Source organism: Cyprinodon tularosa, unplaced genomic scaffold (genome assembly GCF_016077235.1).
Source record: "Cyprinodon tularosa strain WSP-4 unplaced genomic scaffold, ASM1607723v1 ctg726, whole genome shotgun sequence".
Lineage (NCBI taxonomy): Eukaryota > Metazoa > Chordata > Actinopteri > Cyprinodontiformes > Cyprinodontidae > Cyprinodon > Cyprinodon tularosa.
The window spans coordinates 843,266-915,354 of record NW_024039481.1 but is presented as its reverse complement, the minus strand read 5'-3'; the positions used below and the strand labels follow the sequence as shown (position 1 = coordinate 915,354).

The window sequence follows — 72,089 nt, the reverse complement described above, 5'->3', positions numbered from 1 at the left end:
GGGGTGGATTCTAAATGAGCCAAAAAGCAGAGACAGGACCAATTGTCAACATTTTGGTGTCGATCATTCGATTTCATCCTGGACACTACAGAAAATGGGCTAAAAGTGTTAAAAACCGAACTTCTCCTTTAATAATCTCTCAGACCTGGCATCCAGACAGGCAGAGACAGACCTTCTCTCTGTGATGTCCTTAGAGAGAACAAGAGACGGAGAAAGATGGAAAATATTTTGTGTAAAGAGAGCAAGAGCGAAGAGAAGAGAAGCTGTTTCTACAGCCAAAAATAGCCAACCTGAGAGAGGAAACACAAACAGACCTCAGTAGCTCCGTTCTGTAGAGCTTTGACTCAGAAACTTACCTTTAAAAGGTAAGCTACCATTCAGATAAGGTTGCTTATGTTAGATAGATTGATGTATGACAGTATAAATAAATCAAAAGGTATTCACTCCTCTTTTTATTTTCCAAATTTTCTTTCACACAGATATATTCTAAAAATGATCTGAGTGCAATCTAATTTGGTAAATCCAGTCTAAATATATAAAACAAGACATTTGAACTAGTCGGTATATGAGTATTATACTGAAGCAGAGCCCAGGTGCTTCCTGTTTTCACTGATCATTGTTGAGATTTCTCTCCTTCTTCATTTACATCCCCCTGTGGTAAAGTAGTAGAAGTACGAAAAAAAAAAGAACGTGTCTATTTAAGGTATGGCAGTTGGCCGTGTTCATCAGGCCAGAAACCAAGGAATGAAGTCATAGAGATATTTTGTAGACCTCTGATACCAGATTGAGTCAGAGCACCAGTCTGGGGAAGGATACTTACAATGATCTGGCAGCTTTGAACATCTCAAAGTGAACTGTGGTCTGAATTATTTGGAAATAGAAGAAAACTAGAACCACAAGGATACGGCTGCCTGTCCGGGGGTTGCCATGTCTGCCTGAACGTTTCCAGCCCCCCAAAAAACAAAAAGCAGCCAACCTCAATAAAAACCAACCCAAACCCCAAACTTGTTTTAACCTTTCTGTTAAAAGTTGTGTCAAATGTGACACAATAATAAAGAACGTAGCACCACGTCTTCTAAAACATAAAGTTGCATTTAAATTTCTGTATCCAAGTAATTGCTGTAAGTTTTGGATCCTCATCTGGGATAGGGGCAACCCATGGTTTTGGTCCTGGATCAGCCTCACATTCCCTTTTTTTTTTTTGCGTATTTTTCATATTTTCTTCTCGGACATTATGCTGTCTCTCAACTTATGGTCAACCCTTAACAATTAAGATCTTGAAGGAGGATGTATACCCATGCAATAGGTTGTGACCAAGGGCGTAGGAATATGTTTACAATTGGGGGGGACACATGTCGGAAATCTGAGATTCGTAAATATTCAACAGAAGTGTCTTAAGTACGCTACTTTAAAAAAAGGCTATTTAATCTTTTACTTTATTCCTTTATAAATGTGTCTTGCAAAAATAATGCATTTAAAATTTACATAATGCATTTGTTCATAAGATGTGAGCATATCACCAAACAAAATGACTGGAGTCTTTTATTAAGCAAAGGGAGATGTCTTTCAAGGGCTTCAGCCCTTGGCATATTTAGTGTCCGCATACGCACTAGAAAATCAAATATTTCAGTTGGATTAAAAACAATTCAGTAGGCCACAGAAGTGCAAAGTTTGATATGTTTTATTTTGTCAAACTTGCAATAATGGTCAAAAATGAATTTATATAGATTGACTGACAGAGGGAGCTGACAGTGTGGTGAAGAATTATGGACAGGGCGCTTTGAAGCATCTGGTTCAAAAACGCATTCTAAATCTTTGGTAGAAATCCATCTATCCTTCCATTTTCTGTACACCCTGTCCCTTAGTGGGGTCAGGAGGTGCTGGTGCGCCAGTCTGTCCCGACCTTTGGTAGAAATGGCGTCTTTAATTCCAATTTGCAGTACAGAACAGAGAAAACTACAGAGTTGTCAATGTTGTGTTAATCTGTTTATAGTCTAAAAAGAGGAGCCAGCAGTTTATTTGAGGAAATAAAGGTGCAGAAGTTAATTAGTTGGTTAATTAGTGGTTGTGCAGCAGTTCGCTGCTAAGAATTAAAATTAATTCTCCCTGTGGTTTTAACTAACGATCAGGAGCGCGGCAGGTATAACATCTGTCCATTTCGGCAAATCAAAACCACACAAAAAATAAAAAATCCCAGACCGGGCTAATTTCAACACAAGTTGTGTAAGGTGACTGTTACTCACACTGACGTTTCTCTTTTTTAAAAATCTGAGTAAGTCCTACTGCTGTTTAAGCCTTTTAGTTGGTGGTGGCATTGTACTGAAATGAGATATATAAAAAAAATAACATTTTGGCTAGCGTGGCAAACATCTAGAGAAAGTTAGCAGTTAAATATTGGATGAGTGATCAGCCCAAGACTACGGAAGAGGATTAGGGCCACTGAAAAAAGTTAAGTGATTTTTAGATTTTATTTCAGTTTAATACAGTAAAAAAGTCAGAATTCTGACTTTTTTTCACAGAATTCTGACTTTAATCTCATAATTCTGACTTCTTTCTCAGAATTCTGACTTGAATCTCAGAATTTTGGATCTTAATGTAGATGGGCACCATGAAGGTAGAGATGTGGAGCATTCAGCTTCACTGATAAAGATGTGAGTTGTTTGAGATGGCCAGTGACACATTGGTGAAAAATTACAGAATTAGGCAACTTTTGATGTGCCCGAGGGGTCCCTCTTATAAATGGAGGAGCAGAAGGTCTTTAAAACAAGAGAGCTAGTCTCTAAAACAGACATGGCTATGGCTTGATGCTAACATGTTTGTTGTTAAACATACTTTTGTTATATTACATTTGTGTTGTGTTTTCCAAATAGTGTAGAAAATGAATGGTGGGTTTATAATGTTTACCTTTTATGAGCAGGACAGGAAGCAGAGAAGTGTAGCATTACCTCCAAGTAGTTAAACTCATAATTATGAAGTTATTCAACAAATTCCTCAAGTAAAAAAGTGCAACTTTTATTTTTTATTAATTTATTTTTTACCAGATTTGTTGATTAATTTCAAAATTATGTATTCCTTCCAAATTTCCAAATCTGAAGAATTTTTTAAACCAATATCTACATTATTTAACATTTAGTTTGTTTTAGCAGTACTTCCTGTTATATTTCTTTATACGTATATTTTACATTTTCTTGCTTGTGTAAACACAAGTAGTCAATCTTTACTCTAAACATATATTCTAGTTATTTTTTAGTTAGACCTTCTTGTTTTTATATATCTGTATAGTACCCCCCCCCACCCAAAAAAAACACTGTAAATTGATTAGAAATATTAATCATCTGTCAGTTTTCTGAGAAAAAAGTCAGAATTCTGAGATTAAAGTCAGAATTTTGAGAAAAAAGTCAGAATTCTGAGATTAAAGTCAGAATTCTGAGAAAAGTCAGAATTCTTCCTTTTTTACCCATGTTAAACTAAAAAAAAATTTAAAAATCAGTTAACTTTTTTTTTTCCAGTGGCCCTAATCCTCTTCCGTACAAGACTAAGATGACTAAACCAAAAAGATTCAGTTTCTATATATGAAAGTGAACTGACAACAAAGACGTTATAAATAGGCAGCATCCCGACAGACCATTTTACCTCTTTCACAAGTTTCTGACTTCTGTGTCGCTGTTTCCCTCCCTTCTCAGTGCTCAAACACTCTCACTCAGCAGTTCAGAGAGGGGAGGGGGAGTACAGTGACGTAACGCTATGCTGCGCCTTCAAAATAAAAGCACGCTAGTTAAAAAATGTCAAAATCTAATATTTTGCGGTACAATTTTTTAGGGGGGACATATCCACCTGGCTTTTATATTGGGGGGGATATGTCCCCCCCGTCCCCCCCGCTTCCTACGCCGCTGGTTGTGACCACCGTGCACAAGCCCATAGAGTCTTTGTACCCATTTATAGTTGAAGCAGATGTATTTGCAAAAACTACAGGGGTGGCAGTCCTAACCACAACTGTTGACGTTCAACTTCCATAATGGCTGAGTGAAATATTGTACATTCAAGAATGTAGCATATTTCAGAATCAGAATTAAGTTTATTGCCAAGTAGGTTTGCACTTACAAGGAGTTTGACTTGGTGTTGATTGTGTAGACAAAATAGACAAAATGAAAGAATAGTATGGCAGCTACACAGAAATAAATGGTGGGCTAGAGAAGTAGAATAAGATGATAGGTTTACCTGTTGAACACAGAGAGAGGTGAAGATGAGTAAAGCAGCCTGTCTTTGAAGCCCATACTGTACGGATCTTTTTTTGAAATGAGAGATAAAATACTTTGTTTTAATAAATAAAAGCTGAATTATTTACATACTGTTGTCAGGATTCCTGTCTGCGTATGTGTTTTTTCTGTGTGTGTCTCCCTTCCTCCCACAGGAGGTGCCTGGTTCTGGTCCGCCTCCTCACACACCTGCTGTGAGTTACCTTATTAACAGAGTGCTCTTAAGCTGCTGACTGTCACTACCTCGACGCCAGAGTGTTTGCCAGTTTTGGGTATTCTAGCCACGCTGAGTTTTGCTGAGTCAAACTGAGTTCTTGTCAACCTGAGTTTTAATCTTGTTTTTGTCTTTGCCTCTCGGCAGGAAGTCAGATGTTACGCTGAAAGGATCATCTGAGCTTCAAACTGAGTTGAGGACTCAAACTGGAGGTTTGAATCCATGTTCCCTCAAGAGATCATTTGAGCTTCGTACTAAGTAAGGGATTCATCTCCGCTACGACCCGTTCAAGTACCACAGGAAATCTGAGTGGCAGTCAGCTTCTCCGTTCACCTACTACAACCGCATTCTGGGTAAACCCTCTCCGCCCTCCACCGAATCAGACAAACGCTGAATCTTCCGCACACAGACTGGAGTCTAAGAGTTAGCAACTTCTCTGGAAACAAGAGTTAACTACCAAATTCTCCTCTTCAAGTTCGAGAATCTAAATTCCTACTCAGCCTGAACTAACCGCAGTGTCTTCCCCTCACCTTTTAGTTCCGATTGAGCAGTGTTCAGAGCAACACTGGATTCTTCACAAACTCCTAAATAAGCCTGTGAAACTTTTCCCCTGGTCGCTCTGAATTTGCCTCTCTGCATGTGGGTCCGAGCTCTTGATAAAATCATAACAACTGTGGGTTTTTGTCTTGACTTTATGTATACAGTAGGCGATGGAATCAGAAACCAAAATCCTTGTTTGTACCCTCAAGGTTGACCAATAAACTCACCCCTTTCAGGCCATTCTAAGTCTTAGAAACTTTGAATCCTACCATTAAGAATTAGGCTGTTGTTGGCACCAACTTACAAAACTTTTGAGGTGCACCGCGGTGGTACTGAGGGGTAGAAACGCCATTAATTGCGTCACTTTTGGTGCCCTCTTCAATGCAGTGAGTGTAAACCTAGCTTAAGGTTGGTTTATCCCTGATACATTCATTTTCTTGGCAGAAATGAGACATTTACAACATTTCATTCTCTGTGCATCTTTTCCTAGATGTTCCCAATGTCCTGGTAGACTTTAAGGGGAGTGTAGGACATACAGACTGCAAGCTTACATCACCACACTGCACATAGAAGTCAGAACTTTGGACCTAGAATATCAGGTTGACTGATGTAATGTACAACAGCGTTTATTGACAAACCGTTGAATCTGCTATTCAGCAGTTAGGACGAAAAAAGCCGGAATCTCTGTAAAGGGGAAAACTCAGGTTAGTGACCTTGTAAATCTGATAGAGGATGATTATGAGCATGTGAGTCACTAACCTGTTTTTTAAGTTTAGTCAGAGCCCAGAAAAAGGAGTGGAAATCAGCCAATTGATTTCCAACAGAACGCAGCGGACGCAGCCCAGAGAGTTCCAGGAGCTGAAGCCAAAAAGGCTCCTGAGCTGGCAAATGAGCAGAAGCCAGCAGACGAGGGAAGAAGGAGTTTCCAGAAGGCGCATCCAAAGCTAGTGTCAATGAGGTAAACAGGAGTCCAGGCCAGAAGATTAGAGATCTGAAGGGGTACCAAAGGGAAATCCAAGTCAGGGTCTGGAGACAGATCCAGGGTTGTAAGTAGACAGAATCCAGCAGGAATCCGAAGACAGGTCAGCCAAACAGATCAGAACAGGGGCAGGCAGGCTTGGAGGTCCAAAGGCAGAAACTAGTCAGGATTAGGCAACACACAGGTTATGCTAGAGAACTCTCACCAACGGCTTTAATAATCTGGTACTGATGACTGGGGCAAGCAGCATGAATAGAGGAATGAGCAGGTGGATGAGATGAACAGTAATGAGAAACTGGGCAGAGGTAGACAGGTGAAAAGAATGAACCATTAAGCCAGTCATCAGTGGGAAGATCATGACACTTTTAAAGATTTGTAATCCCTTGTCCTTTCATCCAAGAGGGACAGTAATTTTTCTCATATTTGGCAACTTTGGTTGATTGTGGAGATATTAATCAGGACAAATCAAAACATGTCTTTAGTTGTTTATATCTGTGAATCACCAACAGTCAGTGTTGGGAAAGTTCTCTTTCTACGTGAACTAGTTCAAAGTTCAGTTCACACATTTTAAAATGAACTAGTTCTGTTCATAGTTCATAATTCAAAACCAAAAAATGAACTAGTTCTGTTCATAGTTCATAATTCAAAACCAAAAAATGAACTAGTTCATAGTTCTTTTTTTTTTTTTTCATATATTGCTCAATTACACCATAGCCTACTGTAGAACCACAGACAGCAATTATTTTATCAGTTATAACTCTGAAACTGTGTGTCAGATTTCATCTTCATATCCAGTTTTGAATCCTTATCCAACCAGGATTGACATTAGCATTGAGGGGACAGCATTTCCCCATTGTTGCTTTAATGCTTTGTTGCTGTCCATTCACTTCACACTAGTAGCAGCTGCAGCTTTCACCCCTACAGTATATTCTCAAAAACATCAGGAAAAATGTGCTGCTTGAATGGTCTTTTTTATGAGTAATTATTAAAAGAAAAATAGGAAAGTAGTCTTTAAGGTGCAAATGTTTTTTGTTTTTTTTTTTATAATTTTTTCCATTTGAAATTCCATTTCAATACATACTAAAAAGGAATACTGGAATCCTGGAAAATTATACCAGGCAGGTTTAACAAACAAGTTACATGGATAGTAAAACCCTCAAGAACAGGGGTCTTCTATGTTTTCCAGACCAAGGACCCCCAAACTGATGGCGAGATGGAGCGGGGACCCCCTAACTATATATATTGTATGAAATTGTGTCCTATAGTCACTCTATTACAGATGGAGTAATGTAAAGAAATTAATTTCTCCCTGGGATTATTAAAGTTTTTCTGATTCTGATTCCTGGTTGTTGTGAAGGAAACGGTGCCCAGCTTGAAAGAGCTCCTGTGTGTCGCTGAATGTTTGCATTGATGACTGAAAGACATCTTTTGTCTCCATTTATCTGTTTACTACAGTGTGTTGATTTCATGTTAATGAGTATTTAAAGACATTTCAATTAGTGGGGGGAAAATTGCAGGGGGGGAATATAAAAATATCAACTAACCATGCAGACCCTCATGCAGTACCTCCGTAGACCCCCTAGGGGTCGCGGATCCCCTGTTGAAGACCTCCGCTCAAGAACATTGTACTAACACAAACTGAGGGACCAGGCTGAGGTAGGAATTTAAGGTTACTGAAGTGCGGATTTTTTTACTGAAAGCCGGCGGGCAAACTTGTTGCCATCATCCTCACCGACCACCTGGTCATAAAACTGTTTTAAGTGATCATACTGCTGCTTTGTCGCCTCCACGGTAGCCTCCATGCTGCTGTGGCTTCAACGCTGCATTTTGTTTTGATGACGCACGCGGCTGTAGCATACGACACTGGTAGCTGGTGTTGCCAGATTGGGTGTTTTTCCCGCTACATATTAAGGCCTGTTTACGGTGTGATTTAGCTGGGGTTTCGCCTGGAGGGCTTTATAGAAATCTGGCAACCTATTGAACGAAGTTTAACTGAGAGAGCGTGCCGTTCACAGACACCAGAATGAACGAGTTCACAATAACGTTCATCAGGCAGTAATGCAGTACGTTCAGTTCACGTTCGCCCAAAATATGAACGAGTTCATGAACTTTCGTTCAATGAACGCGTTCAGGCACAACACTGCCAACAGTAGTAGCTTTTCCGTCTTCCAGATGATTCATATATTAACCATTCAGCCATTTCACCCAGTTGCATCTCAAGACCATCGCAGGTATAGTGTCGCTATAATCGCCAAAATCGTGCCTAATAAAACCGCGTCCTTTGAATCTCACTGCTCCTGAGCCGCCCTCTTATAGGGATAACATGTCATTGAGACGCTCTAAACCTGAAAATGACAGGTTGATAAAGGAGAGCATTATTAGACACACCCAAGAGTTTATGGAGACTCTGGAGGAGCTGCATGGATCCAAGGCTCAGCTGGTAGAACCTGTCAACAAGACAGCTTTTAGAAAAATGCTAAACTAAAGCTACCTAATTAATCTTATAAACAAAAGGGCAGCAGTCTCACCGCAGGTGTACCCCAAAAACTCTCGTTATCTAGTACATAGATATGCACTAGAAATCCTCTGCTACAAGTCATCTAAAGACTATTTCACTTCATTTCATTTCAACATAGAGGTGGCAGCATCAATACAAGACACTGCAAACACATTATGGATAGAAATAAAAACATCTCGTACTTCCCAAAGAAAGAAAGGGGAGCCCTCCTGTAGATTATAAAGACATCCCCTCAGCAGAAGGAAATCACCTGGAAGTATATATCTATCCGTGTGTTTTTGTGATGTGCAATGACAGAGGTAGATTATCAGCAATAGCTAAGCGCGTGTCAGAGGTTGCTTTTCTTTATTAATTGTATGTGCATGTGTACGGGCACTGCAGGTGGACTAATAATCTTTATCCACTCATGACGGTTTGCATAGAGGACTAGCTGGCCATTAGTGCCTGCTCTGTGTGCGCTTGTCTATGTCTACTTGTTTGTCTACTCATAGACCAGGATGTGTGCTCGCAAATCCACATTTGTATGAGAACAAGCACACAAGAGTGCAATCTGAGAGTGCAGAGGGGGGTTAGAGGGCCATTAACCCTTGCATTAGCGCTAACTGCAGACAGAAGGGGGTGAGGACTGAGAATGAACCCAGTGTGTCTGTGTGTGTGTGTGTGTGTGTGTGGAAAATATGATGGTTGGAGGATTTCAGGGGAAAGGGAGCATCAGGGTTAGGATTTACCACTGAGGCTGAGAGAGAGGTTTAGTGCATTAGCGAGTCTTTGTGTGTCAGTGTGTATTGAAGGGATTGAGGGGATCTGACCCATTAAATGCCGACAGACTCATCCTGGCCAGGAGTCAGCTGTTCCATCAGTTGAGGTCTTTTTCTCATACCTTCAGAGAGGAAGTGTGTGGTATCTATTGTCATTTATTTCTTTAAATCTGTATTTTTATTCATATTCTACCCCCAGTTGTCTTGTATAAAGTCAGAACTCTGCCAAAAGGTCATAAGGGTAAGAAATACTCACATGAGCAGTTTTTGCCTGCAGATTTAATAACATAAAGCCCCCAATATGTCCCAACCATCAGTTCATGCTTCTTCTCGGTTCTCTCTTGCATTTCATACTCCTGTAGATTCTCTCCTACTTAGGATTACTTTTTAATTTAAAAATGTGTTTTTATGTATTTGTTACTTATGTATTTCCAACATGATCTTAGCTTGCAAGTGGAAAAGTGGGTAGCACTTCTGCCTTGTAGCAACAATGTTCTGGTTTTGATTCCTGGCCAGGCGTCTTTCTGCATGGAGTTTGCATGCTCTCCCTGAGCATGCATAGGTTTTCTTCAGGTACTCCGACTTCTTCCCACAGTCCAAACACGATTGTAGGTTAATTGGCTTCTTTAAATTCTCTTTAGGTGTGAATGGTCGTTTGTCCTGTTTGTCTCTGTGTTGCCCTGCAATGGACTGGCAATTTCCAGGGTGTACCCCACCTCTTGCCCGTAGACAGCTGGAGATAGGCACCAGCATCCCTCGCGACCCTGCTTGGGATAAACGTAATGGAAAATGGATGGATGGATCTTTACTTGCAACAATAATAAAACTGAATTCTCTCTATATTGTTATTCTTTACTGGTTTTCAAAAAATGGTGGAGGAGGACAATATTTGAGGGCTATAAGTAGGAATAACTTTGTATTGTTAAAGTCGTAGGCATTGTTGTGGCGGAAGGTTCTCAAGCAGGTTTGGTTGTGGCCGGTTTGTCGGAAGCATCTTGCTAACCAGTTAGCAACTTAGTGCTAGCAGGTTCCCAATGGGAAATTCCATTGGGACCAAGTAGCACTAAATTGGTGACTTAGAAACGACACTGTCAAGGAACGCTATGGACAGAGGAAACATGCAAGAGGAGGAGAGTTTAGTGTCGGAGGTCGTGGATGAGTCTCCTCCGTCATAAATTTTTTATTTAGAGGAGGAAAGCGGGGACAAAGATGTTGTGGAAGAGGACGCCAGGGCGACAGAAGCTTGGTTTGGTGTAGAAGGCTTCCAGCCGTACATGTTTGAACCCTTGCCTCGCAACGCTGCCAGTTCTGTTAGCTCTACGCCTGCTGAAGACAAAGACGTCCATCCCTGTGAACACTGGGACGGAACTCAATGGGAAAGGAAATGATTATTATTTCTTATTTCAAATGTTGCGTATATTAGCTGCGACATATGAATCAAGATGCTATGACTGAAAAAAATTAATTGACAGATGAGTTGATATATGATTGGCTGAATTTAGATGTTCAGGCTGACGTAAATAACTGGCCTGCATATGATAACGGAAAAAAAACACACAGATTTTAAGACAGGATATTTTTTAATAGAACATTTCTAAATTTTGGGACATATCGTCTGATAAAGAGTACATTTATATACATGTTTAAGCCAGAATGATTTGACATTTAAATATGATTTCCCTACGACTTTAAGGTGCATCTGGAACGCTTTTTAAATTTTTATGATTTTTCTTTCCTTTCTATAACTGATTATCATTTCTTATATATAATTAGTTTTTTCTTGGCTCTGTTATGTTCTATTTTCTTCTTTCTTATCCTGTTAGAACAACGATGTATGGTTTAATCTGACTTGTAGGACAGATGCAAATGTAATATGGTGCTTCTGCCTTTACCTTTTCAGTAATTTTCCTAAAGATGCTGTTTGTCTCGTTGTCTGTAGTCCACACAAAGATGTTGATGATTTACTGAATAAATAATAATAATACCAACCTGATATTAACAATAAGGATCAGAATGAAAATCCTTTGAATTTCTTTTTTAGCAGCCCCCCCCCCCCCACACACACATGTAGCTAAAACTAATTGGTTTAAATCAAAACATGTTCATGAATTGGATGTTTCAAGTGAAATTCAGGCACAAATCCAACTGAAAATTTCTAATAAGACCAACTATTGATTTTCACAGAAACTTTTCCATCTACTCTAATGGAGCGTGAATTATTTTTTAAAACAATCACTGCCTGCTTTGGCTTCAAATGTGTGAAGCAGGTAGAAATAAGACATTAATGGTTAGTAGCTGTAAGAGCAGCAGGGATGAATAACAATACATGTTTTTCCAGCTTTTGATTTCATTCATTTGGATTCATGCCAAATACAGGTTGCCATTTATTAGCCAGAAGTTTATTTCTGTAAAATAAAAACAAGATAGATATTAAAAGGTGTAATGAGAATTAAAACTTCCCATTGTTTCTACTTTTTCAGTTTGTCTAAATACAAGAAGATTAGAGCCACCCTGGAAAGTTCCAGCATAGACTTATACAAATGTCACTTTCAAAACAGTCGCATTTGTTCAGCCTTTGTTAGGTTCAGTTTTACCCTGTGGGACGGAAGCGTTGAACACTAATTTGCTTAAAATTTGGATGAACAATCTGTTTAGGTTTGTTTAAGCAAATTTGAACGAATTAGACTAACAAAAGACTCCCAGTCTTTGCTTGTTCTTACAAGAAAAACAAACGTGAGATGAGAATTTAGAAGCAAACAGAAACTGCTGCACTTAACCTGCTTCTGAGCTGATGGCCCTCTGGGGACGCACATCTCAACTGTCATTTTAAGGTGGACTGGCCCAGTTCTGCAGCATATTTATTAGGTCACAAAAAAACACCAATTTAATTAAATCAAATTCAGTTTATTTATACAGCACCAATTCACAACACATGTCATCTCGAAGCACTTTACAATTCAACTAGATCATACAGTCAAATTGATTGAAAGTTTCTATTTAAGCAAAACCAATTGAATTCATCGACTCATTGACTTGAAGGCAATCCCTCACACTAAACATGCTTGTAGCGACAGTGGAGAGGAAAAACTCCCTTTTAAGAGAAAGAAACCTCCAGCAGAACCAAACTCAGTGTGAGTGGCCATCTGCTGAGGCCAACTGGGGTTCAAGGAGACAGAAGCAGAGATACAAAAGGGAACTGTAAAAGGCGGCCCCGTCCAGGAAACACAGGCAGGAAGACGAGCTCTGAGCCAGCTCCCATGTCAGAGGATGAAGAGAGCACATCCAGCCAGTCATAGTCAGAGAAACAGGACTACACTGAAAAACAGAATGATCTCCAACATCTATAAACAACGGTGTTGATGGCAGAATGAAATTATGAATTATGAAATGAATTTAAAAAAATGTACAAAGCCACCAAGTCAAAAAGCCGAATGGTGCTCTGTAGGTGCAAGTTGCAGACCCCTGATCTAGCAGATAAGAACTGTGATCTTAGTGCAGCTAACGCTAAAAGTCATTTTTAAAGTAAAATTGTAAAGGTAAAAACTGCAACCAATCAGTTTCCATTTCTGCACCAGTGCATACCATCATCTGCTGAGACCAACCGCTAACCACTCCTAAAGCCATATCAGTAAGCCCCTCTAGTTTTTTTTTCTATCTGCCTGTATGTACATTAGAAAGTCGCTGTTTGAAATTTCACTGATAGTCACCACCAGATGGTTGATTATATAGGCCATAGCACTTTACTATATTACATTTTAGCTTTCCATATCGGATCAAGCTCAATTCGAAATGTAAAGGACCTCCTTTCTATTTTTGGCTCTAAAGCCCAGACAGAAGTTCAACCTGCAGAAAGATTTTCATATCAGTAATAATCAATAAAATTTCAAAATGCACTTTCATCCATAAGTAGAACAACAGATAAAGTCAGATAAATATAAACTTAGACAGTTGGTTTTTAACCCATCATGTTACATTCCAACCCGTCCTTTAAATGTTTTAAGTCTTACTAATATAATAGATCTGCATTAAATATTTCAATTAAAATTAAAAAAAATATGGATGAAAAATAATGAAAAACATAAAATTTGTTTTCACCGTCAATGCAAGGGAGCACCTAAAGTACCTCCAGAAGTCACCTGGTTAGTAAAATGAAGTCCCCCCTGAGTGTAATCTCAATATAAGATGTTCACTCATTATAAAGTCAACTTTTCTAAAAGGCCTTAGTGGCTGCAACTCCAAAAAGATAGAGTCAGGAAGACCAAGAAAGTTTCAGAACAAGTCAGGGACAAATTTGTCTGGAAATATGTCTTAATATGCACTTCTTTTAAGGATTTACTTATCTTCTATGCAGATGATTCTGTTATGAAAATGCTCACAGTCCCGTCATAAAAAACTTAATCAGGTGGTATGAGGACTCAAACTTACAGCTCATTAATCAAAGACAAAAAGGAGATTGATTTTCAGAAAACGTGCTGATACACCCTGAACTCATCAGAGATGCTAACACAGATAAAGACCTACAGTAGCAGCCATAGAAAATGGCCCTTCCCAGTCAAAAGCCAGACTAATGGTAGCAAATTACCCTCCAACTTCCAGCCACTGGCCTTCTCCTTGGCATGCATATTTTTTTACTCTACCCTTTCACTGAATTACAAGGTCAGACCGGGAGATAACACTTCTCTTTAGATCTTAATGTCCACAAATCATGAGAGAAAGAATATTTTAGATGTTTAAAAAAGAATGGGCTCTATGCACAGCTCCACTACTTCCTGAATTTAAGGCCCCGTCCACACGAAGTCAAAACGAACACGAAACGCTAATATTTTCCAGAACGTTTGTCGTAAAGACGGACACGTAAAATAAATGTGATCGTCCACACAAATGCATGAAAATGCTGCAAAATGTATGCCAGGCCTGTAAGTGGCGCTGTGGTGCCGAAGCAAAAATACGCGACGAAATGTTGGGCATGCGCACTAATATTTATACATGGTTGTCCTGCGGGTCCATTTTCGTGGTTCAGTCAAATTCAGGTGCTGAACTATGTCGTCGATATTGCTCTGTTCTTCCTGGAGATATTCCAGAAGAAGAAGATTCTGTTGTAAGCCCAACAGCAGGGTGAGTAGCATGAGCAGCAACCATTCAGCACAGTACGGCGCCATTGTTGTTGTGATACTGTGTCGCGCATGCGTGTTTAGAGGCGACGCTATGATGCATGCGTGTAAGAAAAAAAATGCGGTTAGAGCTTAAAGTTGGAAACGCGAAAACGTTTCCATCTTTTCTGAAGGCTTTATAAAAAAAAGATTGTTTACAGACCCCCGAAACGCCGGCTTCGTGTGGATAAGAGGCTGGTTTGGTGAAAAATTTGTGCGTTTAGGTCAGGGTTTGGCTTTGTGTGGACGGGGCCTAAGGTAGCTCCTTTGTTTCCTGTCTTTCATTACTGGACGAACTGATTAATCCAGGTGTGTCTGGCCAGTTACTTAGGTCATACACACTTGGATTAATCAGTGCATCCAATCATGAAAGACAGGAAGAAAAGGAGCTTCCTGAAGTTCAGGAAGTGGTGGAGTTGTGCATAGAGCCTATTGTCGGGGACAAGCCAAGGACCAACCAATGACCATCCAAGGGCCCATCAAGGAAAGTGGGGAAATTCTGAATGGCTACTACTGTATGCTATAAAGATTAACTAAAGGCAGGCATGCCCTGTACAATTTGTTGCCCTTTTCGTGCCGATTTTTCGATGGGGTCTAGTTTCAGCCTCAACATGTATCCTACGTCATATAGTACACAGGGGGTAACGAGGGGTGATCAGTCTCTCATGGCCACCTCCCAATCAGGAATCGTGAGGTCGGGAGAAAATCAAACATGAAATTCAGTCGGCCGTCGTAAGGTATTCATGAGCATGAGGTCATTGTGCGACCATTTCAGGTGATTTAAGCAGCATGTCCTACATAAGCTTGCTCTGTTATTCTATTTTCTATTCAGTTTGGTGATATTATTTGTTTAGGGCTAAAATTCAATGAGACAACGGCTAAATCTTAAGAGCAAAGGCTTTATCTTTGAATCAATTTGACTGTATGATCTGGTTGAACTGTAAAGTGCCTTGAGATGACTTGTGCTGTGAATTGGCGCTATATAAATAAACTGAGTTGAAGTGAATTGAATTTATTTTATGCATCAATTATGCATCATTAGGAGTTATGTAAACATTATAGAGTGCTTATATCTTTAAATGTATTTCTCTAAATTATTTTTTTATGTTCAGGGGACCACAATCTGTTTCTTTGTGTTTTGGTGTTGTTTATTTCTCTATTAGAGTTGATTGAACACTGATAAAAAACACACCTTGTCCCTGAATTTACATTCACGTGCAACAACAAAAGGCTCACGACTCTCTAAACCTGAGATGGTACATGGAGTTTGGTCAATATTTTCATGGGTGGGGTTAAGCAAATGTGGCCCAGACTCAGATTAAACACAGTCCAGTGGTTTTTGAACTCGGTCCTCAGGACCTACTGTCCTGTATGTTTTAGGTATTTTTGCTACTCTACACACTTAAATAAATGGGTGATATGCAGACCTATACAGGTCATGCTGAGGAGGGATTTGCCTTCACTTGATGCAGGTGTGATGTAGCAGAGTTCCAAGAAGTTAGAGTGGAACAGTCATCATCATGCAAACGACCAAACATATAATCCATACACAACAAAAGGCTCGAACGACGCAGGAGAAAAAAGGGTCCGTTTACTGAAAACTCTAAGTTGTCTAAACCTGAGATCAGGGAAACTCCAAAGTTTTCCATTTTACAAAGAGAGTTTCCTCAACTTCTGTGTCTGTATCCATAGTAACATCCTCCTCAAAGCTAACCTGATCAGGACCAGGTTTTGCTCGGTAAACTCAGTGTCCTCTGTCTCCACTCTCCTAGAACCAAAAACCTGGTTTTATTTCCTAAATTTAGTTGGGAGATTCTTGTGTAATTTTGTGCATAAAAAAAAAAAATATATATATATATATTTATCATTCACTAGGTCCGTCAGAGACATTAGGTTAAAAAAAAACCATTGCATTTACGTTTGACGAGGATCTTATTAAAGAATGATTGCCGTTATTTCACAGAGAATTAAATATTTAAGGGGAGAGGATTCAACAACTCAGTTGACAGGATATGATTTGCTTTTGGTTTGTTTAATTTAAGCGATATGCGGATCATTTATTTATTTTTGACAGTAGATGAAGATCTAATGAAATTATTTTCAGATTACACATACACTATATTGCCAAAAGTATTTGCTCACCTGCCTTGACTCACATATGAGCTTAAGTGACATCCCGTTCCTAATCCATAGGGTTCAATATGACGTCGGTCCACCCTTTGCAGCTAGAACAGCTTCAACTCTTCTGGGAAGGCTGTCCACAAGGTTTAGGAGTGTGTTTATGGGAATTTTTGACCATTCTTCCAGAAGCGCATTTGTGAGGTCGCACACTGATGTTGGACGAGAAGGCCTGGCTCTCAGTCTCCGCTCTAATTCATCCCAAAGGTGTTCTATCGGGTTGAGGTCAGGACTCTGTGCAGGCCAGTCAAGTTCATCCACACCAGACTCTGTCATCCATGTCTTTATGGACCTTGCTTTGTGCACTGGTGCACAGTCATGTTGGAAGAGGAAGGGGCCAGCTCCAAACTGTTCCCACAAAGTTGGGAGCATGGAATTGTCCAAAATGTCTTGGTATGCTGAAGCATTCAGAGTTCCTTTCACTGGAACTAAGGGGCCAAGCCCAGCTCCTGAAAAACAACCCCACACCATAATCCCCCCTCCACCAAACTTTACACTTGGCACAATGCAGTCAGACAAGTACCGTTCTCCTGGCAACCGCCAAACCCAGACCCGTCCATCAGATTGCCAGATGGAGAAGCGCGATTCGTCACTCCAGAGAACGCGTCTCCACTGCTCTAGAGTCCAGTGGCGGCGTGCTTTACACCACCGCATCCGACGCTTTGCATTGCACTTGGTGATGTATGGCTTGGATGCAGCTGCTCGACCATGGAAACCCATTCCATGAAGCTCTCTGCGCACTGTTCTTGAGCTAATCTGAAGGCCACATGAAGTTTGGAGGTCTGTAGTGATTGACTCTGCAGAAAGTTGGCGACCTCTTCGCACTATGCGCTTCAGCATCCGCTGACCCCGCTCCGTCAGTTTACGTGGCCTACCACTTCGTGGCTGAGTTGCTGTCGTTCCCAAACACTTCCATTTTCTTATAATACAGCTGACAGTTGACTGTGGAATATTTAGGAGCGAGGAAATTTCACGACTGGATTTGTTGCACAGGTGGCATCCTATCACAGTTCCACGCTGGAATTCACTGAGCTCCTGAGAGCGACCCATTCTTTCACAAATGTTTGTAAAAACAGTCTGCATGCCTAGGTGCTTGAATTTATACACCTGTGGCCATGGAAGTGATTGGAACACCTGATTCCAATAATTTGGATGGGTGAGCAAATACTTTTGGCAATATAGTGTATATTGATTGATAAATTCTGTGGGAAGAAAGGAATTACTGTTGGACTAGGATTAGGATTCACTCTGTGATAACAACCTACTGAGCCTACTGGCACAATCTGATGCCAATCTATGGGACCGATAATGGCTAATAATGACCATTTATTGGGATAATAACATCCAAAGCGGCTTCAAACAGCCATTTAGTATTAACTGTGTAATGGAAGACTGAGGAGGAACCCATTGGATGATGAACAGGTCCTATCCATTAGAACAAGGCTGGATCAATGTAGAGTTGCGGATTTGAATCTGACTTTGTTAAACCTACTTCTTGAAATGAACCACGGTTGACGGGTATTTGGTTTGCATCTGACTTGGAATGTGCTGAGCATAATGGGCCTCAGAGCTCCAGCTACAGATTGCTCTAGAGCGATCCAACTGAACTGACAAAGACTTAGGTGTCTAAATGTCTTCAAAAAGCTGAGTGAATGCAATTTTAAGCCTGTGGTCATTACACCAGATCAAAATCACAGGCTGATCGCCTGCAGAAAACAGTGCTCTGGTGCAATCATTCATAAGGAGCCCAATTTAGTTTAAAATATCCCTTTTTCATTTATTTTATTTAAAATTCAGATATAGAATGTTTTTTTTTTCTATGAGCCAAAATGAACAGCATTAAAAAAGTGAAATATTTCACTCCATTAGTAACAAATCTGTTAACATATTAAAAGTTTGTCAATTTTACTTTAATATAAAATATCTAGTCTCAGCCTATAAAAACTCAACTAAAGCTGCATTCAATTTTGGTGTCAAAACCCCAATATTTGGATGCTGAGTCAAGATGCAGGTCAAGTTGCTTTGACGCTTCGATGCTCTGGATGCTCAGAATACAAACAGTTTTTATGATTTGAGTTAAGAAAACCTCAATTACCATGATACACAATCAAACGTTTTTGTCAAAAATACGAAGAGAAAAAAGAAGTCCCAATGAAAAGTCAAACATGGTTGTGACATGAAAGAGATGCCAAATATGGTGGGGAAGGGTCAGGGGCAGATTTAGGAAATTTCGGGCCCTAGATAAAGACAACAAATTGAATTGAAACTGAATTGAGAAGACAGCACATAAAACGGACCCATTATACAGATACAGAAATTTTTATAGAATAGACATACATTATGTGTTTTGTTTTGTCCCTCTCTTCTTGTCCCTTTTCTTGTTGTTTTCCTCTTTATGTTTTCTTTTTTTCCTTTTCATATTGACAGTATGCTCAGCTGACTTTTGATGCTGTCTCAAAAGGAAGGAAACGTTTTTCCAAGCACTAAGCTCACTTAGCTGATCGCTCCTTACTGTGTTTCCAAAAAGGTGACGGCAAAGTAAATAACCCAGTCGTTCTTTACACTGTAGACAAGCCATGATCTGCTTATCTGTTCTCTGTTTTTCTTTTGGATGAAATAATAGCTGCATGAATCATGACAGCAGACAGGATAGAGAAGAGCAGGAGGCGGGGTTACCAACCTACTTGCTCTGGAGAGCAGAGTTCGCTGCTTTTATATGTTGTCACCAAAGTCTCCAGTAGCAGAAAAAAGTTGCTAGATTTGGCACTAGGCGCTTTTTTGAAATAAAAGTGCCAGAGGGGTCTGAAAAGTTGCTAAATATAGCAACAAAAAAAACCGCTAAGTTGGCAACAATGCTCTTCGTTTGTTTCCAAATGTTTTGCTGCTGTCTGTTTGGACCTTTCTGAACATGTGCAGCAAATGGACTGATCCAATGTGGTGGAGAATGAAGGGGGGCTGAGACACACTTAATTTTATAAGCTGTTGTCGGAAAATTTAGATTTCTCTTAGTTCATTTATTAATTTATCCGATTTACTCACTATAAAAGTTTTCACTCAGTCTCTTTCACCTGCAAGGCCACACAATTCTCTACGTGATGGTGTTTGTAGACCAGACATAGCTTCTTCTCATAACAAACCAGATTCTTTCTCAGGGTTTATTCATAACATGTTACTGTTAACCAAAGTGTCTGTAATTTGTTTTGACTCTGACTACTTTCCATTGTTATAAGTAAGGGGGAACGGACGATGCTCAGGCAGAACAGGGCAGAATGCTGTGCCATAAGGGCTGTATGATGAACTGTTCTCTCTTTCCAAAGATATGATATGATTAATAAAGTGCAGACTGAGTGAAATCCATCGATCTCTGTTTATTTAACTAGGGTAAATAGTTGAATACTTTTTTCCCACTGCACAGCATTTTGATGGCATTTTAGTAAAAGGATTTTTATCAAAAACATAATTAATGTACAAATACAAATAAGGAATAGTTGTATTAACCATACATGTAAACAGAGTTTTATGGGGCCCTAGTTAACTGTCCAGTATTGCCTATTGGTAAATCCCCCATCGGAAGGATTACTGACTGCGTAAACTCAGAAGCTCGACATCAGTGACATTTAACACAGAAATAAGTCCTAAGAACTTTAATGTATATTAATTGCATTCCCCTCAGGAATGAAGAGGACCTGGGAGCAGATTAAATTTAAACACAAAAGCCATTTCACCTGCCACCATTGCATCAAATTAATACAAGAAATGATCAGTGAAATCATTCTGATTATTGAGCTGTGTTGGAACTCAGGGAGCCAGATAATAAAAACATGCTCTGCTTTTAAAATGGCGAAAGCCCTAAATATACAGAGGTACTTTCATATATTTTCTACTTGAATGAAACTTTGTACAGTTTCTGTTTCAGTCTCATCCAAACCGTTTCTTCCACATGATCGATGATTCTTTTCACTGTAACGTTACAGCCTTCTTATTGTTTTTTTTTTTTTTTTACTGGCACTTTACCATGATCCCCCCTCAGCTTCAGTGTAACAGTTCCTCCTCTAATTTATACTGTTACAGCAAAAAAAAAAAAAAGTGCATATAAATATATTTGCCCACTTGTATATTTAACAGCCTACTGTTAAATGTACTGTACATCATTTCATAATGCATTGAATGAAATTCCACAGGAATCCAGATAATGAGTCACCTGCGATGGCATAAATCCTTTTATATGGTGTTCAGCCAGGGGGCAAAAGTCCTGCGGGTCACACAGCAAACTCACTGTTTTAAAAAGCTGGCATGTTTCTGCCAGTCCAGTCCATGAAAACCTGTATCGCACATGTTGTCATAGTGATCCAAATGAACTTTTCACAATTTGCGCTCTGATTTTTATTTTATGATTTATACATTTTTGCTGGCTGCTCAGTGAAACGGGGGGTAGCACTGCTGCCTTCGCAGCAAGAAGGTTTCCGGGTTCGATTCCTAGCCTGGGGTCTTTTGCATGGAGTTTGCATGTTCTCCCTGAGTATGTGTGGGTTCTCTCCGGGTACTCCGGCTTCCTCCCACAGTCCAAAAACATGAGTGTTAGGTTAATTGGCTTCTCTAAATTATTCTTAGGTGTGAGTGAAAGGTTCTTTGTCCTGTTTTTCTATGATGACCTGCCCAGGGTGTAGCAGCTGGGATAAAGTCAGAAAATGGATGGATATATTTTTGCTATTTAGCTCCTTATAACAGTTATAGAGGAAACAGAGAATACCATTGGTGTTTAAGGACATTTTACTGAGAAAACAAATACAATATAGTAAAAGGTTATGTCAAAAAGAAGGAAAAATAAAATAAAAAAACTATTCGAAACATATTTTGTTTTAACTGCTTTTTGGTTTTCAAGTTCTTTTATTGTGATGTTGTTTTGATTAGGGTATTTTTCCCTCCAAATGAACTCAGGTCTTCAATGAAAGGGCGTGTCATTGTTTCCTGAACAGCTGACTGGCTGCTGGGTGGAGCATTTTCTACGATTCAGATCAATCCTGAATCGAACACAAGTCTGTACTCGTGTTCTAGTGAAAACATTTGCATGTTTTCTGAACAAAAACAAGGCTTTATCGAACTACTGTATAAAACCTCGAACTCAGCACTATTCCTGACATTTTGAATTGAAAAAGCTTCCTGGATGGGAAACGTCTTGAAACTTGAAAACGAAGTCCAGTGGATTTTTTTTTTTTTTTTTACTTTTTTGGAATGACAAACTTTTTAGTTTTTTTTTGGGACTTTATACATGAGAAAAAAAAAGTAGTTTATTACCAGGAAGTTAAATTAAGTGAAAATCTAAAAAGCACAGCTTCATCAACCCCCCTGAATCAAAACTTCACCCAAAGTCTTTTGAGCAATGTCTCTAGAATAAAATATTATCCATTCTTCTTTCCAAAATAGCTCAGCTCATCTGACTTGGATGGTGAACATCTGTGAACATCAATTTCCAACCCTTTTTTCTAATTCTCAGTTTTTTTTGTTTGAAGTCTAATAAAAGATCCGGCTTCTTCCTTGGTTGTTTCCTTCTATTAGTCACAGAGGGGCAATCTGTGCATCATCAGGCAATAGCACAACAGATCTTGTGAACATCAAAGGGATTTATTCATTAATTATTTGCACCAATGCATAAAAAACATCCAAGACAACCAGAGAGTCTAAAAATGTTCTACTTTATTTAATAAGGTAAATATTTTTGTAAAACATTCAATAAAAAAACGGTCTATAAGTTATTGCTCATTGTCATTCTTATACTAGGACTTTTGATCTGATGCATAATTTTTCCGAAGTACGCTCATATAGAATATGCTGCTAAGTATCTAGACAAGGTCTTATACAGTCGTAATCATGTAAAATGAGACATACATACCCAAGTTCAGATCATAGAAAAAAAAGAAAAAAAGAAGTAAAGCTACAGAAGCTGGATGTGAAACAGACAAGGGACAGGCAGATGCAGGAGTCCTCTCATGTCATCTCTTCTGTAGTTTATTTAAGATATTTTGGTATTTTTCCAATGATTCCCTTAATACTAAGCATGTTAGGATCCTTTCAATCTTAAAGTTACTTTGAAGTACAGAATTTCAGATAGTAAATGATAGGACTCAGATAGCCAAGAAACAAATCTAATATCCATGGTAAGTGAGTTTTCATTATTGATCAGACTCATTCTTAGACTGATCAAGCAGCATTGCTTTAAATCTCTACAGCTGTCCATCTTAAAATGTTTTTTGCATATACAGTTGTGTTCAAAGTAGTAGCAGTAAAACCAGAGAAGTAACTATCTTCATTTTATTTCTACATGGTGAATAATTTACTCTTAGATGTAGCAATACCAGGCTGCTATAAGACCCAAGACATGCATGCTTTTGGTGCAATTCAATAAAATTATTGAAAAACAATAGTATTATGGTGTGAAATTATTGAAGATCATTGAATCATTTTTGTGGGGGGAAAAAAGGTTGAGTCAAAGGGGCAGCTGATTTTTATGGATAAAAGCATTCCTCTCTGTGTTAAATATGCCTGTTCCAGACATTGGCGGTAAAGGTTCTATTTCATGCTTTTTTAAGCCTTCCAAAGTCAACTACAGGCAAGTATATGAAGAAATATCGACTTTGGCACTAACTACTCTACTACTACTATTATTAGTTGAGACCTCTTGCATTTAAAAGATTAATTTTCCTGACTTAGCTGAAAAAAGAACAGTTGCTGTCACTGTGCAGATTAACTGCTTAAAGATCCAATTTGTTTCAACTTTTTAGAGAAATTATTGATAATGCCTCAAATCGAGGCTAGCTGAATTGAGAAAGTGTGTCTGTTGTTTACTGGGCAGCGGAGGAGCAATCCGTGCAGGGGGCAGGTAATGACATCTCTCTATAAAAAATGATAATGGCCGCTCATTATCAAGGCCAGAAGGCTGTAGCTCAAAGAGCAATATTCAGATGATTTATTTAGCATTATTTCAGCATGATTTCGTTAAAGGAAAAATTGTCAAAAGTTTATTTACCATTAATGAGAGTAAATAAAGTTGATGATTTGCCAATGGAATGAGTATTTTTGCTCTTAAAATTAGATAATTAGATACTATGCATTTGAAATATGACAATGCAATTGTTTGTTCTTATTTTAAATGTAAATTGTCTTCTTCCATTGGCAAAGTGTCTCCCTAAACCTACTTGATTCAAGAATGAATGCACTTATTTTAAGAAAATAATTACTTATTTAGATTTCATTTTTTTGCAGTGTATATTGCATTAAGCTGTTAACCGGCCACATGAAAATCACCAAAAATGCATGAAAAAGAATGCAGTAAACCAGCTGCTGTTCCTGGTGTTGTAATGGTGGACAGTATCCTTATTGTGGCATTACAGTATGAGGCAGCAATTGTGGACAAGATGTGACAGTTAACAGATTTAAAGCTAAAAGAAAATCCCTTTGCAAGATATGGACACTTTAAAAAGAGTACTGGCATTTCAAGAAATTTACGAAATTGAAGGTTGAATCAATCTCAAATATTTAGAAATGGAGACCAAACAAGACAAAAACTAAAATCTAGAAGTTGTTATCCATTACTGTAACAATATGAGACACCCTCGATAAACCAAGGTATCTGCAAATCTTGTTGTTGAAAAAACATGACAACCAAAGACCTACACTGCAAAAATTATCTAGAAATAAGTAAAATTTCTTAAATTAAGTGTATTTAGCCTTATCTTAATCAGCTAAATAAGAATTGTTGCCAAAGGAATGAGGTGAGTTCTTTTACTCTTAAAATAATTAGATAACATGCACTTGAAATAAGAGAATGCAATTTTTTGTTCTTATTTTAAATGTAAATTGTCTTGTTCCATTGCCAAAGTGTCTCATTTACCCCCTCAAAACAAGAACAAGGGCAATAATTTACCACTATCACACTTAGTGTGAGGGATTGCACTCGAGTCAATGAGTCGATGCAATCAGCTGGTTTTCCTTAGATAGAAAACTGACTCAATTTGACTGTATGATCTGGTGAACTGTAAGGTGCCTTGAGATTACTTGTGTTGTGAATTGGCGGCATATAGATAAACTGAATTGAATTATTTCAAGAGAAAATGACTTATTAAGGTCAGTTGAGTTCAGGACATAGTATACTGCATAGTGGCAGGGGCGTTACGGTCAAAACATGCTTCTCACAATTTGGTATGGAGTGATCTTTTTTTGCAAAACAGGGATCATGGATAAGTTTGAAATTATGAAAATATTTGAAGAGGAAACGGTTGCTTTGACAAGATACCAGCCCCCTAACATACAACATTAAACAAGTACAGACCCACATGGAGTGGCCAGCCCAAAGTCCCGGACCATAATCCAATAGAAAACCTGCTATTTGCGATTAAATTTGCTGTTTCTGAGGCAAAACCAAGAAAAGCAGAACAATGACAGAATGTAGACCACTCATTCAGGGCTGATCGACCATGTGAAGCCAACCATGTAACACAGATGGGATCCAGTTCTTAAAAAAACATTTCTTGTTAATAAAAAAATACTTAATTTTTTTTTTTTATGGGGAACCCAAAGCTATTAGCCGTTGTAAGCTTGAGTCCTTTTTTTTTTGCACAAATTTAGTTTTTTTATGCGTTATGCAATGCTTTTAGTTTGAACACAACTGTATGTTAGGGTTTTATTGTTACAGTTGACATATTTAAAATGAAAAACATGTCTGCTCTTGTTTTCCAACTACAAAAAACATAAACAGACCTCTTTATTAACTCTTATGGGCAAAAATATGGTTATCTGAAAGTAAAAGTTTTCAAACTTCCTGATACGTCAATGAAAAACACAAATTAAATCTGATTTATTACAGTACAGAGAAGATGTGAAGCTCTGCTGTCCCAAGTCGTTTCCAGACTCTGGTGTCCTTGCCACTCCTCCCTTCATACACATTCTTGCTGAGCAGCGTGCCTTCATGCGAGTGTGTGTTGTTAATCTGGTCAGCCTCCTGTGTGTGTGATGCAGCTGCATGTGTGCTTCGTAAACCCACATGGGAGCCTCTTGTCCAAACTTATTTCTGAAATATGCACACATAACACTGCAGTCGCATGCACTCGCAGGCCAGAGCTGAGGTCAGCGGTGATGTTGGAACCTCACGCCACATATTTACATTCTCGTTTTTAAGGAAACTGTATACAAGGCAGTAGTAGATGGTGATCCGGCAAGGTTTCGCTTTTTTAGGGGGGGAATTTCCTTCATTTTATTTCTTTTTCTGAGGGGGAAACAAAGAGGAAAGGGGGTGCGACTATATAAAATAGCTTAAGGAAAGGTATTTTCAATAAATAAATAAATAAGTTAATAAGTTAAAGGGGTCTGTCTATACATGAGAGGAAACAGATCTGTGTGAAAGGTTTTATTTGTGTTGGTTTCCACTTTTGTGCGCGGTCTTTAGGGGCTGTAGTTCAGGCCGAGAGGGAGCAGTAACCTAAACTCACCCCAGAGAGATTCATTTAGTCATAACCGACATTGTGACCCTGAAGCTAAATCTGAGAATGATTGTCCTTTAAAGGAAGTTTAAAATATAAGAAAAGGGCAGCAGCAGTGGCGGCCGGCCCATAGGGGGCGCTGGGGCACCGCCCTCCCTGATAAGAAGAGAGAAACGTAAAATATATTTTTAGAAATTAACTCATAAATGTCAGTTTTACTCTCTAGACTGTGTACCTATAAGCAAAACAAATTATATAAACTACATTTCCCTATCTACTGTCATTAATTTGTGGATTTCCACAGACAGACTCCTACCGTCTCTGTTCTGGGGGCGCTTATCAGACTGACCCACATTTGCAGAGAATCTGTCAATCATGTACTATTGCTAGGTGAATTTAATGGCCAATCAGCGTCTCGGAACTTTATGGTATTGGGGCGCTGAAAATACTGCGCTTTAACAGGCTTCTGCACCCAAGCGCAGGTGCAGACAATTAGAGGGAAGATGGCGAATGTAAAGACCGAGATGCAGCTTCCACTAAATTCGGTGAGATCCTTATTTATCTACCCGTTTGCCAGAAGAATATCCCTGTTGTAGGATATGAACATTTCATGTCATGGTTATTGTGACTGTGACGAATCCACCTCGTCGCTTAAAACAACCTCTCTAACTTTGCGCACCACACACACATTCCTGTTATACTGTGTTTGTGAGGACCAATACACTCGCGCAGAGCCAAGTAGCTCCATGAACTTAAAACACACAAGCTGTTCCTGGTTACCTGCTGGCGTATTGAGGGTGCACACTTAATATTTCAGTGGGGTTAGCCGTGTGTGTGTGTGTGTGTGTGTGTGTGTGTGTGTGTGTGTGTGGGGTATGTGTGTGTGTGTGTGTGTGTGTGTGGGTGTGGGTGTGTACGTGTTTATGCTACGGGGACTTGTCATCTTCAGTCTGGCTGCGTCTTTGCTGGGTTCAAACCCAGTTTGGTGTAATTGAATAAGTCAATGAATCTGTGTAAAAGAATTAAGTTGTAAAAATTATTTGTTTTTGTACATCAATTGTTTGTGGAGGTAATATATGGACAAAACTGATTAATGAGAAGAAATCAGAAATAAGAGAGCCTGATGTGAGGGGCTTAAACTATTTAATGAGGGCTGTGGGAAGAAAAGCGGCAATTTTTGTTTTCTGTTTCTTTGTTACATTGCTGGTAACTGGAGGGAGGCTGAGGCCCAGAGTATCTTGTATGTTTAGTTTCTTTTGCACCCTGTTTTGATTTTTTGAGCTCAATAAATCACCAACACCGGTAACCCGACTGAGACTGGATTCTTGGAGGCCAAAGAACCCCGTCACAGTGACCCAAATCATCACTGTTACTGTTATTATATAGTAAATTATATCATTACTGTTAAATTGTATGTATTGTCCAATTGTTTATTTGAATTCTTATTCCGGATTAGTTGGAGACATACACTAGGCTATATCAGCCCCACCAAAAATATTTTTCACCAGCCGCCACTGGGCAGCAGCCATACATAACAGTGAGCTAGTTTTGAAAGCTAATAGGGTGCTAGCATGGTATGCGCAGGCGGTGGTAAACATATTTAAGGAGGTATTAAGCTGTAGAGTCGTTGTTTTCTTAAAATATCCATAAGTAGCCGCTTTCAGTCAGAGAATGCTGTGCCCACGTAACCTGTCACAAAAAAGTTTCTTGGCAGGCAGTCTCTTAAGTCAGTAAACTGCCATATTTCAATGTGACACCTTCTTCTGCTTCAGATATTTTCCTTATTTTCCTGACATATCTTTCTCCCTTGTGAGTTAGTCCTGGGCAGCTCATGGGCCGAACAATTTTAAATGTGTTTTGCGTTTTCTGTGTTAAACTACACTGTTCACCTCCAGCCCAGTCATGGCTGCTACTATAAACCTAATTATTTTGACTGCTTTTGTTCTCTTTGAGGTTTTCAACCAAAAAGGCTCAATTTCAGAATGTGACAGCTTAATAATTTGGTGACCATATATAATCAATGTCACTAATGAGTCCTGCAACAAAGGTTTTTTTCTGATACTGCATGGGGTTTGAATATAGTTTTAAAATATATTCTTACAATTTTGGAGGAGGGTGTTTATAAAAGAATTATCATATCTCAATTGTTTGTTTTATTAAACTTTGTGTTATATTAACTTTAACGTGTGTATGCTATGCAAACCTAGCTAGCATGCTAGCATAGCTAACCTTATGTGCATGATTGTCATATTTTGCTACAACTGGACAACTAATAACTGATTGAATTTGCTTTTCTTCCCTAAATCAAGGAGATTTCAAAATAAACTCAAACCCCAACACCACTACAGATCATTTATGAAGTAAATGAATGGCTAACAAACCCCTAGCATCAAAATGTAACCTAAATAGATCTTTTAGCCTAAAATAATTAGCTAAAACAAAAGATCATGGCTAAATCTAAATAAATGAAAAAAATATACATAGAGTGTTCACTAATATTACTCTTCAAGTATCATAAAGAGTGTCTGAAAAAAAGTGAACCAAACTAATTCCAGTGAATTTTCCATAATAATGTGTTGTACTTAATTCAAGGGGTTAATGTTATTAGCATGTCTAATGTAGCATTTCTCCTGAAACAATTGTAGCTCATGTTTTCTTTAAACATATTTAACATTTCCTCTTATTCATAATTTTTTCAGCTTGGTTTTGAAATAAATTATGTATTAAAATAGCTTTTTAGAAATGGTTATTTTGTTGTAAAAGCAGGCTGCTATAGTTAATTTTCAAGTCAACACCAATTTTTTTGTAGTTGTTTTTATACTGTCCACATTGAAAAGCGAATATACTAGGGTTGCTTGCGTATTACAGTTTGAAATCTACCATCTTAGCGCCCTTAGCAAAAAGTAGTATACTTGAAGTAAATTCTATTAAGAATACTTAAGTATAACTTTAGAAAGTATATCGAACAATTTTCTTTTAGTGTATTTGAAGTATTACTAAAGTAATACTTCTTCGAACTAAATTGGGACATTTTTAAGTTTACTAAAGTATACTTAAAGTATACTGAAAGTATACAATAAAGTAAACAATAGTATAGTGAAGTACACTTGACTATACAATTGTTAAGTATATGCAACATAGTTTAGAATAAGTAAACTCTAAGTGCCTGATTTTAAGTATGAAATTAGTGCACTTTTAGACTACTTGAATAAACTACTTTTTGCTAAGGGTGGACCTAAATCAAAAATTTGCTAAGAGTTAACATTTAGCCATAGTGTGGTGATTTATGCGTTATTTTTTACATATACAACTATAGATCCATCTATTTTACTGTCTAAACCAAGGATCTTCAACATTTTCCAGGCCAAGGACCCCCAAATTGTTTGAAATTGTGTTATATTAAACTGGTCCTATAGTCCCTCTATGGAGTCATGTAATAAAAGTAATTTCTCCGTGGGATTATTAAAGTATTTCTGATTCTGATTCCTGGTTGATGGGACAGGTGTTGTGAATGAAACGGTGCCCAGCTTGAAAGAGCTCCTGTGTGTCGCTGAATGTGTGCATTGATGACTGAAAGACATCTTCTGCCTCCATTTATCTGTTTAGTGGAAAATTTTAGGGGGGAATATAAAAAAAAAGCTTAATCAATCAAAACTTTCGCAGTACCTCCCTGTTGAAGACCTCTGGTGTAAACTATGGTTAATTGATGTCTATGTGTCTACAGGGGACATAAAACTTATGGAACCTGTTGATTACACATTAATTGCAATTTTCTGGTACTGAAAAGGCCATTAAAACCAACTTTGCTAACCTACAGAGACATACTCTTTCTTAAAGATTACTATATGGATTATCTTTAAATTCCAATTAAACAATCAAAATCTACATTTTTTTTTCATAGCTTCATACTTTTAAAGTATCTAATTAAAGGTAAATAAGTGTGGTTATGGTTTTAGTGACAATGATAGACTTTCTTTCAGTGCACCTACAGTCAGTCTGGCAGTGAGGATGTGAGTCTACATTGTATTAAACATCATTGACTCATTAAAGTCAGAAGTTAAAAAATAAATTTGCAAAGAAAATGCTTGCAACCGCCAGCAGAATAAATAATCTTACAGTATATTCATACAAACCAGTGCAGTACAAGTAATAATTGTTGCTTTCATATCATAGTGATTGCTAGATTGCTGATACAGTAATAAACTTGCAGAGAAAGAGTCAGGTAAGATTCGAGGAGATGTGGAAATGTGGGATTCTGTGCCCTTGTTGCCGTGTGTGTGTGTGTGTCTGTGGTGAACTGGGTGGGGGTATCAGCTGTAGTACATTCATGGTGAGGGCTCATTGGGCGCTGTTCTGCCTCTGCCCTCACAGTCCAGGTCGGCTTCAGGGGTCGTCTGCAGGGGTTACTGTTGACACTGGCAGCTCTGGGGAGACGGATGTCTTCTTCCTAGAGGAGGATGCATTTGCCTTTCTCCACCCAGGGGTTGTTCTTCATCAGCTCCGGGTTTAGGAAGGGATCTTCAGGTACACCGTCCTCGATCCACTTAACCAAACTTTATGGAAAGAGAGAAAGAGAAGATTGCTTTTACTCCGAAAAAAATATGCTCACTTAAATATTTTCTTTTAATTGTAATAGCTATTCTATTAAAATCCAATTAAAGCATTTTTCCGTATCTCTGGACAAAAAAAAAACGGCCATGTTCTTAATATAGAAACCCTCCTTCAAGTTGAGCATTTGCTTTATAGTTATCCTGTTGAAAATGAATCATTTATATATACCGTATTTTCACGACCATAAGGCGCACCGTACTAAAAGGCGCAGTCTCAGTTATGTGTGCCATTTCTGTATTTAACACACACATAAGGCGCACCGGACTATAGGGCGCGTTTTTTATATACAGGTACATGTCCTCTCAGGTGGATTTTCCCACTTAAAAACATATTAAAACTACTTTATTCCCACTGATCACAGCAAATAAAGCTGCAAGGTGTATTTATTACAAAGTATTATTCAAACCTGGGAACCGGCCGTGAGAGACACATCGCTGATGACACAGGGCTGTGATTACTCCTCTGATACAGTTTATTGACGCATAAATTAACTTAAAACATAGGCAGAAATGATGCCGGCTTTTGCGAAAGCTCGAACAACAGTCCCAGCAGAAACGTTAGTCCAAGCATCTACAATCCATCCGCAAACGGTGGCGTAACTTGCCCGGCGCTGCCTTCCACTTTTAGTGAAACTGTGCTCTCCGTCTGTCATCCATCGCTCCCACGCCGCTCGCAGCCTTACTTTGAACGGCCGGTTCACACCGATGTCGAGCGGTTGAAGTTCCTTTGTCAGACCTCCCGGAATAACAGCAAGCACAGCGTTCATTTCTTTGACCTTTTTTTTCACATCGGCTGTGAGATGGGCACGCATGGAGTCACAAATTAACAGAGATGGTGATGCGTGGAAAAAACCACCTGGTCTCTTTACATACACCTCCCTCAGCCAAGCTTTCATCATCTCCTCGTCCATCCAGCCTTTTTCATTCGCCTTAATAACAACTCCAGCTGGAAAAGTCTCTTTAGGCAAAGTCTTTCTTTTAAAAATCACCATAGGCGGCAGTTTCTGTCCATTTGCGTGGCAGCCAAGCACAACAGTAAACGACGCCTTTTCATACCCCGTTGTGTGTATCGCTACAGTGCTGGTCCCCTTCTTCTCCACGGTGTGATTCACCGGGATGTCGAAAGTGAGCGGCACCTCGTCCATGTTGGTGATGTGGCTTGGCTGGATGACTTTGTCAGCGATGTGTTTGCTGCAGAAAGAGTGGAAGCTCGGCAGCTTTTCATCATAATCCGCCGGACGTCGCTGAGCAACTGTAGTCCTGGTCCGGATGGAAAAATTGCACCGTTTCATAAAACGGAAGCACCACGATGGACCTCCTTGAAAATTTTCAATTTTCATTTCTTCCGCCAGCTTTACTGCTTTTAGTCGAACAGTGACCGTTGAAACGCTGGCCCCACTCGTTCTTTGCTCCACGATCCACCGCTCGAGTCTTTCCTCCAACTCGGGCCACCTCGCCTTATGTCCGCGGAAACTCAGCTGCGTCTTCTTCACCAGTCGGAGTTCGTTTTCCAGCTTCCTCCACTTGCGAACCATCGATTCATTTATATTGAATTCTCTCGCAGCTGCTCGATTTCCATGTTCCTCTGCGTAGCTGATAGCCTTCAGTTTAAACTGGGCTTCATAGGCGTGTCTCTTTGCCATTTCCAGGGTTGTTAAGACAACAATGTTCTGCATAAAGCACATACCTGTTCTTTTATACACAAGCCACGCCCACACTTCCCCCTTTAAGGTTCTCACATACTCATGGTGGTCTCAACAACGTCCGCAGATAGGGCGCACCGCACCATAGGGCGCACCCCACATTTTGAGGGAAAAAACAGACGTTTAGGTGCGCCTTATAGTCGTGAAAATACGGTATAAGAACAGTGGCTGGTCTTAGGAGGTCCAATCTGTGATGCTGAAAATGCAGCAAGGATTGCACATTTTAACAAATAAGGTGTCCTTCACTATAAATAAAGATAATATTGAGTATTTAGTTTCAAACACGTTAATTTGATGAAAGCAAAAATAGCATCTAGAGGCTCAATGATAGGAAGTATTTTCACACTTCAGTAGGACACTGATAAAAAAAAAGGTGTTATGAATTCTTATCAATGTTATTTTATTTGGAAATGATAAACATCATTTCTATGTGAATGACTAACTGCTCAACTACAAACAGAACTTTTAAAGGCTACGGAAACCCATTGACGCATGCTTTTCTGATAAGTCGTTTCTTTTAGTTTTTGCTCCCTGTATTTCTTACCCTGTGAGTTAGCAAATAAAAACAATTGTGAACATATATGTAGGAATAATGATGTGAAAGCGCATTCTCTACGGTGTGAATTTTGGTTCATTGCGAGCAGAGGAAAAGTTCTGATAATGTACATTTGAAAAACACATTTTGTAAATTAAAATAAAAAAATGCACTTTTGAAATGAAACTTTGAACTTTGAAAAAGGTATAAATCCAAATAGGGTTAAAAAATTAACTTCCATTTTATTACATTTTGTTTTTATTGTGTTGTATCACTATCTTTGTGGGGACTTTCCATTGACTTCCATTCATTTTTACATCCTAACCATGACTCTAACCCTACCTTAAACATTATCAGTATATTCCAAACCCTAAACTTAACCTAAATTTAATTTACACCATAACTCTTAACTGACTCTTTAAAGTTAAAAATGGGGGTCCACCACATTAGCCTCATATGGTTAGTAAATATACCAAAAATTGTTTTAAATAGGTAACATAAACACACATTTCTAAGACAGACAGATATAATATTGTATTTTTATATACAGATATAAGAGATAAAACGTAGAGGTTTGATTTAAAAAATGACACAGAGAACCTCCAAAACTGCCTTATAATGCCATGACAAACTAGACCATGATTTTAAGAAAAAAATATGTAAACTTAATGTTGAAATATTTAAAGGAAACAGGGAAGATGTTTTTATGACAATACAGCATTTACATCCTATTTGAAAGCAATGAAATAACTACTCTGGATATAATATTTAAATATTTGTTTAGAACTTTCTTTGACTGTTAAACTGTTAACTGAGGTATTATTAGTTTCAGGTTGTGCTCCAATTGTTTCATTTGTTACACAATTTTCTTTAGCTATTTTTGATTTTATTCTGATTTTATTTTTCTAAAGTTTCTAAAGTTAAGTTTCTAAAGTTAGACAAAATAACTTTTACTCTTTAGATGGTGTTAATCAGCCACATATAGTTTATTGAGCAGCGAGGGCAGAGAGCTGTGCAACGATTTAACTTTTAGCAAACCATCAGGGTGGAGCGCAAGTGCAGACAAGGAGTTATGCGCATGCAAAGTTGGATTTCTGCACAATAATAGCTGGCAGAGCAGATTCTAAACCCTCATATCAACCCCCATCCCCATGCAGGGAACCAAAACATCTCGCCTTGTTGGTCAGCCAGGTCAACAATCGCCCCTAACGGCTCCCCTTTCAGAGGCATAGACCAGAATTGAGTATTGCGGGCTAACAAAGAACCCAAACGACTCCCCATTCCTAAGGGTTGGACCCGTTCTTCCGGTTTAATTTGCATGGTTTCTAAGCCAAAACAAGGCGTTGTTTTGCTCCACTCTATAAAGCTCGGACCTCAACGCTATTGCTGACATTTTGAATTGAAAAAGCTTCCTGGATGGGAAGTATAACGTCTTCAGACTTAGAAACAAAGTCCAGTGGTTTGTTTTTAAATTTTCTGGACAGGCAGAGCAGAGTTTGTCAGAGCTGAGCGCCCATCAATGACCTTACACTGAATGATGATTTAAACATCGCACATTTCTCTCGCCAAGCTCTTCCCACAGAGCAAAAAAAACTGCCATGATTTACAACCAAACGGTGTCTACCTTTGGTTGAAAGGTGAAACGTCTTTTCAACGTCTGTTATTGGACTAAAGTGGGACAAAATCAGACCAACCAAACATGGACCAATTTTCAACAACTATTTCTGGATTAAATAAAAAAAATGACAGATTTAGCCTAAAAACCAACATCTAAATTGTTTAGGGGGTTAGGATGGTAACGGTGCGCTGTGTATTTCTGTGTTAATTTGTAGACTTATATTTATATATAAGAATATACCTCATAAAACTTCATCTGACAACAATATCTTTTAACATTAAGCCTTGCTATGCAGCATGTCCAGGTTTATGGATGGACAGCCAAGTCTGGGTTTAGTGTGGTACCATAATCCTTAATTTGTCAGCTTATGGGTGGGATGTTTGAAGCTTAGAAGCCAGCACTGTTTACAGCTCTGCACCACTTTTTTCTGCCTCCCTGCTGTGTTCTTCTCCCTTCATAATACTTTCATATGTTTGCTTACAATCTTAGAGCCTTCAAAGACCCTTTTGTGTGTGATTTATTATTAGACAATTAGATGACTTCCAAAGAATGATTTTTTACAGGAGTTTGTTTAAAAAATGAGATTAAAGACTTGACAAAAACTCTAAAAAGGTTTTTAGATCATTTTTTTTAAACACCTCAAAGACAATCACAGCCACTCCTGTGAGCTAGATTCCTAATAAAATGCACTTAAATACACTAAAAAAAACAAAAATAGCTCAAAACCTATTAGGATTATTGGGTAAAGCAAAGAACAAATTTTGTAAATAGAAATTTGAAAAAAAACATGCAATCCAGAAATGAAGCCTTGTAAACTTCCTTAACAGAAGTGCTGTTTTCTTAGACCTGTCCAAGTTTTAAGACATTCTTTTTTCTTTTTCTTTTTTTATGATTTGCTTTCAATTTTTTTTTTGACAGATTTTGTAATTTCACAACACATTTCATCTCAAAGCACTTTACAGTTCACCAGATCATACAGTCAAATTGATTCAAAGTTTTCTATCTAAGGAAAACCAGCTGATTGCATCGACTCATTGACTCGAATGCAATCCCTCACACTAAGCATGCTTGTAGCGACAGTGGAGAGGAAAAACTTCCTTTTAACAGGAAGAAACCTCCAGCAGAACCAGGCTCAGTGTGAGCAGCCATCTTCCCACCCTCTCTAACGAAGATTGGCCCAGGATAAGTCAAACACAGACCAACATGTATCCAAGTTCTATAACCTGGAGACAATCACACACTCGAAACACAAATCACCTTCATGGATTTTGCTTAAAGAGTATTGGAAAAAATATCCATTTCATTCAGGCAGTATTTAGATCCACTCTCCCTTTCAGATTTGATTTTTGTCACCTCTGCAACGTACCAGTAGAAATGAAGCTTAAATGTAAATTAAATCTGGAAGACTCTTATCAGCTTCACCTGCGATGCCCTTTGTTCAGCTCCAGCCGATCAACTCGGGGGCCTCACCTTCTTTAAAGTCAATAATTTTACAAAATCTCCTTCATTTAGCTCCTGGCCTAGCTTTTCTCTCCGGCACGCAAGCAAACTTTCACCCACCTCCCCCCATCTCCTCCCTCTAGCTTATTCCACCTCCAGTACCTGGGCCCCAGAGGAAGAGTACTCTAATCCTTTTCTAGATTATTCATCCAAGCATATGTTGATTCACAGCGTCAAAGTCTTCTACCGGGGCCCGAGATCCAAAGAACTTATTTTATTTATGAGTTTATCTGCTTCTGTCTGCTCAAACCCAGTCGGCCTCAGCAGATGGCCGCTCACACTGAGTCTGGTTCTAATGGAGGTTTCTTCTGGTTAAAAGGGAGTTTTTTTCTCTCTACTGTCGCTACAAGCATGCTCGATGTGAGGGATTATATAGAGTGAATTAGTCAATGCAATTAGCTGGTTTTCCTTAGAAATATTTTTGAAGAAATTGATTGTGTTACCCGTATAAATTAAATGAATATTTTCTAATTGCAGCTTTTCTCTGTGTGAGTCTCTCCAGGTTTAATGACCCTCTAAGAACAGAACCCTGGTCAGGATTAGAGGTATTGGCATGAGTGTTGCGATTCGATACATGTCGCGATACTTGGGTCACGATACGATATTATCACGATATTGCAGTATCACTATATATTGCCATATTTTCCCCAGCTATCAAAATCAAAGGATGAGATAAAACAGCAAGTGCTGTATATTTTCATCAGAAAATATTGATTAGGTATTATTATCCATGTTGTTTGGGGTTTTCTTCCACTGTGACTGCCTCAAATACAGATTTGGTGCTGCACGCACAGTTGAAAATCGATACTAAGAAGTGAAAGATCGATATTATATTGGGCAGCCGAATATCACGATATATCGCCAAAACGATTATTTCCCACACCCCTAGTCAGGATCCTACCAGTTGCTGCTAAAAAAGCCATTAAAGGTGGCTGAAACCTCAAGTACCCACGATTAAAGATTGGATACTGTACAAAATATGTAAAATGGAAAAACTAACATTCTCCCTAAGATTGCAGAATGACAGATGTATTAATATATGGTCAAACTGGACAGAGCACATCATCCCCAGTAGAAGTGAATTTGTCTAAAAGCTAGACACATGTGCAAGGTAAGCGTTTGCATATTTCATGTAATCAAAGTTGTAAAGTATTTGTGATACATTGTGAATAACTGCTGCATTTAATTTAATTTCCCTCTATTATGCTTTTTTTCCTTTTTTTTAATAATTTACTTTGCTGTATTGGAAATGTGCTACTTGATCTGAGCACTGGAGAGGTTTAAGAAAATGGTAAACTGAACATGCAAACTATCTTTGACATGATATGTAATTTAGTTTTAGCTTCCAATAAAATAAAATAAAATAAAATAAATTCTATTCCGCAGATTAAGTTTAATGTATAATTATAATAATTGTGTTTTCCAGATCACAGTAGGATTAACTGCGCCTCTTCTGGAAAGAGGGTGAGTTTACAACTGAGCTGATGGGCGGAGTCAGAAGTCTGTGATAAAGAAGGTCAGAGCTGTCTACAACTGAACAAGGTCATGTTTGATGCAACTTATTGATAGAAAATACATAATAAAACATATAAAATAAACTTTGCTTTGGGCTCCTATGTACTATATGGATGAAATGTCTCACAGTTAGACCCAGATGGACAGTAACAAGACAAGAATATTAAACAATCAGCGAACTATAGCATAATATTGCATATATATTTTTTTGATATATATAAATAGAAATAAAAAAAATGTAATCCAAAAATAACAAACTTTATAAAACTTCTAAATAGAAAAAAGGTAATTAAGGTAAGCTTGCTTTTTTTTCTTTTTACTGTTTTTATATTTAGTTTTCCAAATGTTGCTTTTTTTACTTTATCATCTAAATTTATTTTACAGATTTGAAACTTTTGAACTTTATTTGATCAAATTTCTCCTTTTCAGATGGTGTTTTACAGATTCTCTTCCAACACAAGGTTGTTGCCAGCAGACCAATGAAAATTTGTCTTTGCTTTTCCCTCTAGAGGAAACCCTGCCGCCAGACGTGAACAAATATGATCTCCAAAATGCTATTTGAAAAACAATTTAATAATTAAATTTAACTTCAAAGTTACTTTTTTATTAAAATTTTTTTCCACGTTTTGTTTCTAGATAGCATTATTTTTAAATATCCATTTGTAAAACATGATCTCTGCTTGCAACAATAATGGATCAAACTTCACTCCGTATCCATCTGATCAGAGCATCTACTCACTCTGTGACTGTTTTGGAGGATTTCTCTCGTTTGAAGGCCAGCTGGTACTTCAGGCTCTCCACCTCCTTCTTCATCTGGGGCAGGTCCATCTCATCCATGGTTGCAGCTTGATATGGAGTTGTTCTACCTGTGCACACAGAGAGCAGGCCAGAGTTATATTTATATAGCACACTGTTCAAACAGGAGGCCCACTCCAAACTCAAAGCCCTGCAGCAAGAGCATCACAAAGAACAACGGATTTGCTGCTTAGCAGTTAAATTTATCCTCTATATCATATATGTATGTCCTTTCTTTTGACTCTTTTAAATAGGAAAATGAAATCCAGTTTTATTTGTTCTATTTGTTTTATTTTCGCATTAAAAATCATGAATGCTTTAACTTATTTCAAGTATAACTGATCGTCGGGTTGATTTTTACAAAATGCAAAGAGGGAAAACCTGGAAAACTGTTAGGTGTTCTTGTCAGAAAGAGGAAAAAGAACAGCATGTACTTTCACACTGTCCCAATTCCCATGGAAGTCTGCGAGCGACCGAACCTTCCTCTCACCTTCACATCCGCTGAGACTGGAGAGCTTACAGAGGCAATAAGAAAAGGGCGTGAGAGGCAAACAGAACCACCGCTGACTGGATTTAACTCTTAATAATAAGGATTTCATTTTTATTTATCAGGGTTTGATTCTAGTAAAGTTGAAAATACTGTACACAATGAGTCAGCACACAAACGTTGATATTTAAGTCCATAACAGCTGAGAAAACGATAGGAAAAAGCTTCAACCTCCACTCACACCATCAATTTCTTAATTATACTTATTTTCTGCAGACTAGTCAAGGGGTGGGCTGCATGACACAGAAGTTGGGAGTAAACGATTTATAAATGATTTGTTTTAAGTGGCACTAAACCTGGAAGTCACAGGTCTAGCGCCCCTGGTGGCTAAACAAATAATTAAAAAGTTTTGAGAGGTAGAATTCATAACACCCTCAGAAAAAAAACTTTTGTGTGTGATTCTTGTCTTCCTCATGTGGATCACATTTTCCATATATGATCTATTTTCTTAACATTTTCCATATTCCATTCATTTTTGATCACATGTGGAACCTGTGATTGCATTTCTGACACATGTGACATGTGCAGATTGTGCTCTGTGTGTTACAGCAGATAGAAGACGTTTTATCATTGTCTCCCTTTTATCTCCTCTTTCTTTTATTTTTTCTCCTCTTTCCTGTTTTTCCTTTCCTGTTCTTCTTTCCCATTGCAGTGTCCATAAAATCTGTAATACTCCCTGCATGAATAATAAAGCTATTTACATGCATAAATCAAGCGGAACACTATGGCGATAGCCGTACTGCTCCACTTGTGAAAGTAAAATCTGTTGGGCTCTTTTTGCCATTTATTCTCATCGCCACATTGCCAGACAGGACGATGGAGAAAATAAAAATGATTGTGCTCTGTGTAATACTATCTTTAATTTGGTCAAACAATGTATGTTAATTTGTGCATTGTTATACATTTGTATGCTTTTATTTAATGATCTTATGGCTTATTTTGAGAAATGAAATAGAGAATTGCAAGTAAACACTGACATTTCTGCGTCTGAAAAGTTTTGAATATCTAAAAGTAAAGTTATCTTTTTTTTTCTATGTCATGATTCACTGCTACTTTTTACTATACTGCTCCTATAAAAATAAAAAGAGGTTCGCATGTGACCAAATGTTCAACCTTTGAGATTAGGATGTAAAACACATGACCTGAAATTTAATAGTAATGTGGATTTAATGATAAAAACATGTGATAAATTTTTTTAATACACTGACAGACATATTTCACCATCATTCATGTAAAATAAATACACTCATTAGTATTAATTTAGAGTAAGTATACTTTCTTAATTCAAAATATATACATTGGACAAATATATATTCTAAATAAATAAGCTACATTAAAGTAATGATTATGCGTCATTTAAGGTTTATTAAACAGGTTGATGTTAAAAATGTTCTTAAAAAACTTGAAACTTGAATTGGTTATGTAATAATGTTACACGAATCTCAAAATTTGGGATGAAATATTTTTCTGTACGATTCACATTTGAGGCACATGTTGCCTCCGCTCCTGTTTCTGTATTTCACATGTGTGTCACATGAGATTCACATGTCGGCCTGCCATCCTCCTAGCCTCGTGAGACCATCCTGATCTCACGAGCTTTCAAGGTTTCACTCGCAGATCAGTCTGGAGACTCTCCGTTAAAGAAAATTTGGAGCCGTTCACCAAACGAACGTCCAATCAGCGTTGGCTTTGAGGCGGGTTGAGGTGTGACGCAACGAGAAGCGCGACCGTTCAGTCTAAAGAACATGGCGGCTTCAGCCGATGAAACTAGCGTTAGCTAGTTAGTTAGTTTTATCATAATTACAGAGTATTTCTTCACTGGAAGATGAGCAAAACACTGCTCTGGAGGCTTTTCTCAGAGGAAAAGATGTTTTTGCTCTTCTGCCGACTGGTTTTGGCAAGAGTAGCCTGGCTTGTGCACGTCATATGCTTCGTTGATCTGATTGGTTTATTTGGCCCGTCTATCACCAACATAGGCCAATCAGCTAACCAGTATTTCTCCCCTTCGCAAAATTACTTCAACGGAAGGTTTCCAGATGGATATGCGGAGCAAATCCATCTGGTGGAGTCAGGTTACCATCCACCATCATAGAACATGCTGGACCAATTAGAGCTGAAGTCTTCTTCTCAGAGCTGAAGTGAGCGCCTACATTCCTGGGAACATAGAGACACGCTAATCTTGTTAGCTACTCTAATCTTTAATATAAGATGCTAAAGACAGTCTATAACTAATCATTGGAAAAGAAGTCTGTTTGTCCTTGATTAAGAGTATTGAAAATCCTGTTTGATTGTGGCTGTTTTCTCAAACACAGAGTGTGACATCACCTCTGCTTCTAACATGATGTAATAAAACATAATTACAATCATTGATGGTGGGACTAGAATTAACTAAACAATTAGTTTTAAATATTTGTTATATTATGTTTTATGATTCTTGATGATTCATCAGAATAGCAAAGAAATCAATTGATATATCAAAGCTTTATGAAAGAAATTGGCAAAAAAAAATTACGGATATTGGAAAACTAAATAAATAAATATATGAGCAGCACATTTTTAGTTATTCAATGCTCTTTATATGGATATAATTTTCCTGTACAGCGAACTCTCTTTTTTAATATGTGGATAATAAAGACAAACAACCATTCATTAACACTAAATTCATCTAAGGAGAATTTAGATTAACCTAATGGTCATGTTTCTGGACTGTGGGAGGAAGGGAGTACCCAGAGAGACCCCACGCATGCACAGGGAGAAAGACTCAAGGCCAGAAATCGAACCTGGAACCTTCTTGCTGAGAGGCAGCATTGCTATCCACTGGTCCACTGAGCAGCTCACTGTAACTATCATTTAAGCCTCAATAGTCTGTCCTTTTAACCGAGCTATGTTCCCCAAGAGTCTGTGCTTTTTTTTTTTACTTGATGGACATGTTGGAAAAAAGAAATTTAAAAGAACCAATTTTATAAATTGATATATAAAATTTTCTTTTTTTCCCCCCAAATCTTGTTAACAGTATTTCTTCAATATTTTTTTTTTTTTTGGCAGCTTTTTATATTTTCAGTTTCTTTTTTTCAAATTTCTCTTTTTCAGATTCAATTTTAGCAACTGCATTCTTTTCAATCACAGAACACATTCTTTGCACTTCAAGCCAAATATCTTGGTCCATATTTGTAAAAAAAAAAATTATTTGCTAACGACCATGCAGACAAATAGAAGAACATTTTCACTCTTCAGAGGAAAAATTGCCCCCCTAGATTGAAAACTATTTGATCCGTATTTTGAAAAGACAATTTAAAGAACTCAATCTGAAAAACAAAATTTGGAAAAATATTGTTATATCTGTAAAATAAATATAAAAATGTATTAAGGAAATATAAATCTCTAAAAATACAATTTGAACATATAAAATTTATAAAAATTTACAAAATTTGTAAAAAAAAAAAAAAAAAAAGTAAAATTAGAGTAAATCTAATCCTGTCTCCTGCCACACAAACAAAATCCACTATTGTCTAATGTTTAGATCTAAGGAGAAATCCCTGAATCAGATTTCAAAACAACTAATAAATCTAATTAAATACAGACGAATACACCGTCAAAATGCCGCTCATACTCTTATGACCAGAACAAAATGTAATTGAGATTAAAAAACACTTAAAATGAGTCTTGGTGAAGAGTCAGCAGCAAAAGTTGAAAAGAACCAAACAACAAAGAAAATCAGGCATGTATTAAACCCTTTGCCTTTTCCCATATTTGCATCCATATCTGTGTGAGTTCCAGATGATGGAGGATCTTTTCTGCATCGAAAACCGATCTCAGTAAGATGCTTCAAAACAGAAATAGCAGCAGCCTTTTCAGGCCTCGTACTTTATGCAATCATCCTTTATGGTGATTTAGTGAGTGTGGGGGCTGCTGGAGGCAGATGAACACAGCAAATCCAAATCTACTGAAGTGTAATAAAAACCTCCATAGTTCCTCGCCAAAAAAACATTCTTGTTCATTTTTTAAAATCGTTTTCAATAATTCATTTGAGTTCCTGTTAAAGCTCAGACAAAAATGTGGCAGAGACATAAAATGGAGAAGAATTTAGAGGATAAATGTCTCCGTCCTGCTGCTCCTCCCACACAAAACCTCGAGCATAGGCAAAACCTAAAAATAAAGCATCCCCAGTGGGACTCAAACCCCTATCCTCTGAGTGGGAGTCAAATGCTGAACACCTTCAGAAACCCTCCTCAGGCTCACACCATCCTCATCTGGACAAAAAAAAAAAAAGGAAAATCAGATAAAAAATGATCTGGTAGGAAAATAAAAACTTTCATCCTGTAATAAAAGTGCAAAGTAGGCATAAACTGGTAACCAGTCTGTAAGGTCTAAAACTGTTAGTGTTTAAAAACTGCCCCAGTTTAGCATCACCCTGTTCCTACAGTTTAAACATTTAAGCTGCATAAAGTACTCCCTCCCCAACCTGTTGCTGTTTGTCAGGGGGTTGGATTGATATGTTAGGTGGGTTTGCTATAAGGAAAACTATGATTACAAAGTCATTAATTCAAAGATAGATGAAATAGAGTTCTCACTCTGATTGTATTCTCAGTTTTACAAAAAGGACAAATCAGTATCAATTCAATTCAGTTTATTTCTATAGCGCCAATTCACTACGTGTGTCATCTCAAAGCACATTACAATTCACCAGATCATCCAGTCAAATTGATTCAAAGTTTTCTATATAGAGAAAACCAGCTGATTGCATCGACTAATCAACTGGAAGGCAATTCCTCACACTAAGCATGCTTGTAGCGACAGTGGAGAGGAAACATTCCCTATTAACCGGAAGAAACCTCTAGCAGAACCAGGCTCAGTGTGAGCGGCCATCTGCTGAGGCCGACTGGGGTTCAAGGAGACAGAAGAAGACATAGAAAAAGAAGCAGGGATAGAAAAGGCAACTGTCAACCAGCTTTCATGTCAGAGGATGAGAGGAGCACATCCAGTCACAGTCAGAAAAACAGGACTACACTGGAAAAACGAATGAATGCAAATGAATGAAGCAGAGTGATGAAAAAGGGGTCCCTATGTCCTCCAGCAGTCTAAGCCTATAGCAGCATAACTGTAGAGATAGCTCAGGATAACCTGAGCCACTCTAACTATAAGCTTTATCAAAAAGGAAAGTTTTAAGCCTTGCCTTAAGAGTACACAGGGTGTCTGCCTTATGGACTAAAAGTGGTAGTTGGTTCCACAGGAGAGGATAACTAAAGGACTATCAGGACGAATCCTAGGAGTATACAACCTTATTTTATCATGATCAACTGGATTTAGGTCTTTTTGATAAAGGCATTTAATGCCACTACGCACCTTTAAGTACCTTAATGTCTTCCCTTATTTTACTAAATAAAGCTGCTTATATTCCTTATTCAAGTTATGTCTACATGTCTGTTTGTAGCCTATAATTATTTTACATTGTTGTAGGGCTGGGCGATATGGAAAAAATACTATATCACGATATGGATTATTTTATATCACGATAACGATATATATCACGATATACCACAACTGATGTTGCATTTTATGTTTTCATAGTCCGTCAGATGGACAGGGTTGAAAAAAATCTTTCATCGCCTATTTTTTACCCATCATCTTGTTTCCTAATATGAGAATCCCAACCCCAAACCAAGAACACCAGTTATGCAATTTGCGGCCATGACAGTGAACAGTATAGAATCTTGGCTATTGCGCTGCAGTAATTAATCATTTAATATTCATTTGTTATTGACATTTTATAAAATTCCAAGGCCAGTTTTTTCTCTTGTCTTTCACTTACCTTGTTTTCCACTAGGAGGCGCCTCGCCTATTTAAGAAGAAATGTGTCTGCACTTGTAATACATTAATTAAAATGCCCACATGTTCTACTGGATAGGAGTGTCAGTGTAGTTAAAAATGTGATCCATCATACGACCTGTACCACAATTATGGGTGTTTCAGTTGTTCTCTTTATTTTTCAGCAGTCACAAGAGAAACGTGCTGCACAGTTTAAAAACATGGAACACAACAGTACTATACAACAAACTATAACAAACAGTACACACTAATACACACAGTATGATTTACTCTAAAGGGGAAAAAGTGAATGCTACAGCACCTTTGTGTGTAAACACAACACTCACAGGTGCAGTAGCCTTCACTTTTCCCCCCTTCAGAATAAATTATAATATCAGTGAGGTCCAGTAATGGATGCGTATGCTGTAAAAGCACACAGTTCATTGGTGTAAGCATATTAGTAAAACCAATAATAGTAAAACTAGCGAACGTACAAAAGTGCATAGCAATGTCAGGCTCATACCTTGGGCGAGCATCACTCCGGTGTGGTCCTCAGGAAAGTACACGGTCTGTAGACACCGAGCGCGGAGGGTCCAGTCCGTGATAAGGATGGTGAGACTCATATAAGGCTGTGTTGCTCTACTCATCCACATGTCCGTAGTCAACGCATAATGCGTCGCACCACTGCGTACCTCTCTCTCCACTTCAGCCCGACAACTAGCATATAAGCCAGGCAGCTCCGCTTTAACGGTAAAATCTTCTTGGGTGTCCATCATTAATTTTTTTTCAAGCCAGAAAGAAATTTCACGGGCTCTCTCCATCAGTAATGTCGCAAACGTATGGTGCAAAGCCGCGTGACGTAAAGCGGTGTAGTGTCGCAAAACCACGTTCTCTACACATTATCTTTTTATTCTCTTTTTTTTTTCGTTATATACACTTAGAGTTTGCATAGCAAAAACGCAAAATGTTATATTAACAGATTATATTAAAATGTATATTAGCAGTAATAATAATAATAAAGAAGTTTATCACGATAGAAAAAATAGAGGAGAAAGGTCACGATAGACATGTTTCTCTCGTCCTCACGATATATATCGCCATATCGCCCAGCTCTACATTGTTGTAAAATCCAATTAAAGAGGAGAAATAAAAAAAAACTGTACTGAGTATAAATGAGATTAAAACAGCGGTTAATTAATAGGCCAATTGTGTGTGTCCTTTAGTTAATAAGAGGACAACATCAGGTGCCATATTATACCACCATGTGTCTCCTTGCAGTGTTAGGCAGACAGAGAGGTAGAGTGATGGCTACTTCCTGCCTGTGATCAGATTTCAGCTGCAGCCTCCGGAGATAGCCGCAGGACTGCATGTTTTCTTCCTTCTGACTCCATCAGTCTTTTTTTTTCGCTTTCTCTTTCCATCCCTTCGGTTTGTTCAAAAATATTCGTTTCGCATGCCTGCATCTAAAGATCTGATTCTTCATTCTCGTGCTTTGCTACATTTCTCTGAAATGTTTTAGTTATCCCGCATGTTTGCATGGATGTCCCAGGATAATGCATGCAGACTGAGGTTACTGTGCACATGCGTGGTTATTGTCCCATTTCAAATTCAATTCAGGTTAAAATAAAAAAATACTCCATTAAATGTAGCTCATAGGTTATTTATTAAAAAGGTGTGGTAGATGTTGATAGCTGTAGGCAGGAATGTATGGAGGATAAAAAGTGCCAAAATTAAATAAATAAATAAATAAAGCATTAAATAAATAATTAAATGTGTCAATAATTGATTAAATGTGGAATTAAATAAACAAATGTGTCATTAATTAATTAAAACCACGTCACTAATATAAAGTGCCACAATTAAATAAATAAATACAGCGATAAACAATTAATTAAATGTGTAATTCATTAAATAAATAAGGAATTAAATATATAAATGTGTCATTAATTTAATAACATATGTCTTCATTTTATTAAAAAAATATATATAATTATTTGAGTGTGCATTTAATTATTTCATGGTCCTGTGTCGCAGTGCATCGAAACCATTAAAAGAATCTGTCAAACTCACCCATCAAAGTTAGGGGGCGGTTATCTAACACCTGATTGGTCGCCCGCCCTGCACATTAAGGCGAAGCAAATCGATTACAGAGACTTGATTAACCCCGCCCCCTAACTTTGATGGGTGAGTTTGACAGATTCTTTTAATGGTTTCGATGCACTGCGACACAGGACCATGAAATAATTAAATGCACACTGAAATAATTAGATATATTTTTTTTATAAAATGAAGACGGATTTTATTAAATTAATGACACATTTATATATTTAATTCCTTATTTATTTAATGAATTACACATTTAATTAATTGTTTATCGCTGTATTTATTTATTTAATTGTGGCACTTTATAGCAGTGACGTGGTGTTAATTAATGAATGACACATTTATTTATTTAATTCCACATTTAATTAATTATTGACACATTTATTTATTTAATGCTGTATTTATTTATTTAATTTTGGCACTTTTTATCCTCCACAGGAAGGATCTTCTCTATCGTCTGTCTTACACAGGATCTGGTGAAGCTTATTGATGAAGAAACTGTTGTTTAAAAATAGTCTGAAGAGGATGCTCACTATTTTGGCAAACCAAATCATCAATAAGTTGCAAAATCTAGCAGGCTGAAATATTTAGTGCTGAAGTTTCTGAAAACATATCTAGTGATGTTATGAGATGAGCCGAGGTTTTGAGGTGTGTGTCGAGTAGTGGAGGGGACGTTTCCGCTAGGAGCGAATCAAGGCTCGCTTCATTTGGGGGGGGGAGCCAAAATAGATGACGTCCGAAGCCTTGCTACCCGGCCATACATCGTGACCGCTTCGAGAAGTGGTTTGGCTCGCCCCAAACTTCAGCAGGCATTTAAACAGCCTCAGTATTCAGGCAAGATTTGGGAGTTTGTAGGAGAGTTGCATAGATTCTAATAATAGATTGGTTGGAAAAACAATCAATCTAGTTGGTTAAAACTAGTTTGGTGAGATTAAACAGTCTGAGCAAGACACTGGTTGCAGATGTAATGGGGTTTAACAAGTGCTGCTTTCTTTAGAGCCATTATTCTGCTAGCAGAGCCAGATGTAAGTGATGGACTTTCAATCTTATGGTTACTGGTTCAAGACCCTCTTTGAAAGTTGTGATAAAACACAACTATTGTGACTAATTATTGTTGGTTTGCCGTAGTAAATATATCGATTGGGTAAAAACACTGCCAAATTAGATTGCTGGTTTAGCCAAAAGATTGGTTGAACACATAACTTCCAACCTGATGAAAACCAAAAACTATCATGTTTGAATAAAAATAATTTTGCTCATCATTGCCCAATATGCACAAACACTTTCACTTTCTGCTTGATCTTATTTCACTAAAATGGCAGAAGAACAGTGAACTTTAACTAATCTTAAGACATTTTACACACAAAAAAATCTTTAAAAAGATTTTATTATACAAACTAATCATTAACAATTTCAAAGGAACTTAAATGGGGGAAAAAAACAAGTAAACAATTACAAAAAAAAATCACAGATTATATTACTAAGTATAGTTCTGCACATCCAGGAACCTGTTTGGAAAGTTTAAGCTATTTGACGGCTGAATAACGTGTCCTATATTTGCTTTATTTTGTTTTATTTTTCACTTTTAAACTCTTAAGGTAAAATGTGTTGCTCCTTGCAACTCCCTTGATCTTCCTTTGGGTGCTGAAGTTTAGGGCGTGTTGGGTTTCTACATGGAGACAACAAGGAACTAGACTACAGCCTTAGCTAATTTGACTGCCAAAGCTTCCTGAGAGACTTCTCTAGGTTCACCACAGGGCCCATCAGTCTGCAGACGCTTTCACAAGACTGTTTCCCAGTGACACACAGAAACATGAATCTGCATTTATCGCCCTTCAGCAACACTTATGGTGCCCACAAGATGACCCAATTCTTCAGGCGGAATTTTTTTTGTACTAGCGATTACCTGACGAAACCAAACAGACAATCAGAAGTAATAGATTCTATGCAATTTATTTTTCATTTTTAAAATTTTTTCTGGAAGTGGCCATGGGGGAAAAAAAATCTAATGGACATGGAGATGGAAGGAAAAGTGACAAAGGAAGAGGGGATAAGAAATGAGGGAAGAGAGAGAGGGAGAGGAAAGGAGAAAGAATAAAAGGAAAAAGAAGAGAGAAAATACAGAATAACTCTGAGAAGTCTTCCACACCAGCAAGAAACAAGATAGAAAAGAAAAAGAAAAGCCACCACACCAAACCTAACAAAACAGAGAGTGCTCTAAATGGACACGCCATGAGTACATTAGGGATTCAACTAATGATTATTTTGCAAATTTATTAATCGGTTTCTTTTTTCTTTTTGGATTCATCGATTAAAAATCAGATAGTAAAAGGTTCCTTACAGAATTCTTTTTTAAACTAAAACTTTTCCACTTCTGTTCTGGATTGAGCATACTGACTTAAATGCAGTGGCGGCTGGCCAATAGAGGGCGCTAGGGTGCCGCCCCACCCACCCTGATTGAGACATAAAAAAATGTTTAAAAAAATATAATTTAATTTTAAATTAAAATTAAAAATATTTCAAACTATATGGGTGTCAGGACTCAGCCAACAGGGCCGTGCAGTTTCTGCCGGTTCTGCTTCTTTCTGCTTTCTCCGCAGGTGTTTGCTGTTGACAGGTGGGCAGGGCGCACGCACCTGCGGCTGGATGAGCTGCGTCTGATCGCACTATAAGAGCAGCATCCAGACAGCAGGAGGACGCCAGAGTGTTAACCGTAGTGGTACGACTAAGGCCACAGTCTCTCTACTGAGTTCTGACTTCCCTCGTTAACCCAAACCTCTGTGTTCCCCAGGTTACCTCTTGATCGCCTTTCAGAGGGTCCCACTCGTGCTGACTCCAGGTTCTGAGTTCCCACAGGGTCCTCCCTTTCTCCTGGCTCCAAGCAAGGTGCTACGAGCCACTCTGGTTTCTCCTGCTGCCCCGGATCATTGTTAAGTAAGCGCAGCTCTGTCACCCTCAAGCCCGAGCCCCACCTGTCACTGAGACACCCGCCACCAGCTCCATCGATCAGAGCCTGAGTCCGCTCCGTCCTCCCCCAGTTAGGTTGCTGCGTCCGGTGAAGTCGAACGGGTCCCGGTGCTGTGGCTTCCCCGTCGACTCCGTTGCTTCCATTTTCTCTCAATAAACAGTTAACTGATCCCTGTTGCCGTGTGTGTTCTGCATGTGGGCTAAATACGTTCAGCCGAACATGACAATGAATATATATTTTTTAGATGTGAGAAATAAATATTTATTCTTTAATGACTAGTATAGCATCATTCCATTTTTCGTTAGATTGGTGATGTATTTCCACCCTAGGGCACCAAAATCTTTGCCCGTAGACTCTCGTTAAAAGCTGCACATGTGCAACAGCTCGAGTGACAGGAAGTGTATTTGCTCACCACTTCCCGCCAAAGCGCAGAGGTTTTGCGGGTGATTGACAGGTCGAGTCGCGGGAGTTGGAGACGCATTGGGGTGGGGTGTGTGTGGGGGGGGGGGGGGGCCTTGATGCACAATTCTATTAACTATAGAAGCATGAACAATCTGGGATTCACATGGAAAATAATATAATACAGTGTACTTTTTCTAGTTTAATTTGCATAGTTGCTTTTAAATAAACACATTCTTAGAAAATAAAAAAGTTCTTATATATTAAACATATAAAGGTGACTAATAGCTTCTCCATTATGAAACAGGAACATAATTTTTTTTGGGTTTTGTGACACTATATTGGACCATGCTGAACAGATATTTACCTTCACAAAGCTACTGAAGGACAGGATTTATGTACAAAAATAAACCTTTACATGAAATTATGTTTTGTTTTCATAAAACGTTTTTTATATTTTTTTTTGTTATTGGCATTCATATAAATATACTGGTGTGATAACTTATTATACCTTTAATTGGTTTTTGGTAAACGTCTATTTTGAATTTATAGCGCCCCCTGGAGAAAACTCCACCAGCCGCCACTGCTTAAATGCAATTCTGATATAAATCCTGCTCTAAGTTGGTCTCTCTGTTAGCTAAAGGCATGTTTTACAGTCTCTATACTCCAGTTAACAATTAATCAATTACTAAATTAATTGACAGTTATTTCAATAATCGATTAATGGCCATTAATCCGATTAATTGTTTGAGCCCTAAAGTACATGTAAATAAACCTACAAAGATTACACAATGTTATTCAGAGTTACATGTAGTTAAAGCTGCAGCTTTAAGCATACCTGTGTATCTCTGAACACATGAGTAATAAAATGTGGGAGAAGCGTCCATCTCAACACTAAAGGTGGTTAAGTACATGAGAAAGTTTAAGTATTTAGCATTTAAGTTTGTTTAGCTAAAAAAATTCTTCAAATAAGACATTTTGATCTGTTTTCTAACTTCTCATCTACCTGTAAACATCCCTCCCATCACCTTGGTTTTCTTCTGCCCTTTCAGCCTCAGCTTCTCAGATTACTTGCTGAGTCACTGAATAGCCATCAGTGTAAATTTGCCTATATTTATATTGTGAACAGCCTCAGACAAAACACAGCATGAATAAAGGAGAGAACATTGTAGGGCTGTTGGCTCAGTGTCGTCATACGCTGTAAAATTTGAATCCCGGCTGACTCAGCTCTCCTTTCACTTGCAAACTCACTTTGTACCTTTGACTGTGCTCAGATTTCCGTTTCGCCGTCTGTCTCCTGCTGTCTTCAACAAACGCCCTCTCACTAAGTGCTCTCTCTGCCTTTACACACATTCGCAACGGTTAAATCCATTACTTTCATGCATTAGTGGCCTCTCCACCTTCTCCTTCTTTGAGGCCTGCAGCTCATAATGATCACCGCTTCTGATTGATTTAGAGTAAAGATCATTTTGTGTAAAGGAGTTTGATTGAACGTCTCTTTTTTGCTGACAAATTCATTGTCGTCGTATGAAATATGAAAGAGATACTGATGTTTTTAACATGATGACTTCTCTGTTTTATAATGTTTGTCTTCTGTTTTTCCACTTTACAGAAGAATTAATGATGTGCTGAGAATCAAACAATGATGATTGGAAATTGATTATTTCTTTGTCTAAGAGAAAAAAAGTGTTTGACCAGTTTATAATTTCACAGAAAAAATATTCAAAGGTTACACACATCCATCCAGCCATCTAATTTCCGTTACACTTATCCCTGCTGGGGTCGCGAGGGGTGTTGTCTACAGGCGAGAGGCGGGGTAACTTTACACTCAAGAAAGTTTTACTTATTTTTTGCTGTTATTTTTGTGGTTACAGGCTGTTTTTCGCATGTCTGGTGTACTTGGGGAAATATTTTTGGTCAGAAGCTGTTAAAGGAGGAGGTTTTTTTTCCGGGTGGATCATCTGAATAAGTGGTCCTCTTAACTGTCAATCATTCTGCTGATATGTTTATGTAAGGCCGTCCTACGTGCTCATCCCCATTTTCACCTAACCCTATGAGGAGAAATAGCTCCGCTCTCGAACACTGATGAGAAAACGGATTGAAATATGAACAAAAAGGGAACTTTTACACATATTCTTATGTTTTGATATTTCTTATGCATAGATGCCCAAAAATTGAGAGTTAAAGTGGACATATAAATATGAGTTTTACTTGTATGGAGACATGTTTTAGTCAATGTGCTACAGTCAGTGTGTGATGAATATATTCTCTGCTCAGTGGATGCATTTCCCTTATCAACAAATTTCACCTATCAACATCATTCTATATCATTTCTGAAAAAAACATTAAGAAAATGTTTAAAAGTTCCCTTTTCATTCATATTTCATTCAACCCGGGTACAGGGTTGTGTATGTGCATTTTTTTTTTAAGTGGAGAGGGCCTTGAGATTACATGTGTTGTGAATTGGCACTATATAAATAAAACAAATTGAATTGAGGGCAGGTTTTTCCAAGAATGTGCAAAAAAATCCCCCACTATTATTGTTTTTTTTTTTTTTACTAGCTTTTATTGTCATTAAAAATAATAATACATTTTATTTAACAGCGCCTTTCTTGACACTCAAGGTCACTTTACAAATAATACAAAAAAATAAATAAAAAGAGATGAAAATACAGATACACTACACTGTCACAAGTACAAAGCAGCTAAATCAACTCTCTGAATTTAACCCATCCCTTTGGGGATGCAGTGGGTTGCCATTGTGCAGTGCCTGGGGAGCAGCGTGGGGGTTAAGGGTCTTTTTCCACAAGGACGCACAGTTGCAGTGGGGCTTGAACTCAGAACCTCTGGAATTTAAGCCCAATGCCATAACCACTATGCCGCCACTCCCCACTTTAATGTCAAGGGTGGTAGACACAAGAGTGATCTAAAACTTATCACTGATGTTTGATTGCTGGCCGCATATTGGACCATCATCTACACTATATTGCCAAAAGTATTTGCTCACCCATCCAAATTATTGGAATCAGGTGTTCCAATCACTTCCATGGCCACAGGTGTATAAATTCAAGCACCTAGGCATGCAGACTGTTTTTACAAACATTTGTGAAAGAATGGGTCGCTCTCAGGAGCTCAGTGAATTCCAGCGTGGAACTGTGATAGGATGCCACCTGTGCAACAAATCCAGTCGTGAAATTTCCTCGCTCCTAAATATTCCACAGTCAACTGTCAGCTGTATTATAAGAAAATGGAAGTGTTTGGGAACGACAGCAACTCAGCCACGAAGTGGTAGGCCACGTAAACTGACGGAGCGGGGTCAGCGGATGCTGACGCGCATAGTGCGAAGAGGTCGCCAACTTTCTGCAGAGTCAATCACTACAGACCTCCAAACTTCATGTGGCCTTCAGATTAGCTCAAGAACAGTGCGCAGAGAGCTTCATGGAATGGGTTTCCATGGTCGAGCAGCTGCATCCAAGCCATACATCACCAAGTGCAATGCAAAGCGTCGGATGCGGTGGTGTAAAGCACGCCGCCACTGGACTCTAGAGCAGTGGAGACGCGTTCTCTGGAGTGACGAATCGCGCTTCTCCATCTGGCAATCTGATGGACGGGTCTGGGTTTGGCGGTTGCCAGGAGAACGGTACTTGTCTGACTGCATTGTGCCAAGTGTAAAGTTTGGTGGAGGGGGGATTATGGCGTGGGGTTGTTTTTCAGGAGCTGGGCTTGGCCCCTTAGTTCCAGTGAAAGGAACTCTGAATGCTTCAGCATACCAAGACATTTTGGACAATTCCATGCTCCCAACTTTGTGGGAACAGTTTGGAGCTGGCCCCTTCCTCTTCCAACATGACTGTGCACCAGTGCACAAAGCAAGGTCCATAAAGACATGGATGACAGAGTCTGGTGTGGATGAACTTGACTGGCCTGCACAGAGTCCTGACCTCAACCCGATAGAACACCTTTGGGATGAATTAGAGCGGAGACTGAGAGCCAGGCCTTCTCGTCCAACATCAGTGTGCGACCTCACAAATGCGCTTCTGGAAGAATGGTCAAAAATTCCCATAAACACACTCCTAAACCTTGTGGACAGCCTTCCCAGAAGAGTTGAAGCTGTTCTAGCTGCAAAGGGTGGACCGACGTCATATTGAACCCTATGGATTAGGAACGGGATGTCACTTAAGCTCATATGTGAGTCAAGGCAGGTGAGCAAATACTTTTGGCAATATAGTGTATGTAGTTAAGAGCAACAGGAACTTGGAAAGTTTCAAGGCGAAATAGGATAGTTTATCTCTTTGTTAAAGTCGTAGGGAAGCGGCCGTTCCAAGGGTTGCATTTCCGAATTCTCCCAAGTGGTGCCCGACTTTACACGAGTGAATAAATTGAATGTGATTGGTCGTTTATCAAGAGGTCGGGATTGTTGTGGTGGAAGGTTCGCAAGCAAGTTTGGTTGTGCCCGGTTTGTCGGAAGCATCTTGCTAACCAGTTAGCAACTTAGTGCTAGTAGGTTCCCAATGGGAAATTCCTTTGGGACCAAGTAGCACTAAATTGGTGACTTAGAAACGACACTGTCAAGGAACGCTATGGACAGAGGAAACATGCAAGAGGAGGAGGGTTTTGTGTCGGAGGTTGTGGATGAGTCTCCTCCGTCATGCATTTTTTATTTAGAGGAGGAAAGCAGGGATGAAGATGTTGTTGAAGAGGACACCAGGGCGGCAGAAGCTTGGTTTAGTGTAGAAGGCTTCCAGCCGTACATGTTTGAGCCCTTGCCTCGCAACGCTGCCAGTTCTGTTAGCTCTACACCTGCTGAAGACACAGACGTCCAGCCCCGTGAACACTGGGACGGAACTCAATGGGAAAGGGAATTATTCTTATTTCTTATTTCAAACGTTGCGTATATTAGCTGCGACATATGAATCAAGATACTATGACTGAAAAAATTTGATTGAAAGATGACCAGTGATATATGATTGGCTGAATTTAGGTGTTCAGGCTGATGTATAACTAACTGGCCTGCATAAGATAACAAAAAATAAAACATAGATTTTAAAACAGGATTTTTTTTTAAATAGGAATTTTCTAACTTTTGGGACAATATCTGATAAAGAGTACATTTATATACATGTTTAAGCCAGAATGATTTTAAATTTAAATATGACTTCCTTACAACTTTAATAAAGTAAAATTCAGCCTATTCCTTTTTTAAAGAAACACATAAATGTAAAAAATAAAAAAAAAAATTGAAAAAAAAATTTAAAGAAAGATATAAATCTGAGAAAACAGCAAAGTTACTTAAAATCTCTTATGACCAAAATGTTTTTGAGGGTTGAAATTCTGGATCGCATTTTTTTCCCCAAGTATAATTCAGAAAAGGAGCAATCTTTCACCCAATATTGTAGTTTAGAAATGGGCTTTGAAATAGTTTTACTCTGGGATGTAGTTACAAAAATGTTTGTTTACAGACCCCCAAAACGTAAGTTCTTCTGGATGATATACGGGTTTGAAAACTATTTTTAGCATTTGGGCAGAAGCTTGTGTTTGTCTGCATGGGATTCAAAAATATTATTCAGGAACTTCTAAAAAAAAACGTATGTCCAATTTGCAAATCAATGCTGTTGCCAAGTATTAGTGGAGAGGAATTTTTATACCCGTTGAAAGATGGATCAATACTTGAGTGCAATGAGCAGATAATTTCCATTAATACAGACAGGTCTGCATCAGTAACATTGCAAACACGTCTGAGGAAGTGTAACTTTATTTAAGACTCTCCATTAGAAAAACCCATTTTCTTCAACAAACCTCCTTTTTTAGCTGCAATAGTGCACGCATTGATTTAAAAACCCCTCTGAGTTTGGGTGAGTATGAAAAGGGCAAAGTGGGGTGGTTGTTTTACGGGGGGGATAAGTAGGTCAGATAGTGATTTGGGTCAGAGCATCCAGAGATTAACCTTTACTCCCTTCTACTCTCCCATCTTCCCAGCCTCCCTTTTACTGTATAAGTGCATTTCCGTGTGAGTAAAGCAGCCGGGCGTGTGGGGAAATGTGTTGCCAGGGTTTAACATGTTGTATGGCTCTCTCTGAGGAAGACCCAGGAAACGCAGAGTGGAAAGAGAAGAAAAACTCAGTCTGAGCGAAGAAGCTATGAGAAAATTAACAACATGTAACTGAGAAATACGATATAAAAGACAGAAGACTGGTTGAGAGTGGGCAGACATTTTTGCTTCTATAGCTACTGCATTGTAAATAGAGGCTAAAAATAGAAAGGAAGAGGCAGAGCTCTTCTGACCAGCGGAGAGTGAAGACAGAGGAAGAAAGATGGGGCTTCTCTTCATTAAACCGGCAAGGAGATGATTTCAAGGACTGAAACTTCATGATGCTTGGAGATGGTGTTTAAGCTTTGAAAATCAGCATATCTCTTTCAGCCCTTCAGAGGGCTGGAAGCACCTGTGACCAAAACAGATGATGTCATACCAGTCTGCATTTGAACACATCTGGTCAATAATATCTAATCAATACAGAATTAGCCTGGATGGAAATATGTGTCTATGCTGGGCTCCGGTACACTGCAAGGGACAACAGACTAATGTGTAAAACAAAACAGCCTCATTTAGGCTTAAAAGTGTGCTACAACTCATATTAGGACAAGATAAAACGAGACCTGCTACCATTAATAACATATTTCTTGCATTTATAATATAAGAAAACAACTGCAGAAGGAGCCTAATTCCTAAAAAGACAACTTGAAAAATATCCTTAATACCAATGGCACAACAAAACCTCTTCATACGGACACATGCAGTGTCATGAAATATGTTTTAAAGTATCCTGAAAACAAACTGTTCGACAGAACAACTTAATCAGACTCCTTCATGCTATGATGAAACAAAAAACCCTTAAAAAGATCTAAGGACCTCGAATCTAACAACATTGCTTCAAAAAGAACTCTATATACCTGCGGAATAACAAAAATAAACTCCTTTAGAATCTTAAATGCTACAATAAATAAAAAAAACCTGCAATGTAACAAAACACTTCAAAAGGACCCAAATATATACAATGTAACAAAACATCTTTAAAGGGACCTAAAACACCTAAATTGTGAAAAAAGAAATGACCTCATATGCCTACATAGTAGCAAAACGTCTTCGGGAAGACCCATATTTACAGAGAAACACAACAATTTCATTTGGACACTAAACACTACAGTGAAATACACCTTAAAAGATCCCAAATACCTTAAACATTTAAAAAAAATATCTTCAACCTACAATGTAACAAAAATGACTCTATATATCTATATAGTAACAAAACATCTTTGCAGACACCCGTACCTACAGTGTAACAGACCCTACAATGAAACAAAAACCTTTATAGGACCTGAAATAACTAAAATCCAACAACATTTGTTCAAAAAGAATCCCATGTACAGTATCTAAAGTGTAACAAAATAAATTCCCTTTGAACTCAAAAATCCTAACTGAAACACAAAACTTCAAAGGTAATGTAGTAAAAATGACCCTACCTGCCTGCATAGTAGCAAAACAAAACAAAAACTAAAGAGTAACAGAAAAACTTTACAAAAACCCTTAATGCTACGATGAAACAAACAACTTTAAAGGTCCTGAAAGACCTAAAATGTAACAAAACATCACCAGAAAACAACCAAACATACAGTACAATGTAAAAGAACAACTTAACCCTACATGAAACAGAGCTTTAAAATGACTTAAACATCTAGTCTGACAAAACGGATGCAAAAAAATCTTATAGTTTATCAGAAAAACTTCTTTGAAACACAAAACTCCAAGAAGAACCTCAAATGTAACAAAGCATCTTCAAGGAGACAAACAAATGAAAAAGGACCCTAAAAGCCTGCAATGAAATTAAAACATAAGGCATCTAAATGTGCACAATGGAACCAAAAAGCTTTATCAAAACCCTAAATACTGACTTTTTAAAAAATGACTTTAATGAAACAGAAATGCTGTAAAAATCTGAACCAAAACATGGAAAAAATATCTTTAAACTGACTCTAAAACATAAAGTCATGTTACCAAATATATTAGAAATGTCAGCACAGGATGAGAAACAAAAAATAAACAAAGGCTAAACCTACTTGTGGAGTTCTAAATTGCATGTAAATATTGTAGTAAATGCAATATAAATGTATCAATTTAGGTACTCAACATTTTCCCATGGAACCAATTCTCTATTTGTATTAAATAATCGAAATTGTAAAGGTCAAACTGAATTTCTTTATCGAACCCAGTTGCAAAAAACAAATTGAATGAAAAACATTGTTTGACTTTTTTAGTGTATGATTTGTAATCTTACAGAAAACTTTGTCTGTGTTCGCTGAATGTATCTATGAAAAGGTGTCCTTATATCCTTATAATTCGTCGGACTGGGAATGTTTGGCCCTCGTATTCTTCCATCTACACCGGCCCACTTATGGACTCCATCCCCCATTCTACCGATCTATCTTCTTGCATCACACAACAACCATCACCAAGACTTCTATAATGCGGTTTTACTGGCTTTGGTTAGTAACACGGACGCGACAGTGACTGCTGTTGCATAACGTCCACACTCACCACATCAGCAGGGTTGCCAGATGTCATTGACTCACGTTTTCCAGCCCAAAAACGTTCATAAACCACCTGGATATACGAAATCTCGCCCAATTTGAACCAAAGTCTATTGATCTCTTAGGCCATAAACCTAAAGAAAAACATTTTTTACCCATATAAGGCCGTCCTAAACTGCCAGGTTGGGAAACATCCCAACCTGGCAACAATGCATGTAAGACGGGAAACGTTAGCCTTTAGATGCAAAACCACATCATGCACCGCAACATATTTTTGCAAAATATTCACACATAAATTCGTCAAATATAAGAGGAACATCATAGTTTGGTTTAAAGAAAGCATTTTAGTTTTATTATAATTCAGTTTGTTGCAAAGATTTTACAGTTTGAAGAAATAGAAAATTACACCATATGCCAACCGTCACAAGGATGTGCATGACAAGGAAGGGCTATATATACTGCATGCATCATTTAGGAAGTCCTTGAGTAATTTACTGGTACAGGTAGGAGCTTCGGCCAGAGAGGAAGCGTTGGGGCCGCTATGATTTAAGGAGGACCAGTCCTCGCACGCTGAAACTAGGACCGGCCCACTAGGCACATGCCTGGTATCACAGATTACCAGTCCAAACCTGTCCAGGGGTTTATAGCACTGACCAAACTTACATTGAAAAAATAATGCAACAGCTTTCGGCATTAATTTAATCATATTTAGTTACTTTCACGCAATTTATATTCCTGCTAACATGAAACAATTGTGTGAAAGAAACTAAATATGAATAAGTAAATGCCAAAAATTGTTGTATTATATTTTTCAGTGTAGCATCTAGGTGCTTCTGGATTATTTTAAATATACCTTTAAAGTACAAAGATTAGGATATCTTTCTTTGTGTTATGTGTGAAGCAATTATACACTTGAATGACAACTTGATTCATTAAAATTTGTGTTTAAAAAAGGAATATGCTCACTTTTTCTTAATTATCTTTAATGTATTAAGTAAAATAAAAAGGTTGTAAGCAGTTTTTAAATCTGTGGCAAACTCCATAACTTGACTTTGAGCTCAATAAAATGTGTCACACCAGCCTTAATTCTATTCCAATAGTTTGTTTTATCGTTTGGATCATGTCTACAAGTACAACTACACACAGATGCACCAGAGAGGAAATAGAGGAGAGGAACAACAGAAGATGAATGCAAGTTTTATGCAACAACCTTGGGTTCTTATAGAAACCACAGAAAAGGAAGTAAATTGTGCTACAATAGATCAGGTCCCTTAGAAAGTAGATTTCATGCCTAAATAATCATAAAATCCTGCGCAGAGTGCGTCAGGTTGCCTTCAAACCAAACATGGAGCAAAAACTGAACTCCAACATCACAGTTCATGCTAAATTTCTCCTTTGTGCTGAAAAAATAGTAGAGGATTTTTGATTGAAAATGATGAAGGTTAACAGAGGTAGTCGCATATCTTACCTCACTGATGCGCCGCTGTTGCTCTGCTCTGCAAGTGTGAAGATGCAGTTGAACACTGCAGCACCGCAGACCGACCGACAGCCGCTTCAAATTTCCCGTCCGGCCCAGAAGGAGCGCCCCTCGCGTGCGTGCGCCTTAATTGATCTGCGTGCGCGCGGGGTCCGCCGAGAGACAGATGAAGGATAAAATCCGCAGGATTCTGAGTGGAAACGGGTGGCGAGCAGCTGTGAGGGTGTCTGGAAGAGGCTGGCACCACAGCTGCTTGTTTTTCAGGTTCCTGTTGATGCTGAGGCGGTGAGGGGGGAAGTTAAAGAAGTGGTGCGCCTCGGTGCTCGCTCTGCTGTGGACTCTCTACCGGGAGGGATCCTCCTATATGAGCGTCTGAGAGGGGGAGGGGGGAGGCAGTGGGAGTGTGCGTGTGTGGTCCCTGAGGATGGGTGGAGAGTGGACCGGCTTCACCCATTTAAAGGACAGAAAGCCCTTAAACTGTCTGCACTCTCCTCCTGGTTGCCCGCAGAACGGTGTGGACACCAGTTTTACCCTCATATGTCGAGAGAATAAAGGGGGGTGCTGAACATAGCAAGCAATTTTACAGTAAACCTGTCTTATTTTGTCACTAATTAGAATATAGGAGATCGGTGTTGGTTCTCACTCATCACATCTGAGCCAGAAGGAGCAGTGGAAAATAATCTGGACTTAAACTTTAGACTAGATCAAAGTTAACTGGTCATTTTATTTAATGAGAAGACATTCAGCATTTTTTGAAAGCCCAGTTCTGCCATTTGAACGAGAAAAAGGGCATTTCATAGGGTTATCAAAGAATTGTACTCTGAAAAGTATAATTAATAGCTGGACCTTTGTGGCCCACTGTTAAAAATGGGTGCTAAAGTATTCTCTCAGGAGCCTAAACGCCTCCTCAAGTTCCCTCTTGAGAGCCAAATCGTATGTTTATGTGCCCTCTCGGGAGCCAAGATTGTCATGATGTATTTAAGAGATCTGACCCACATACAGAAAACCACTCAGAGAAACCAGAGAAAAGTTTAACAGGTTTATTGAGGGGTTCAAAGTAGAGTCCTGCACGGGTCGAGTTTTACCAACCTGCAACCGCCCGAACCCGTTAGGATGACTACCGAACCCGACCCGTCACCCGCGGATATCTTCAATTCAAATCCGAACCCGACCAGTTGATATTTAACCCACAACCCGACCCGTTAACACATCAAGTAATAGGCTATAGTACGCTGCGCTGCAGAACAGCGCCATTAACACTGCAGTAGACGTGTATGCACTGACTGCGGCCTTTTTGGAAGGAAGCCCACACTGCCGGCAAGGCTTTGAGCTACAACAAGGGTGACCCTAGTGCCTGATTAATATAACATTTCTGATGTCCATAACAACACACACGCATAAAAAAAAAATCACCAACTACTCGCCCGCACTAAAAAAAATATCTGCCTGACTTTATTTTTATTTATGTATTTTTCACCCGCAAAAGAGCATTTTAGCGGGTGACCCGTCGGGGACCCGCGGGTACCCGACCCATTGCAGGACTCTAGTTCAAAGGGTTGGTTTCGGGAAACTCAGAGAGCTGGTGAACCGGAACTGGAAGTGAGAAGGGAAGTTCACAGAGGTTAGTTCAGGGTCCGTGGGAACTTTGAACGACGTCTTGCAAACACAGGGGCAAGGTTTCTTCCCTGAATCCAGTCAGTGTGGGTTTTTCCAGAGATTAAGAGGCTCATTGGAGGGCGGACAGGTCTTTGGTTTGGTTGGTTCCTGAAGTGCATCCTGAAGTGAATCCCCTGCTCAGTGTGAAGCACAAGCGATCCTTCGAGGGGGAGAAGGCCAAACATCCAGAATTCAGGATGACTTCCTGCCAAAAGGCAAAGACAAAAAATCACGTTAGGCTCAGAGAAACAAAAACTCAGATAGACTCAGCTAAACTCATCTTGGCTAGAGTACCCAAAACTAGCAAACACTCTGGCGTCGAAGTAGTGACAGTCCACCGCTTAAGAAGTCCTCAATAACAAGCCAACCAGCCGCAGGTGTGTGGGAGGACCAACAAGAACAGGGCGCCACCTGGTGGTGAAGGGGAAAAACAAAAGCACAACCCACACAGACTGGATTCCTAACAAAGATATTTGTTAAAGTGCTCTTTAATAGTGTTTAATTCATATATTCTTTGATTCTGTTGTGAAAGCATGTTCAATGTTGAGACTGGAAAAAGGGGGGTTTTCATGTTAACATGTTTTATGCCTTTAATTATTGTATTTAATTATTTTGCATTTTTCTATTCCCATGGTATCAAAAATGGTGTGGTGTATCATATTTTTCCTGGGTATCAGTAATGAGTTTAGAATTTGGTATTGTGAGGATATCTGGTTCTGACGTGACGACAAAGCTGCATGACGCTGGAGAAGCGCAACAGTAGCATAACTGCGGTAGCAGCAGCTTTTAATGGAGCGCTCCATGGAAAGTTTAAGTGTTCTTTTTCTGTTGCTGTTGTTCAATAAAAGTAAGTTTTAAGATAATTTGAGGCGAGAATATTATACTTTAAAGTAGGGGTGCACGATATTGGGAGTTTGGCCGATATCCGATATGCCGATATTTTAAAACTCATGTAGCCGATAACCGATATCGATACCGATGTTAAAGCTGGACAAAAATAAGTAGTCATTGAAAATAGCAGTTTTGTTATCCATTTCTGACACTTTGAAAAATAATATACTCAAATATATTTTCATATGCTGATATCAAATTGATTTTTAAAAACGCGGTATCGATCTATTTTACTTTCAAAATCTCGTGAAATTTCATCGTTCTGTTACAAACTCTCGTGATATTTTGCAAATTCTTGTGAGATTTTGTTAGTAAAATAGATCGATACGACGTCAATATATCAACATATAAAAATATGGCAAAATTTCGTGAATTTTCCGGGGATTTCGTAGCATAACGATGACATAAAACAATATTTCATTAGTAAAAGAGATTGATATGGTGTTTTTAAATGGCAATATATCAGCATATGAAGATATTGTGATATTTTAATGTATCAATATTTTTTCTCTCGTCTTTAGAAGTTTTTAAGTCTGTAAAAAAGAAGTTTTTGAGGAAGAAGAAGTAGTAATTTTTTTTTTTTTTTTAGACTTTAGAAACTCAGAAGCTGATCAAATATCGGGTTAAATATCGGTGGGGTGGCCGATGTCTGATATTCAGTTTTAAGGCCGATACAGGCCGATACCGATAGGGGGCCGATTATATCGTGCATCCCGACTTTAAAGTGTCACCATATGGTCCATTTAGCGATTTAATGCGTAATTAAAAAAGACATTTCTGAAGTTGAGAGGATCGCAAGGCTAACAGCAGCCAGGGCTAACCGCAGCCCGTCTGCAGCGGCCCTCTCTCTGCATAGTCATGTTTGACGGTCCGCTGGTTCTGATGGCTATTTTTTACTCAGCTTTGGAATCAGTTTTGGAAGGATTGGACTTGGGGTTTTCGTTTAAACATGAGCAGGAAGAGGCTCTACGCTCATTCATTTCTGAGAAGGACGTATTTGCCGTTTTACCGACAGGCTGTTTGTTTACACTCCTCCACCAGCTTTCTGTTGTGCTAACTATATCACAGTCAGTTGCGCTCATTGGTCAGAGCGTTGGCCAATAGGCACAGACATGGTTTTTAAAAACAATGGGTCGTTTTCATCAAAAAAATCTTCTAATGTCTCATTCATCGGGGTCAGACTACATTACACATTTAATATCACATTTAGTCTGGTTTACCAGGCTAAGATGTTGGAGATTGGCCTATTTTTCAGTGTAGTCCTGTTTCTCTGACTGTGACTGGCTGGATGTGCTCTCTTCATCCTCTGTCATGGGAGCTGGCTCAGAGCTCATCTGCCTGGCTGTGTGTTTCCTGGATGGGGCCGCCTGTGGAGCTGGTTCACAGTTGCTTTTTGTATCTCTGCTTCTGTCTCCTTGAACCCCAGTCGGCCTCAGCAGATGACCGCTCACACTGAGCCTGGTTCTGCTGGAGGTTTCTTCCTGTTTTTCCTCTCCACTGTCGCTACAAGCATGCTTAGTGTGAGGGATTACCTTCGAGTCAATGATTCTAAAGTCATAATTCTATGATACAAAGCCATTTCATGGACTTTTAAGTCATTAATTATGATATTCAGTATCATAAGAACACTATCAAGGCCTGTTGACAACGCACCTTAGCGCACATTTCCTCTTTAATAAGCATCTAATAACCATGTAACATGCGGGCTAAGCCTGCCAACGGTGCTTTCATCATTATAGTGCACTATGGAGTTTATTTCTTTGCTAAACCAAAAAGAAATGTAGCTTAGCTATTGGCAAGGCGGTGTTTTTTTTGCCATTCACACTTAAATACCCATTTGTAGAAACTGGAAAGAGAACAAGATGGAGGGGACAGATTGGGCGGATTAGTGGAAAGAATCGGACCTTTTAGTTACAATTTTAGCACGGACCACTGTCTTCAATATGAGAATGTAAATAGGTTTTCATTTTACAATCATTTTTACTATGAATTCAAAATGAAATGTTTTTTGATTATGTTTTAAATGTCTTTTTCTTGCAAATTAGATTATGTTAATTCCTTATATTTCATGTATTTCCATGTAATTCATACTATATATTTAAAACTTAAACTAAAGATAAATAGAAAATTTTTTATTAACAATAAAGCCAAACAATATGAAACAATCTACTAATAAACCTTTATATTACTGTTATATTAACTGATCCACTTGATTGATTTTAGACTTTAAACATTGTCCTAATATAAAAAAGAAGCTTTTAAAATATTTTTATTTTTTAAAATGTGAAAATCATCACCAGTCTTCCACTATTTATTAGTAATTTATTTGATGAGAAAACATCATTGTTGTTGGGATCTGGAGGTCTGTCCACTTTCTCCACCAGAGGGCGTACGAGATCTCCTTGAGCCGGAGCTGATTGCACCACCTGTCGCTCGTCTGCTCATCAGGAGATCCGTATTTAAGGAGGCAGAGGACTTCCCTCCAGTGCCAGAGTGTTTGCCAGTAACGGTTAGCAAGCCTGAGCCAACCTGCCTGTCTGAACCTCTGACTCCCTGAAAACCTGAACCTGACCTGATCTGTTTTGTCCTCTCTGCTTCCTAGATTGAACCTGTCTGAAACCTGAAACCCTGAAGAGTTTCTCTGCTGGTAGTCTGCCTGTCTGTTCTCTGAAGAACCCTGGAGAATAATTCCTGTCAAAGATCTGCCTGCCCGCTCTCAGAAGATACTGAAAGGGAAACTCAAATCTGTTATCTGCCAACACTCAAATTAAGCTCTGCCTCCGCCTAGCCCTCAGCCTGCCGACAGCCTCTGGACCCTCAAGGTTCCCCCCCTCTGCCGCTCAGCTCTACTCCAGAACAGGTACAGCCCTGCACACTCTCATCCTGCAAATTACCTGGACCTCCACTAACTCCTCTGTCCCCCTCTGCAGTGAACCCACTCATGACCAGTCCTGGATCTGATTATTCTGTGTGCATTTCAGAACCCACTCGTGACCAGACGAGTTCCCTCTGGATCTGTTCATTCATTGTGTTCAAACACTTCAATAAACCTTTGAACTTTTCTCCTGCCTCTGAGTGTTCTGCATGTGGGTTAGGCACCTTAAGCCAAACATGACAATTGTGATGAATAATGTGTTAAATGTTAAAGCATCTCCTTTTCCTTTTTTTACAAATAAAAATCTGAAAAGGGGCATTCTGTATAATCCTCTTAAGGCACGATGTAGCGGAAAAACCAGTTGTTCCAATTACAGCTAAAGCTTTGGAGGTTTGTCTCTACCAGCTCTGTACATATATATTTATGTTGGCCTCAAACTGACTCCAGAATAAATTCATTTGCAAAGTTCTGTGAATTTAATATTGTTTTATTGTTTTGTTTTTGTTTATGTGGTTCTCTGCTATAAACAATCCCAATGACAGACCAAAAGTCTCTTGCTTTGGGCTATCAACCCCAAAGAACACCGTTCCAATAATTTTTGTAGGTTATTTAGTCCCATCTCTGCAAAGCTACATCAAACTCTGTCTTTAGAGAGAGAAAAAAAGGTTTTAAAAGTGCCCCTCTTGTGCAACAGAACTGAAACATCAATCCATGTCAGGAGATATTATGTATTCCTGAGAGTCAGATAGTTTTTAAAAATAGCAGCATAAACCCATAAATCATCAAAAGGCAGGAGGCACAGATGGAAACCAACACAAATGTATGAAGAATTGGTGTGATCTATGAAGAGGTGCAGATTAAGGTAATAATAATCACTCAAAGGTTGAACTTGTGATTAATTCAAATTACTGGAGATGTAAAATATAAATCAAATGAAACATAATATCTCTAGTCTCTTCTTTGCTGCCTTTATATATTGAAATATATCATATGCTGTTCAGTATCCTCTGAATTGTGTTTGTGTTGCTGACCTGATGCCTTCCTCTCTTGGCAAATCAATGGCAGATAGGAGGAAAAAGAAACTCTACAAGCTATTTCAAGGCTTTTGTTACTCAGTGAGGCAGCCAATTTCCAGATATTTCACACCGTCTGTGGAAGTGCCTGACCACTTCTGTTCCCAGAAGGCAACCATGCTGAGCACAATACACTAAACCTTCCATTTGAAAGGATTTTGTGAAACTGATTCTGAGTTTAATATAAATATTATATATGTATATGATCACTTAACACAAAGACAGAAACTGAAACATCTGTAAGCAGCTATTTTGTCAAAATGTATTTCCATGGAATTCTGCAATGAATCAGTTGGGTCCTCACCTTTTGGTAAAATGCTTCAGTACGTCCTGTGGGTGATAATGACAATATTATCTCAGCGAGGGATGATGATGTGTCCATTAAAACAGCATCAGACAAACAACCATTAACAACAAAGCACAGAAACGATGGAAGCCGTTTACATCCAGCACCTGTTTCAGTTTACATTTCAGGTTAAGACTTCAGCTCATTAAGAAAATCTTTAATTTAGGAAAGAGAGGCTTGAAAGCTCTGATACTTAGATTTAAATTAGATATTTCTTGTTTTATTTTTATTAATTTATTTTATTGATTCCTACACATGGATGGATGGCTTGACGGACAGATGGACGTTTGGATGGACAGATCGATGGATGGACAGAAGGATGGATGGATGGACGGATGGACAGTTGGACAGGCGGATGGATGATGGATGGATGGACAGACGGACGGACGGATGGATGGATGAACGGACAGACAAATGAATGGATGGATGGATAGCTTGACATTTGGATGGACAGATCGATGGATGGACAGACGGACGGATGGATGGATGGATCGACACTTGGATTGACGGATGGATGGATGGATGGATGGACAGTTGGACAGGCGGATGGATGATGGATGGATGGACAGACGGATGGATGGATAGATGGACAGTTGGATTGACGGATGGATGGATGGATGGATGGATGGATGGATGGATGGATGGATGGATGGATGGATGGATGGACGGACGTATGGATGGACAGTTGGATTGATGGATGGACAGATGGATGGATGGACAGTTGGACAGATGGATGGATGGATGGATGGTAGTTGGATGGATGGATGGATGGATGGATGGATGGATGGACAGTTGGATTGATGGATGAATGGATGGATGGATGGATGGACAGATGGGTGGATGGATGGATGGATAGTTGGATTGACGGATGGATGGATGGATGGATGGATGGATGGATGGATGGATGGATGGATGGATGGATGGATGGATGGATGGATGGATGGATGGATGAATGGATGGACGGACGTATGGATGGACAGTTGGATTGATGGATGGACAGATGGATGGATGGACAGTTGGACAGATGGATGGATGGATGGATGGATGGATGGATGGACAGATGGATGGATGGATGGATGGACAGATGGATGGATGGATGGATGGATGAATGGATAAAAGAATGGATGGATGGATGGACAGACGGATGGATGGATGGACAGATGGACAGTTGGACAGGCGGATGGATGATGGATGGATGGACAGACGGACGGACGGATGGATGGATGAACGGACAGACAAATGAATGGATGGATGGATAGCTTGACATTTGGATGGACAGATGGACGGATGGATGGATGGATCGACACTTGGATTGACGGATGGATGGATGGATGGATGGATAAAAGAATGGATGGATGGATGGACAGACGGATGGATGGATGGATGGACAGTTGGATTGACGGATGGATGGATGGATGGATGGATGGACAGTTGGATTGATGGATGAATGGATGGATGGACAGACAGACGGACAGACGGATGGATGGATGGATGGACGGATGGATAAAAGAATGGATGGATGGATGGATGGATGGATGGATGGACAGACGGATGGATGGATGGATGGATGGATGGACAGTTGGATTGATGGATGAATGGATGGATGGACAGACAGACGGACAGATGGATGGATGGATGGATGGACGGATGGATAAAAGAATGGATGGATGGATGGATGGATGGATGGACAGTTGGATTGACGGATGGATGGATGGATGGATGGATGGATGAATGGATAGGAAAACACTTCCATCTATCCTAGATTATTCCAGAATTTTCCAGATTCCAGGAGTCTGGAATCTGGAAAGTCTCTATAAAATTTTTCCCTCCCCTCTCATCAGTTCACTGTTAGTCAAAGATAGGCACTATTTTATTTAACCTGCCTCGTTGTTTGCTGCATGAAGTAACTGTCTAGACACTGACTTCACTGTAAAAGTGACACATTTCTTTAACAAAGTTTCCCTTTTCTTTCTGAGTTTATCATTCCCAACTCTGAAGATGCACAATCATCAAAGTCAGAGGCTTAAAATTAAATTCCCGGCTTGCTTCTCATATTACCAGACATCTGCAGAGAAATGGTGCCAACTTACAGACATCTGCTGATTCAGCACAGCCCGGACGGTCAGTCCAGCCATCCAGCTCGGAAGTCACTTACTGTACAACTCTGATGCTATCGAGGTAGAAACAAAGAAACCTCAGGGCAGTGGTCAGCACTGGACTCCATTAAACAAAATGCCTCAGTCCAAGGAACAATTACATTTTGGTGATGATCCGCATCATAATCCGGATGCAGGAATTGTTTTAAAGGATTCTTTAACATTATTTGGCGAAACAAGCAAATCCCCCCCTAAACCAGTGACTATTCAGCATCAGACTAAAACAGTTGAGGAGTATTATACTAAAAACAGAAAAGGTTTGCCTTGTGTTGGGTTCAAAAATGTAGGTTTATAAAAGAAGAACTGAAATACACAGTAAGGGATTTTCAAACAGCTTCCTGCAGGAAGAGAGACAGAACTACACCCAAGACTCAAACACTCTGTCTCTACCGGACCATCTCTGCAGAGCGCTTTATTAACAGAACATGACACATGTTACAAACAGAGTATTGTTCTGAAAGAACAATTGATCAGTTCATAAAGACAGGATGCTTCACCAGAATCACAAGGCAGGGTGGTCTCCTGACTGAATCACAAGACAGAGTGGAGCATCCCCTTGCTCAAATGTTTCATAAGCACACATACATTCATTTTATAATCACCATTGAATAAACCTAACACCTTGCCTCGCTGGAAGTCTCAGGGTGTGTTCAATTTTTTAGAGGCTACGTACTCCAAGGACCCAATCTACCTGGACTGGTTCCTTGTAGGCCGTGAAAATAAGGAGTTCAGAAGAGTTTTGGTCCAGCCTTTTCCAGCGTTCACCACCTGTACGCTCTGTCACCTAGCAACTGTAAATGTTGACACACAAAGCAGGCAAAGAATGGATGCCAATCTTCTCACTTCTGTTCTGGGTGCTAATAACATTTTTGAGGAGCTTCAGCAGCAGTACCGTCATCACGAATATCATTCATATTCGATTTATTGTCCCCACAGTGCTGAGATATTAGAATTTTTCCTTAAATATCAGCCAAACCCATTTTAACAGGTACAGATGCAAACTTGAAAAAAAAAAAAAAAAAAAAAAAAAAAACATTACCCGCCACATATCTGACTAAATAACCATTTAAAACAACTATTTTCATTCATTTCAGATAGAACAATTCACATATTTGGATTATAATAAACTGCAATTTCAATATTCAACACTTTTCGGCGCCATTTACCTTTCACCCTCTAAGCACGGAGCAGCCTGCTTGCTTTGACTCACAATGAATCACTGGTAGGGGTGAGTATTGCCATGGGTGTTGCGATACAACACATTTCACGATACTTCTGTCACAATGCGATATTATCACAATATTGCAATATTACTGTATATTGTGATACTTTCCCAGCTATCAAAATTAAATGTATAAATGAAAAAGCAATTGCTGTAAATGTTATATAGAAGATATCAATCATTCAGTTCTTTTTTTTCAATGTTGTGTGGGGTTTCACTTTCACTGTGACAGGCCTCAGCTACAGATTTGGTGCTGTGCCGCACAGCACTATCTGCTACAGTGGCGGTGCAGATGTTTAGTTTTTTAGTTTTTTTTTTTTTTATTGATACTAGGAACTGAAAGATCCGTATTATATCATACAGACGAAAATCACGATATATCGCCAAATCGTTTTTTTTCCCTACATCCTTAATCACTGGCAATGCTACGTAGGATACACCTGACCCATCTATAAGAACGGGCAAAAAGAAGGCTGCATTTGTCGGCCGCATAATGACGAGTCTTCCGATCCGAACAGACCTCGGCGCCACGCTATGACGGCTGACGAATATGGCCTTCGGAGGACACTGCCCCTGAATTCGAACTCAGCATTAGTCTGGTTATCAAACAAGAAAGCATAAGAATGAAGGAGGTGAGAGCAGAACAAACACCAGAGGCTGCAGGAACACTTATTTATAAACTTCTCTAAGTCACACAACTGGAAGTACAACTTCTGTAAGGCTGTAAATCACAATATGGGGCAAAATTTGCTTCTTGGTGGAGGTCTCAGAGTGCTTTCCTAGTCGGACTTTATTTTTTGGAGATTTCGTTTCATAGTCAAGCAGATGATCGTGTTTGGTTTAAAATTTAAAAGCCTTATTTTATGATTTTCCCTTTTTATTCAGTCTTGACTGCCATTGATTTTCATGACATTTTAAGAAATATGGAACATGTATTTAGATTTAATGGGTGGAGTTATTGTGATGTGGCTTCTGGGTATTAATTTATGATTTAGACCCCATGAAGAAGGAGAAGGGACACAGCAAAAAGACTACATTTCCCAGGGGAACACAGGGGGATTTGTCTTTAAAATTGCTGCCAAATCAAATCTGAACAACGGATTACAAGGGGCCGGTGCCCAAGTAGAACTGGCCCTGGCCCCTTTCATGACCCCTATACTGTCGAAATATAAATACTCATGAATCTCTTATGATGAGATATGCTGGGAGAAGCGTATCCAATTGAGCCCTGTAGGGGTGCTCTTGTGAGTGTGTATGGATGTATCAAAAATGTCAGCCAATAATGTCCCTGCTGTAGATCCTGGTGTTGTGGATCAGGGAGTCAATAATGTCTTGTTTACTCTTAGCATACAACTTGATGTCATCCATGAACAGACGGTGGCTGATAGTGGCCCAATTTCTCAATTTTTGTGTCGAGATCCATAGTAGTAGTAGTAGTAGTAGTAGTAGTAAAAATGCCTACCTGTGTAGCATTGGCTGCAAAATCAAGCAGTTTGCCGGCTTTGGGAAGTCGTTCCAGGGGTAATTTCACAGTCAGTGGATGGTCAAACCAAGAAAATACATACAGGGGCGTGCAGGTGGCGCAGTGGTTAGCGATCACTACCCATGTACAGAGGCCTTAGACCCAGGTTCGAAACCGACCTGTGGTC

General features: G+C 38.8%; 1 protein-coding gene across 1 annotated transcript; it reads right to left on the bottom strand.

Annotated features, from left to right (window-relative positions):
• Positions 1–30,389: 30,389 nt before the first annotated feature.
• gng13b (guanine nucleotide binding protein (G protein), gamma 13b) lies at positions 30,390–60,577 on the bottom strand. Its single transcript, XM_038269241.1, has 3 exons — positions 60,213–60,577; positions 38,287–38,413; positions 30,390–30,619 (listed from the first exon to the last, which is right to left on the bottom strand). Exons 2-3 carry the CDS (start codon positions 38,382–38,384, stop codon positions 30,514–30,516), a joined length of 204 nt encoding a protein of 67 aa, XP_038125169.1. The 5' UTR covers positions 38,385–38,413; positions 60,213–60,577; the 3' UTR covers positions 30,390–30,513.
• Positions 60,578–72,089: the final 11,512 nt, after the last annotated feature.

What these genes read in the sequence shown, in the direction of transcription:
- gng13b (XM_038269241.1), bottom strand. Translation starts at nt 38,384, where the DNA reads ATGGATGAGATGGACCTGCCCCAGATGAAGAAGGAGGTGGAGAGCCTG. An exon ending in TCCTCCAAAACAGTCACAGA is followed by an intron (nt 30,620 to 38,286) that starts GTGAGTAGATGC and finishes CTTTCCATAAAG; the next exon opens with TTTGGTTAAGTGGATCGAGG.